The 61,117-nt window shown below is 34.0% G+C and overlaps 5 protein-coding genes across 5 annotated transcripts; 4 read left to right on the top strand and 1 right to left on the bottom strand.

Moving 5' to 3' along the window:
- Window positions 1-2,991: 2,991 nt before the first annotated feature.
- LOC137837683 (uncharacterized) lies at window positions 2,992-6,805 on the bottom strand. Its single transcript, XM_068646788.1, has 4 exons — window positions 6,347-6,805; window positions 4,477-4,565; window positions 4,213-4,414; window positions 2,992-3,528 (listed from the first exon to the last, which is right to left on the bottom strand). Exons 1-4 carry the CDS (start codon window positions 6,803-6,805, stop codon window positions 2,992-2,994), a joined length of 1,287 nt encoding a protein of 428 aa, XP_068502889.1.
- A 5,647-nt stretch (window positions 6,806-12,452) lies between these two features.
- On the top strand, window positions 12,453-12,824 carry LOC137837679 (uncharacterized). Its single transcript, XM_068646779.1, has one exon. The coding sequence runs from the start codon at window positions 12,453-12,455 to the stop codon at window positions 12,822-12,824; it is 372 nt and encodes a 123-aa protein (XP_068502880.1).
- A 9,674-nt stretch (window positions 12,825-22,498) lies between these two features.
- Window positions 22,499-22,891, top strand: LOC137837654 (uncharacterized). The gene has a single exon (XM_068646744.1). The coding sequence runs from the start codon at window positions 22,499-22,501 to the stop codon at window positions 22,889-22,891; it is 393 nt and encodes a 130-aa protein (XP_068502845.1).
- A 5,247-nt stretch (window positions 22,892-28,138) lies between these two features.
- On the top strand, window positions 28,139-29,134 carry LOC137837645 (uncharacterized). Its single transcript, XM_068646718.1, has one exon. The coding sequence runs from the start codon at window positions 28,139-28,141 to the stop codon at window positions 29,132-29,134; it is 996 nt and encodes a 331-aa protein (XP_068502819.1).
- Window positions 29,135-40,803: 11,669 nt separating this feature from the next.
- On the top strand, window positions 40,804-41,259 carry LOC137837625 (uncharacterized). The gene has a single exon (XM_068646697.1). It carries the CDS (start codon window positions 40,804-40,806, stop codon window positions 41,257-41,259), a length of 456 nt encoding a protein of 151 aa, XP_068502798.1.
- Window positions 41,260-61,117: the final 19,858 nt, after the last annotated feature.

The following is a 61,117-nucleotide window of genomic DNA, read 5'->3' as shown; positions in this document are numbered from 1 at the left end:
AGTTATAATTTATTTAATTATAATGTTTTATGAATTTTTTCTATCATTAATTATGTTATATTTTTCTTGTAATATATTTTATTTTTCATTATTACAGGGTTTTTAATGTTAAAAAAACAATATATTTATTTATTTATATAATATCTTATTTATTTAATGATTTATTTTTGGAATTTTATAATATATTTTAATATTTTAAGAAATTACATGAAGTCTTGCTTTTATTTAATTTTTTGAATACATATTTGTTTTAATTATAATTTTTAAATTATACCTATAATACATATTTATTTATTTTTAATTATAATTTTTAAATTTATGAATATGTGAAAGTTATTTATTTTTAAACAAAAACAAACTCATTTCATTATTAATTTTTAATAGGTAAGGGTAAATTTGTAAAGTAACATTTTACACCATTAAAATAATTCAAAATTCTCTCACAAACATCACATTACTCAAAAACTCCAATAAACTTTCCTCATAGATTCATTCTAACATATCTCAATTCAAACATTTGACACTTCCCTCTCACATCCTCGTAAATCCACTCCCTCAAATCCCCACAAATTCACTCTTTAATCGAAACACACCCTTAGCACATAATATTTTTTTCTATATGAATTCAATATCAAGGGAGGATCATCTCCTTCATAATCTCAAACTTAATATTGAACCTAAACATTCCTATATAGTGTTCTTTTTTGAAAATAAATATATAATAAATTATAAAACTTACCAATCATTCTCCAATAATAATATTTAGCATAATATATTAATAACTTATAATAAATATAATAACAATATAGTGAAAAAGATAAACAAATTATAACACTTATAAACATAAACATAGTAATTGCGGTGTCCGCCTAACTGATATGTCAAACTGCATAGTAATGCCTAACATAAAAACTTTTTATAAAAAAAAAACATAAACATAGTAAAATATGTTTTTATTCTATGATTTTTTTTTTAATTATAACTCTCATTAATTGTAACACCCTAGAAAATACATCTAACTTTTTTAAAACATGTTCTACATCTTTCTATACATCTTTCTATACAAACGTAAAGTTTTTCAAAATATTTCTATTACAAAATTATGACTTATAGAAATACAAATATTTACATATCCATAGCTCAAAATAAAACTTTGAAACCTTTAAGGCTCTCCTAGACCTATATGGTCATCCGCTCTGCTCGTGTACATAGTACACTCATTGTGGTTCAAACACAACACGAAAAACAAGGGTAAGCTTGTTAAAATAAAAATTTATAATATACGCAATTAAATTAAAAGAGAAAATCAAATTGCATGGTCAATTTCTCACTTATTCAATCTTCTTCAAATTCCAACATAAAACAATCACATAGATCTCACATGGATATACACATCTTGAATATTCAACAAACAACGTCTTTCAGAAGACCCGTATTAAGTAAGTCCTACCAGAGACTAACACCTGATCCGAAGATTACTAGCGAATCTAACAGAAAGGATCAGGGTAAGTTCAATACAACCTAAGTCGTGCATCTCATATGTCACGGTGTGCATGAACCTCCGCATCAGCTTCTCACCACCTGATATCTTAGTCTATGTGACTTAGATCATCAGTGAAACTCGGAGATCTCTATTACCACATAGGAATCAATACTTAATACACAACAAACATCAGTCCATACATTATCCCAAATGTATGAATTCAATTCCACACCATTTCATCATACAATATCATTCCAAACACGATCCACAACATTCAAAAGCTTAATTAACATAAAAAAAACAACACTTAAATATTAAACCAAAAAAATCTAATATTTTTATAAATTTTAAATAATATATAAACAAACAACACAATATATAAACACACAATATATCCCTACAAGAGAAATTGAATATTGGGACCACGTCCCTTCCACATTAAGATCTTCTATCCTAGGGTGCTATTAAAAATTAAATTTCGCTTCCCTTACCTTAATTGAGTGCTTTCTAAGCAACTTCTAGAATTTTATTCCCCACAGTCTGGATAAGCTTCAAGATTTATGGGCCTAATGCAAGTTATCCAAACAGAACAAAAATTCAGTATATAGTAGAATAAGTTTAGAGGATTAAACTTCTCAACTAACCCCACAAAGATTGATGACTAAATCCTAAGGAAAAATAGAGAACAAATGATCTTTAGAGCAAAAATGAACTTGCTTTGTTTAAAAATATGATTGGGTAGAAATGTTCCGTAACTCCTCAACTACAACGTGGTATGATCAGATTCTAAAATAGATGAGGTATGGAGTGAGAAATTAAGAGAGAAGATAGAAGGGAGAGATGGACAAAGAAATAAGAAGGAGAAAAAGAAGACTGTGGTGCAGTGAGGGCTTCTCTGCTTTTGTACCACGCTGTTACATTATCTCCAACTACAAAAATTTTCTTCCTCGAAAATGAACTTACCAAGAAAGAGATTAGGGTATGATGCTTGTATCTCCTTTTCAATTTTCCAAGTAGAATATACAGAGAAGGATCCCACAATACTTTCACCATGGGAATACTTCTTTCCCGAAGTTGTTTCACTTGTGAATCTAAAATTCTTATTGACTTCATTTCAAATGACAGATTTTCTTTCACTTGGATGGAATCAGACTTTAGAATGTGGCTAGGATCAGGTACAAATTTTCTTAGCTGGGATACATGGAAAATATTGTGAATGTTAGCTAAAGGAGGAGGAAAAGTAATTTCATAAGGTCTTATGAACTTAAGAGTCAATTTCTTGGATTTGAGTGCTCTTCCAACACCAGTGAACAATGTAACTCTAAAAAAGAAAGATCACGTGCAGAGAATTCTAAAGGTCTTCTTCTTTTTTCCGCATAAGATATTTGCTTGTTAAGAGATGTTTTCAATCTTTCTTGAATCTTTTTTACTTTCTCATTGATTTGTTGTATTAATTCTGGTCCAACTAACACACTCTCACCATCCTGAAACCAACACAGAGGTGTCCTTCACTTTCTTCCATACAATGCCTCGAAAGGAGCCATTCTTATGCTAGCTTGGTAACTGTTATTGTATGTGAACTCTACCAAAGGTAGAATTTCATCCCAACTGCCCAAATGATCTAACACACAAGTCCTAAGAAAATCCTCTAAGTACTGGATAGTTCTCTCTGATTGTCCATCAGTCTGAGGATGATATGCTGAACTAAGTCTGAATTTAGTCCCCAAAACTTCTTGAAGTGTTTTCCAGAATCTGGAGGTGAATCTAGGATCTCTATCTGAAACTATGTTGGAGGGTAGACCATGCAATCTGACTATTTCATCTATGTAAATCTGGGTCAACTTTTGCATAGAGATTCTCAAATCTATAGGTAAGAAGTGTGTTGTCTTTGTCAACTTGTCCACTATGACCCAAACATAGTCATGTTTCCTCAAAGTACGTGGTAAGTGGGTAACAAAATCCATTGAGATGCTATCCCACTTCCACACTGGAATGTCTAACTGAATTAACATGCCTCCAGGTCGTTGATGTTCAATCTTTGACTTCTGACAAGTCAAGCAAGCAACTACAAAGTTAGCTACATCATTCTTCATGCCATGCCACTAATAAGACTTCTTGAGATCTTGATACATCTTGGTAATTTTTGGATGTAAACTGAGTTTGCTTTTATGATCTTCAAATAACACTGTTTGCTTTATTTCATTATCCTGGTATGCATATTCCATTCTTAAATCTCAAAATACCATCCACTCCTAAAGAGAAGTCTTTAGCTTTGTCAGTATTTTAGAAGCCCATGAATTTCTTCAATTTTGAATCTCCCAACTGCTTCTCCTTCACCTTCTCCAAAAATTCATTAGTTAGAACAAGTGTATTACAACTAATGCAATTTGAAGACATGGAAACCTCCAAATTCACAATCCTGAAATCTTCAATCAATGCTAGCTCTCTAATCATAAGCGACAACATTTGTATCTTTTTACGACTCAACGCATCTGCAACAACATTTGCCTTCCCAGGATGATATATTAGCTGGAAATCACAGTCCTTTAAAAATCGATCCACCTCATTTGCGTCATATTAAACTCCTTCTGATCAAACAAATACTTCAAGCTTTTACAATCACTGAACACATTAAAGCTAACTCTGTAAATAAAATGTCTCCATATTTTTAAAGCAAAGACAACTTCTGCCAATTCTAGATCATGAGTTGGATAATTTCTTTCATGCACCTTTAACTGACGAGAAGCATAGGCAACAATTTTCTTATTCTGCATCAGAACACAACTCAATCCATGATAGGAAGCATCACAAAAAACTTCAAAAGACTGGTTGGTACTAGGGATTGTCAATACAGGAGCATTAGTCAACCTTCTTTTCAACTCTTCAAAGCTATTCTCACATTGTTCATTCCATGCCAAAGGATGATCCTTTCTAGTCAATTGGATCAAAGGAGCCATTATTTTAGAAAAGCATTCTATAAATCTCCTGCTAACCCGACAAAGCTTTTAATTTCTGTAACTCTTTTAGGACGTTCCCACTTTAGAAGGATATACTGATATTCCCTGTGCAGAGATGACATGTCCTAAAAATTATATTTCTGACATCCAGAAGTCACATTTTGAAAGTTTAGCATATAGTTGTTTTTCTCTCAAAATGTTCAGGACAGTTCAAAGATGTTTTGCATGTTCTTCCCTTGTACGAGAATAGTTTGAGATATCATCTATGAACAGTACCTCTGGCGGCATTGGTGGAAGTTGGTACAGCTTTAGATACAACCGTCTTAGAGATTCCATGGGATGCCAATGTTTTTTGAAGGCATAGTAATCTACCGTTGTACTTTCATATGTCTGATTTGTTGAACCTTGCATCCGAAGATCAATAGATTAACCTAACAGTTCTGCAATTATGGATGATGTAAGTTCAAATATTAAAATCTTTATACTTTTGATTTATTAAATATATTAGTACTAACTTATTGAAATTTAGGTATCTTTTTAGATTATGCTTGGATGAGGGGAAACACAATATATATGGGTTTTTAGACCATCAAGTCATTTAATTAATTGGAAAAAAGAAGTCGGAAACACAAACATACATCACCACTGCCTTAAAGAATGGTGGAAAACAAATTTATTTTGCTCCGTACATCCATGAGTAAGTCCTTATTTATTAAATAAGTTATAATAAATTGTTGAAATAAGAGAAACTAATTAACTAATTTGTTATATAGGTGTCATTGGCAACTATTGATCATATCTGTTCAAGATCATACCGTTGCATGGTTTTGCTCCTTGCATAAAAAAACCACCTACCTATTTTAAAAACATTATAGATAGGTACGACAATTTCATTTAACATTTATTATTACTTATACATTATATAATGTTATGTATTCTTACATGCAATCTTATTATTTTAGTGCTTACTCTGGATATTATATGTTGTGTGGGAGAAAAAGTTCAAACGCACAAAAACTCACTTGGATGTACCTTAAGGCATTTAAAGTATATTTGTTCACTCAATTTAATGTGTTTCACTCATTTATTTTCACATGCAGTCCAACAGGCAATCTGGAAATTATGAGTGCGGTTACTATGTTATGCAGTGGATGTTGACTATTTTGCAAGCTGCAATTAATAAAGGTTGGGATCAGGTAATACCTCAATACAATAAACACTTTAAAATTTGGAGTTTATTATTCATGCACTAATTAAAAATATTTCAAATGTCACAATTGTTCAACGACCAACACCCTTTAGATTCGAAAGCATTGGAATATGTGATAACAACATGGTCAAAGTATTTTGTAACCATGTATAATACCTTAGAATAGATAAATCATTAGAATGACAAACTTTTTCATATATTAGCAAACTTTTTTTGTATAATGTTATAATTTGTTGTATGTAATTTCTATATTTAAATTATGATTTTAAATGTTTTGATTTTCTAGAATTAAAAATTTTATGCTAGTTTGAGATTTATTAAAAAACAATTTTTTTTTTCAATACCTACATATAACGACGGTTCCAACGTCTTTAAAAGAACATACTTACAACGACGGTTCCTATGAGAAATATAAAAGCCTCTTAATTTTTATTTTTTTTAAATAGGTAGAAGCCACTTATAATGATGATTGATACAACCGTCGTTATAAGTATGGTTTTTAACGACGGTTGAAGAACCGTCATTAAAAACCCCTCACATTTTAATGACGCACGCAATAACGACGGTTGAAGAACCGTCGTTAAAAACCCCCACATTTTAACGACGCACACAATAACGACAGTTATGGAACCGTCATTACATGTTGATTTTAACCGTCGTTAATCTACCTTTTTGTACTAGGGATAATGACCATACCTTGATATAAATGCATAGACTTGATGAACCATCCTTCTTCTTCACTAATAGCATTGGAGCTCCCCATGGAGAAACACTAGGTCGAATGAATTGTTTTTCCAATAAGTCTTCTAGTTGTTTCTTTAATTCAACTAACTCTATTGCTGCCATTCGGTATGGAGAAATTGACACCGAGTCTGCTCCAGGAATCAAGTCTATTACAAACTCTATCTCTCTTTTAGGTGGAAGTCTAGGAATCTCATCAGGAAATACATCCATAAACTCTTGAACTACAAACATCTCTTTTTTTACTTTATTTGTAACTATAGAACAAGCCAAAAGCATAAAGTTTTTTGCACCTTCTTGTATCACTCTTTCAAACTGTTGAGCTGAGATAACCTGCATTCCTTCTAATCCAGCGAAAATTAACTTCTTCCGACCACAATCTAAAAGGATATGATTAGCAGACAACCAATCCATTCCCAATATAACCTCCTAACAACAAATATCAAGAAACCAAGATTTGCAAGAATTATGAAATATGCCAGTCATTAGACGATCCTAAAAAGCCAATTTATTTTATTTAAACAGAATATGAAACTCAAACAAAGCAAACAAAAATAAGAGACAAAATTAAATCCTAAACTATAATTCTCCTCCCCCACACTTAAATCAAACATTGTCCTCAATGTAAAAATAGTTAATAGATATGTACGGTAAAAGTAAGAGAAGGAATACTCCCTCTTCAAGCTTGAAGGTAATTGGCGCCGTTGCCGTGAAATCCAATTTGATTTTGGTTAACAGTTTATTTTTTCTTTATCTGCAATTTATTTATTTATTTATTTTTACTTTTTATTTATTTATTTTTATTTTCCTAATTTAATTTAATTTAATTTTTTTTGCATATTAAAATTTTATTTTCTTCTTATTAGTTTTTATTCATTTAGTATAAGCTAAAAAAAGAAACGATAAAAAAACTAAAAAAAAATCTAATATTCAAGATTTTTTCTCCTTCTTGTTTAATTTTATAAAAAAAATAATAAAAAAAACGAAAAAAAATAATAGTCAACATTTTTCTTCTTTTTTTTATTTGTTTTTATTTTATTCCTTTATATCTTTTATCTTTATCTTATTTTGATTTGCCTTTATTTTATATCTTTTCTGTTTTTTGTTATTTTTTTATTTTGTTTTCTCATTCTTTATTTATTTATGTTTTTGTTTTAATTTTTATAATTTTTTTTTATTTTCCATATTTTATTTATTTCTTTATATATTTTTGCATAATTTTTCTCTAAGTATTCTTTTTAAAGCATTAAGTGTAGCATTTTTTTTATATAGAATTCTGCATTTAGGGTAGATACTTCAATTGCTACTCTTTGATTTTTTTTTAAAGAAATTCGGGGAAGACTAAGATTAGGAAAGACTTGATTTTAAGTTTGTCCATTTGTGACTCACCTCTCTTTCCTGGGAGTTGACTTGGGTTGTTTCTTAAAAAAAAAAAGATTTTGCTCTGAAGGGTCTAATAGAAAATTCAATTAATACATGTCTAGAGATACAACCTCGTCTTCTAGTTGATCACCTGTAAATCCTAGTTCATCACCGACTGCTGTCGTAAGTCCTAATTTTGGAATTATGGAAGGACGACCCCTTAGAGAACTTGCTGCTCCAGATGTTTCCTTCCAAACTATGTGTATCCAATACCCATATGGGCAATGTGAGCTTAAATTTGATTTGATACACTTGCTGCCTAACTTTCATGGCCTTGAAGGTGAAGACCCACAAAAACATCTTAAGGAGTGACACACAGTGTGCACCACCATGAGGCCAGCTGGGGTCACAGAGGAGCACATCAAGCTTAAAGCATTCCCTTTTTCACTCCAAGATGCAGCTAAAGATGGGCTATATTATTTGCTAGCAGAATTAATGACTAATTGGGAAGGGTTGAAAAGAGTGTTCGTTGAAAAATTATTTCCAACGTCTAGAGTCACATCAATAAGAAAGGAAATATGCGGGATCAGGCAACAAGACAAAGAAAGTCTCTATGAATATTGGGAAAGATTTAAGAGGCTATGTACAAGTTGTCCATACCATCAACGAACAACTTCTAATACAATATTTTTACGAGGGTCTGATGGCTATTGATAAACAAATGATAGATGCAGCCATTCAACAACCATTCAACCATGATTTGTCCAGTAATAAGTATAATCCGGGTTGGAGGAATCATTGGAATTTTAGATGGGGTAACTCACAACAACAACTACCATCCCCACCACCAGCTGTTGTATCAGAAAAAGGTGGATCTTCTCTGGAGGATGTAATAAAGCACATGGCTGAAGTTAATACGCAATTCCAACAGAGAACAAGTGAAATAGTACAAAGAGCAGATGAAAGAATACAAAGAACAAAAGTAAGCATTCATAACTTGGAAAATCAGATTGGTCAGTTAGCCACTCGTATGAATGAGATGAATTCCAAAGAGTCTGATAAGCTTCCCTCCCAGACGACCATCAATCCACATAATGGCAGTGCCATCACTCTAAGAAGTGGTACTGAGTTGCAAGCACCTGTGCGAAAACCCACCAAAGTAGACGATCAGCTGAGATCGTCTAACACCTCCAACATTACTACTCCTCCAGCGAATGATGATCAAAGAAGGGTCAACATAAGGAATAATGACATGGATGCTCCTCCTAGAGCGTCTCATGAAGATGATGTACAAGGAGAAATTGTTAGTCTTGACAAACCATCTATTCCTCTTCCTTTTCCACAAATAGTTTTTCAGACGAACATAAAAATGGAAGAGGCTGACAAGGAGATTCTCGAGACATTCAGAAAGGTTAAGGTGAACATTCCTCTATTAGACGCTATTAAACAAATTCCTAGATATGCCAAATTTTTGAAAGATCTGTGTACACATAAAAGGCGTCTTAAAGGGAATGAAAAGGTAAACATGGGAAGGAATGTTTTTGCTCTCATTGAAAAGCCGGTGGCAACAATACCTGAAAAACGCAAAGATCCAGGCACTTTCACCATTCCTTGCATAATAGGCAGTAACCGATTTGAAAATGTGATGCTTGACTTGAGAGCATCTATAAATGTTATGCCTTTATCTGTGTTTATTTCTTTGTCTCTTGGTCCTCTTAAACCCACAGGCGTAGTCATTCAACTCGCTAATAGGAGCACAGTTCAACCTGCAGTATTTATTGAAAGATGTCTTTATTTAACTAAATAAACTTGTTTTTTCTGCAGATTTCTACATTTTGGACATGGGTGGAGAGGATTCACATTCTGGTGCAACAACCATCATCTTGGGCAGACCTTTCTTGAAGACAACCCGCACCAAGATTGATGTTCACGCAGGCACACTGACTATGGAGTTTGGGGACAATGTAGTCCAATTCGATATCCTAGACGCTATGAACCACCCAGTTGAAGATCACTCTATGTATTATCTTGACATTTTGGATGATATTATGGATGATAATGTGTTAGATTTTTTAGAGGACTGTGATCTTTCTAATTTAAATGATTGGACAGACTCTGAGATAGATGAGTTTATATCATCTGATGGTCTAAACTGTTATAACCTTTGTGATGCAGGTTTTGCAACTAAAGCAAATGTTGTTGATACACACTTGACAACATTAGACGATTCTAACCCCGATAAATTGCAGGTTGCTGAAGTTTCTCTCAATAATAGACCATTACCGTCCATCATCCAACCGCCCTCACTTGAACTGAAGCCACTTCTAGATCATCTTAAGTATGCCTATTTGGAAAAAAAGGAGCAACTTCCAGTGATTCTCTCCACTGCTCTATCTGATGAACAAGAGCAAAAACTGTTACAGGTGATTAGAGAGCACAAGAAAGCCATTGGTTGGACGGTGGCAGATTCCAGGTATCAGTCCTGCTATTTGTATGCATAAAACTCTACTAGAAGAAGGGACAAAACCTGTGAGATGGCCTCAACGTCGGCTTAATCCCCAAATTCTTGATGTGGTGAAGAAAGAGATCAGTAAGCTGCTACAAGCTGGTATCATATACCCTACCTCTGACAACACTTAGGTGAGTCCAATTAAAGTTGTTCCCAAGAAATCTAGGATAAGTGTGATAAAGAATGAGCGTAATGAACTTATTCCCACTAGAGTGCAGAACAACTGGAGAGTCTATATTGATTATAGACGCTTGAATCAAGACACGCGGAAGGACCACTTTCCCCTTCCTTTCATCGATCAAATACTTGAGCGCTTAGCTGGTAAGACACACTATTGTTTCTTGGATGGTTTTTCTGGCTATTTCCATATTTGTATTGCACCAGAAGATCAACACAAGACTACCTTTACCTGCCCCTTTGGAACCTTTGCTTATAGAAGGATGTCCTTCGGTTTGTGCAATGCCCCTGGAACCTTCCAGCGTTGTATGATGAGCATATTTTCTGACTTGATTGAACATTGCATTGAAGTTTTTATGGATGATTTCAGCATTTATGGTTCTTTTTTTAATGATTGTTTGACTAACCTTAGTAAGGTACTTGATAGGTGCATAGAAAATAATCTTGTTTTAAGTTATGAAAAATGTCATTTTATGGTGTCACAAGGCATAGTCCTAGGCCATATAATTTTTGAAAAAGGCATTAAGGTAGACTCTGCTCAATTGAATGTTATTTAACAGTTACCTTACCCCTCTTTTGTTAGAGAGATTATATCTTTTCTTGGACATGCAGGGTTCTATAGGCGGTTCATCAAGAATTTCAGCACGATAGCACTACCTTTATCTAACTTGCTGCAGAAGGATGTATCGTTTGATTTTGGAGAAGGATGCAAATAGGCATTTGATTCCCTTAAAGCAGCACTTGTGACACCGCCAATTATAAAACCCCCTGACTGGACAATCCCTTTTAAAATCATGTGTGATGCCTCAAATTATGCACTTGGAGCCGTTCTTGCACAACGAGTAGATGGTCTGTCACATGTGATCTACTATGCCTCTAAAACGCCAGACAATGCTCAATCTAACTACACCACCACGGAAAAGGAGTTGTTGGGCATTGTGTTTTCCCTGGATAAGTTCATATCATATCTCCTGGGATCCAAGGTGGTTGTTTTTACTGATCATGCTGCCTTGAAATACCTGCTAAAGAAGACTGACTCAAAACCAAGGTTGTTTAGGTGGATGTTGCTGCTCCAAGAATTTGTTTTGGAGATTAAGGATAGGAGTGGGGCATGTAACCATGTGGCAGATCACCTTAGTCGTATTGAGAAGGAACAAGATATAGTGCCCATCCATGATGGTTTCCCAGATGAGCATATTCTTCTCATAACAAAATCAGTAAACAGTCCAACCAGAGCGTCTAATGCATATTCTAGGTTATCTAGCACATTTGAACACATACCTTGGTACGCTGACATAGTAAACTACCTTGCTACTAAAAATTTTCCACCATTGGCAACCAAGGCATAGAGGGACAAACTCAAGAGTGAGTCCAAGTACTATGTTTGGGATGATCCTTACTTATGGCGCTTTCGTAGTGATCAAATCATACGTAGATGTATTCCTAACCATGAGATCCCATCTGTGCTGAATTTTTGTCATGCCTCACCTTTTGGAAGACACTTAGCTGCACAACGTACTGCAAGAAAAGTATTGGACTGTGGTTTCTTTTGGCCAACCATTTTTAGAGATGCATGGACCGTCTCATCGACGTGTGAGAGATGTCAAAGAGCAAGGGTTGTTATCTCCAAAAGGCAATAGATGCCACAACAACCCATGCTCTTTTGTGAAGTCTTTAATGTGTGGGGTATTGATTTCATGGGTCCCTTTCCTGTCTCTTTTGGATTCACTTATATCTTACTTGTTGTGGACTGTCTCCAAATGGGTGGAGGCAATAGCCACAAGAACTAATGATTCTCATGTTGTTGCAGCTTTTATTCGCTCTAACCTCTTTTGCAGATTTGGGATTCCTAAAGGTATCATTAGCGACCAAGGCACACATTTTTCTAACAGGTTACTAGATGGTCTATTTAGGAAATATGGGGTGATCCATAGAGCATCCAAATGATATCATCCACAAACAAATGGCCAAGCTGAGGTCTCCAACAGAGAAATAAAGCGCATTCTAGAAAAGATGGTTAACCCAACAAGGATGGATAGAAGTAAATGTCTTGACGATGCCCTTTGGGCCCATCGTACAGCCTATAAAGCACCTATTGGGGTGTCTCCCTTTAGGGTCGTCTTTGGAAAAGCTTGTCATCTACCTATGGAGATCGAGAACAAAGCTTATTGGGCAATAAAGGCATGCAACATGGATTATGACAAGGCAGGAGAGCAGCGAAAACTCCAGCTGCAAGAGCTGGATGAGATCCGTTTAGAGGCATATGAGAACTCAAAATTTTACAAGGAGAGGACCAAGCGTCTCCATGACCACTTCATCACTGGCAAGGAGTTTGTTGCAGGTCAACGTGTGTTAATGTTCAACTCCAGATTAAAGCTTATGTGATGAAGAAGTGCCTTCATGATTGGAGTTTTTGTTGGTGAAATGGCATAAGCACAATGGATGTCTACGATCAAGGCCCTCCTAAGAGGTGTGGTGGCCTTGGAGGTGCATGCTAGGTAGGGAATGAGAGTGGTGAGGTCATCTCTCTTTGGTAGTGATATGAACCCAAGAACATGATATGAACATGTTATGAATTCAATATGAGTTGGAACATGAATAGGCACCTTTAGAATTGGATCAAGATTCTTTACCCATTCAAGAACTTAATCAAGAACACAGGAACCAAGCCAAACTCACATAGAAACCCATTTTTCAATATATGAACTGAATGAAACAAGGAAAGAAAGCTAATGAACCGATTACAACTTAAACAAACACATTTAGAACCACAAGAACAACAAACCCATGCAAACCATCGAATATAATCACAAACTAAACAAGTTCTACTGATTGAAACAACAAGAAACAACAAAGACATGTTTTAGAGTTTGATTTGGAATGGGTATGGAAGAAGAAGATGAAAAGGACAAGGAAACTTATGTGGTTGGAGCTCTTGGAATTGTGCACGCCACTTGAAGGATGGTTGGCTTCAAGATGAGTGTTGTTGCTACCACTTGAGAGCCCAAGAGATCTCCCAAGATAAGACTAGAAGAGGAGAAGACACAAGCCTCTCACACTCACTCACCAATTTGGTAGAGTTTCCTTTCTAAAAACTCAATTTTAAACTTGTTATTTCAAAGACCCAAGCAGCTCTTTTATAATAGAGAGGGCCGGTCACAAATATACAAAAGAGAAGGAGCTTGAAGGGTTACTTTCTAGTTCCTTCTAAACTAGCGCCTAAGCCATAAAGGAATAGAAAGAGCCATTTCTTCTATCCTTTTCCCAAACTAGCGCCTAAGGTGCTATACAAATGGAGGTGTCTTTTTGGTTTCCCTCTTAGCACCTTCCTAAACACTACTCCTATATGTTTACAATTTTATACAAGGGTAATTACAAAAAGGGAAAACATTTGCACCCTATTACCCAAAACTTTAGCTTTGCTCCTTGTAATCCTTTGAGGTATGAAGGATGATGAGCTAATTTGCCTTTGAGAATCTTGAACTTGAGCCTCAATCTCTTCTTCTACTTGATCTCCGTCATGCTCCTCGAGTTGGAGAGAATTCAACCACGAATTCTGAAGACCTTCAGAAAAAAGGAGTTAGATCACTGATATTAAAAGTATGACTACCAAGAAAAGTATCAGGCATATCTAACTCATAAGCATTATCATTAATCCTCTTGATGACCTGAAAAGGACCATCTCCACGAGGCATAAGCTTTGACTTTCTTTGAGTAGGAAAACGATCCTTTCTCAAATGAAGCCAAACCCAATCACCAATTTCAAAAACTAATGCCTTTCTCCTTTTGTTGGCATTTTCAGCATATTTACCAACTTTCTTCTCAATTTGTAACTTGATGTGATTATGCAAATCTTTTATAAAAGAAGCTTTTTCAAAACCATCTTTGCATAGAACATCATCAAGTATAGGAATTGGAAGAAGATCTAGAGGTGTTAAAGGATTAAATCCATACACAACCTCAAAAGGAGAATGGGAAATGGTAGAATTTACTACTCTATTATAAGCAAACTCAACATGAGGTTGTAAATTCTCCCATACCCTAGGGTTCCCAGAAATAAAGCATCTTAGCATTTGACCCAAAGTTCTATTAACCACTTCAGTTTGACCATCATTTTGGGGGTGGCATGTAGTAGAAAACAAAAGTTTTGTGCCAAGTTTGCCCCATAAGGTTCTCCAAAAGTGGCTTAAGAACTTAGAATCTCTATCAGAAACAATGCTTCGAGGAATCCCATGTAATCTAACAATTTCCTTAAAGAAAAGATTTGCAATAAAGCACGCATCATCTACTTTGTGGCATGGTATAAAATGAGCCATTTTAGAAAATCGATCCACAACCACAAAGATAGAATCCATTCCTTTTGATGTCTTGGGAAGACCTAAAATAAAATCCATGGAAATATCTACCCAAGGCATTGTTGGAATTGGAATAGGGGTATACAAGCCATGGGGTTGCACTTTAGATTTAGCCCTTCTACATGCTATGCACTTATCACAAAAGCTATGTACGGATTTTTGCATGTGAAGCCAAAAGAAATGCTCATGCAAAGTATCTAAAGGTTTTGCTACCCCAAAATGTCCCATTAATCCACCCTCGTGTGGTTCTCTAACAAGAGATTGTCTAATAGAGCTTTGGGGAACACAAAGTCGTTTACCTAAAAAGAAATCCATCTTGTAAGAAAAAAATCTTTGTGTCCACCTTTAGCACACTTTTGAAAGATGAGAGAAAAATCAAGGTCATCATGATAAAGTTCCTTGATGTGATCAAACCCAAGAAATTGGACATCTAAAAGGTTTAACAACGTATAGCTTCTAGAAAGCGCATCGACAACAACATTAATTTTACCTTGCTTGTATTTGATCACATAAGGGAATTGGTCAAGGAATCCCACCCACTTAGCATGCCTCTTATTAAGCTTGTTTTGGCTTTTCTAATATTTAAGAGATTCATGATCACTATGAATCACAAATTCTTTAGGGAAAAGATAATGTTGACAATTATACAAAGCTCTAACAAGTGCATATAACTCCTTATCATAAGTGGAAAAATTTAGATGACTTCCTTTCAATTTCTCACTAAAATAAGCTATGGGGTGGCCCTCTTGAAGGAGAACAACCCCAATGCCTATACTAGAAGCATCACATTCTATCTCAAATGTCTTATTAAAATTAGGAAGGGCTAAGATGGGAGCATTAGTTAACTTTTCTTTCAAAATCTCAAAAGCTTTTTGTTGCTCTTCTCCCCACTTAAAAACCACATCCTTTTTACTATGTCATTGAGAGGTGCGACAATTGTACCAAAGTCATTCACAAACCTTCTGTAAAAAGAAGCAAGGCCATGAAAGCTTCGGACTTTGTTCACATTGGTGGTGTTGGCCAATGTTGAATTGTTACAACCTTTGTTTGATCTACGTGCACCCCTTTACTACTTACAACAAACCCAAGGAATTCTATATGATCAAGCGCAAACATACATTTAGCAAGGTTAACATACAAATGTTCTTTCCTAAGGGTTTCCAAAACTAGTCTAACATGCATTTCATGATCACCCAAAGACAAGCTATAAATGAGAATGTCATCAATATAAACTACCACAAACTTGCCAATGAATGGTCTTAAGACATGATGCCTGAGACTCATGAATGTACTTGGTGCATTAGTCAAACCAAATGGCATAACTAACCACTCATACAAGCCAAAGTTGGTCTTAAAAGCAGTTTTCCGTTCATCTCCTGATTTAATACGAATTTGGTTATAACCACTCTTAAGATCAATTTTGGTAAAATATTTTGATCCATGCAATTCATCCAACAAATCATCTAGCCTAGGAATAGGATGCCTATATTTGATGGTAATGTTGTTTATGGCCCTACAATTCGAACATATCCTCCATGACCCATCCTTTTTAGGGACAAGTATGATAGGCATGGCACAAGGGCTCATACTATCTTGTACCCACCCTTTGGCAATTAACTCCTCAACTTATTGGCGTATCTCTTTTGTTTCACTTGGGTTGGTCCTATATGCAAGACGATTTGGCAAAGAAGCTCCCGAAATTAAATCAATTTGATGTTCAATCCCTCTTATAGGTGGTAAACCCTTAGGAGGATCTTGAAACACATCTTGAAATTCCTTTACCAAATTATCTAAACATGTTGGACTAACCTCCCCCTTTTCTAACGAAAGAGTCCTAGGAATAGCTAAAAAAATAGGCTTTTGAGAAGCTATTACCTTATTGACCGAATGGCTAGAAATAAGAAGGTTCTTCTTAGAACTTTTTTTATTTTCATTCTCCCTCTTTTGCTTCATTTGAACTTGGTCCTCATGGACCTCTCTTGGAGAGAGAGACTTTAGTATGATCTTGTGTCCATGGAAGTCAAAAGAAAGTTTATTGGTAAAGCCATCATGAAAAACTTTTCTATCAAATTGTCATGGCCTACCCAAAAGAACATGTGTAGCTTCCATTGGAACAACATCACACAAGACCTCATCTTTGTATTTACCAATAGAGAAATTAATGAGGACTTGGTTGTTAACAATGATCTCTCCTACTTCACTTAACCATTGTAGTTTGTAGGGCTTTGTATGAGAGATAGTAGACAATCCAATCTTATCTACCACTCTTGTACTAGCCACATTGGCACAACTACCCCCATCCACAATCAAAGAACATAACTTGTCATTAATGAGAAATCTTGTATGAAAAATATTTTCTCTTTGACTTTCATCAAAGGGCTTTAAAACTTGACCAAGAAGACGTCTCACTACCAACAAGTCACCCTCAAGTGGACTTTCGCTCTCATGCTCACTTGTTGTTCTAGAAGGGGAAGAATGCCTAGAGGATGCAGAATCATGCCCACTAACCACTACCACATCATGTATGAACATATTTCTTTTAGAAGGGAAATTAGAAGCTATGTGACCAAATCCCAAACATTTAAAACACTTCTTACTAGACGATTTGGTTGGAGACTTATGATTAGACGTTGAAGGCTTATAATCTCTAGCTTTGGAAGATGACTCTTTAGGAGGATACTTTGAAAAAGATTTGTTTTTAATTTTTCAAGAGTTGTTGTAGAAGCTATCATTAAGAGTGTTTTTGAAAGCATTTTTCTTTGAAATTTGAGTTTCAACCTTGATGGCAAGGTGAAGTAAAGTTTGTAAAGATGAGTACTCATGAAGTTCAACAACATCTTGGATGTCCCTCCTAAGAACACTTACAAACCTAGCCATTTTAGCTTCCTCATTTTCATGCATATTTACCTTAATTAAAAGCGTGTCTAATTCCTTGAAATATGCATCCACACTTAGCGTGCCTTGGTGAAGCCTTTGGAGCTTCAACAATAGGTCTTTCCTAAAGTGTGGTGGAACAAATCTATCACGCATACACTTTTTTAAATGGTCCCAAGAAACCACGGGAGGTCTCTTGTTTAGCCCAATGTCCATAAGAGTCTTATGCCACCATGGCATGGCATGTACATGAAATATTTGTTCACATTTAGGCTCCCAACCTAAATACACATTAGGATCACTATCCCTACTAAAACTAGGCAATTTTACAATTGGAAAATAAGGCTTTGCCACATTTTGGCGCCCATCTTCATGATGATGCCTATCTCCATGATGGTGATGATGCCTCCTCCTTCCATGTTCTTTTTTATTGTCGTGAGCATTGGAAGAACTCCTTGAAGAATGTCTATGAGCATGGTGGCTTCCATGGCTGCAATTGGTTGATCTATCATGATTCATTTCAAGTCTTTGTAATCTTTCCTCCAACTTTTTTATAGCTTCATCCTTTTGTGCAAGGGAGCGTTTTTCCTCTTTCAATTCACCAAGAATAAATGCTCTACGAGGAGAGTGTGGTTTGGAAGAGTCACCACTTTAATATGCAGGCATTAGAAAAAAGAAAACAGCAAACACAAAGAACAAACAATTTCAAGAAAAAACAAGGTTAGAAAATGGAACAATTATGATGTTGTAATGAAAATTAAAAAGACACTCAAATCACTCCAAGAAAGAATACTTCCCTCAACCAATATGCTCTTGGGGTTTTGTTAACTCTCAAATGAAATATGTCAAAGTAAAGCATTCTCTCTTAAAGCCAATACACCACAAAACTTAAAGAACAATAAAAGACAAGCAAAAGAGGTGTTAACAAGAAAGGGCTATATCAAAAGGAATACAAGATATATGACAAACTCAAAGAATAGTGAAGAAAAGACAAGCAAGAAAAACAAGGTACTCAATTAAAAGATGGCACACAAAAGAAACTTAAAGAAAAGCACTAGAGTAGATGAAGAAAACAAAAAAATAGAACTACTATAATTTTATGTAAACTGTGTGTGACTTTACAGATTTATCTGGAACTGAAGAAATCAAACTGGATTATGAAATTTAAAACAAAGAAATTTCAAGATTTTATCTCAACAATGAGACTGGAATCACACAAAAATAGTGTGCCAATTAATTGTGATAAATTTTGAAAAATTACTGCCACTTTACCGTATTTTTTGTGTGCCAGAATTACACAGGGGACGTATTTGATTTATCATTTTTTTTTCTGTTTTGAATTTTGACTCACTTTTTTTTCTAATTTTTTGTAACACTCTCAAAAACTCAAATCCAGAATTTCAGAATTTTCCAGTAATCACTGAAATTTTAATAAACCCAAACAGTCAGCACATTTTCAAGAAAACAGAGGAAACCTAATGGAAAATGAAAAAACAAAATTGAGAACTTCAAAAGACATAATAGAATTGATATTTCAAGAACTTGTATAGATCTAAAATACAAGTAAGAACTCAAATCTAAAAAGAAAAGGCACCAAAGGATCAAGAAAACAAACACATAAAACTGCACTCAATTAAAAACAAATCAAGAAACCAAAATTATCAACAAAAGGACTACATAGAATTGATAACTTTTTGGGAGAAACGTGACTTTGACAAAACTTTTAGAGATTCAAAAATCAAAATGACACAAACACAATGTATTAAGAACAAGAAAACAGCAAGAAATACCCAAAAACAGTAAAAAACAGAATGCTAATGACAATAAAGGCAAGGTATATGAAATTAAAGAACAAGAATGTAAAGTTCTTGAATTAAAAGTGCAAAAAACAACTCAAACACACAAGAACACACCTAAGACTCATGATATGAACATGTTATGAATTCAATATGAGTTGGAACAGGAATAGGCACCTTTAAAATTGAATCAAGATTATTTACCCAATCAAGAACTTAATCAAGAACACAAGAACCAAGCCAAAAATCACATAGAAACCCATTTTTCAACATATGAACTGAATGAAACAAGGAAAGAAAGCTAATGCACCCATTAAAACTTCCACAAACACATTTAGAACCACAAGAACAACAAACCCATGCAAACCACCGAACATAATCACAAACTAAACAAGTTCTACCATCTGAAAACAAGAAACAACAAAGACATGTTTTAGAGTTTGATTTGGAATGGGTATGGAAGAAGAAGATGAAAAGGACAAGGAAACTTATGTGGTTGGAGCTCTTGGAATTGTGCACGCCACTTGAAGGATGGTTGGCTTCAAGATGAGTGTTGTTGCCGCCACTTGAGAGCCCAAGAGATCTCCCAAGATAAGACTATAAGATGAGAAGACACAAGCCTCTCACACTCACTCACCAATTCGGTAGAGATTCCTTTCTACAAACTCAATTTCAAACTTGTTATTTCAAAGACCCAAGCACCCCTTTTATAATAGTGAGGATAGGTCACAAATGTACAATAGAGAAGGAGCTTGAAGGGTTACTTTCTAGTTCCTTCTAAACTAGCGCCTAAGCCATAAAGGAATAGAAAGAGTCATTTCTTCTATCCTTTTCCTAAACTAGCGCCTAAGGTGCTATACAAATGGAGGTGTCTTTTTGGTTTCCCGCTTAGCACCTTCCTAAACACTACTCTTATATGTTTTACAATTTTATACAAGGGTAATTACAAAAAGGGAAAACATTTGCACCCTATTACCCAAACCTTTAGCTTTGCTCCTTGTAATCCTTTGAGGTATGAAGGATGATGAGCTAATTTGCCTTTGAGAATCTTGAACTTGAGCCTCAATCTCTTCTTCTACTTGATCTCCATCAGGTAGTGTGGAGTTTGAAGATCAATAGTCTAACTTTGAGAGGTTTTTTACAAGAAGTGAAATTGGCTCAAATTTGGCAGCAATTCACTAGTATATTAATCTTGTGAAAACATGAGCCAAGCCACTCCTTATAAAGCAAGTGAGGGCCGATTTACATACAAGCAAAAGGAGGGAAATTCAAACTAACTCTAATTGAAATTGGCGCAAAAAATGGGAGCACATGGAAGGCATGTTCAAGGATCTAGAATGTGCAAGGATTCTAGAACTTGCGCTCCAATTGGGCTTGCTTTGGACCGGCCTAAGTTTAATTAGAAGTTTAGGAAACTCTAATTAAACTTAGGTTGGTATTTTAGGAACCAATCTTCATTTTAACAAAAATTACAAAAGAAATTTCCTATGCTAATTTTGACAATAATTTAAATGCTACCCTATACTAGAGTCTATGGCGTCTTGAACATGTATAAGAAGGTTTCTCAGCCAACAGTAGCAGTATTCCAGTCTTCTTGAAGCTTCTTAGTCATGGCTCTAGTGGTTGGCCCAATTCTACACTTTGGTGGGCTTTCATTTGAGTTCGTGCTTGGGCCTCTTCCATCATCCCCTCCCTCTTGAAAAGGATTTGTCCTCAAATCCAATGCTTCTTCGTCTTCATTATTACCTACAAAATGAGACAAATCAATGACATTAAAAGTATCATGCACTCCATATTCCACAGGTAAATCAAGTTTATATGCATTGTTATTAATTTTCTTGAGGACTTGGAAAGGTCCATCACATCGGGGACTAAGTTTAGACTTTCTCTTAGTTGGAAATCTACCCTTCCTAATATGAAGCCAAACTAGATCTCCTTCCTAAAAAATGATTTCTCTCTTTCCCTTATTGTTATGTTTAATATATTTCTCAGTTTGTTGTTGTATTTGTTCTTTAACCCTCTCATGCATTTTCTTAACAAATTCAGCTTTTGTAGCTCCTTCCTTATGCACAAAAGTTTGTGGATTAGGAAGGGGTAACAAATCTAAAGGAGTAAGAGGATTAAATCCATATACAACTTCAAATGGAGAAATATTAGTAGTCTTGTGAACTACTCTATTATATGCAAACTCAATATGGGGAAGGTACTCATCCCAAGATTTGTGGCTACCCTTCATGACCGCCCTAAGCATAGTAGAAAGAGATCTATTGACTACTTCCATTTGTCCATCCGTTTGAGGATGAAAAGATGTTGAAAATTGAAGTTGAGTGCCAAGTTTCCCCCAAAGGGTTTTCTAAAAATGACTTATGAATTTTGGATCTCTATCCGATACTATGCTTCTAGATAATCCATGAAGTCTTACCACTTCTCTAAAGAAGAGTTTGGAAACATTTTGAGCATCATCCACTTTGTGGCATGGAATAAAATGTGTCATTCTGCTAAAACGGTCCACAACCATAAAAATGGAGTCAAAACCTCTTGCAGTACTAGGGAGCCCTAGAATAAAATCCATGTTAATGTCTTCCCACAAAGCACTTGCAATAGGTAAAGGAGTATAGAGTCCATGAGGCATTGTTTTAGATTTAGCTTTTAAACATGAAATGCATCTAAAATAATGTCTTTGAACATCTCGTCTTATATGAGGCCAAAAGAATTTTCCTTTTAAAGATTAAGAGTCTTATATACTCCAAAATGGCCCATGAGACCTCCTTCATGAGATTCCTTTACAAGAAGTTTTCTATGTGTTCCTTGGGGTATACAAAGTTTTCCTTCCTTAAAAAGATACCCCTCAGACACATTAAATCCTCTTTGTGCTCTATGTTCACACTTAGTGAAGATGGATGCAAAATCATGATCTTCTTTGTAAAGTTCTCTTATGTTGTTAAATCTAAGAATTTGGGCTCCAAGTTTTGAAAAGCTTGTCATCTACCTGTGGAGATCGAGCAAAGCTTATTGGGCACTAAAGGCATGCAACATGAATTATACCAAGGCAGGAGAGCAACGAAAACTCCATCTGCAAGAGCTAGATGGGATCCGTTTGGAGGCATATGAGAACTCAAAATTTTACAAGGAGAGGACCAAGCGTCTCCATGACCACTTCATCACTAGCAAGGAGTTTGTTGCAGGCCAACGTGTGTTAATGTTCAACTCCAGATTAAAGCTTATGCTTGGAAAGTTGCGCTCAAGATGGATTGATCCATTTTTTATCATCCATGTCCATCCTCATGGTGTTGTAGAATTGCAGAGTCTAACGTCTACAAAGACATTTAAGGTGAATGGACATCATCTAAAGCTCTTTCATGAGATTCCTCAAGAAGAGACGGTGGAAGAGATTACCTTGCAAGCCCCCAATTACCTTCAAGCTTGAAGAGGGAGTATTCCTTCTCTTACTTTTATCATACACGTTTATTAACTGTTTTTACATTGAGGACAATGTTTTATTTAAGTGAGGGGAAGGAGAATTATAGTTTAGGATTTATTTTTGTCTCTTGCTTTTGTTTGCTTTGTTTGAGTTTAATTTTCTGCTTAAATAAAATAAATTAGCTTTTTAGGATCGTCAAATGACTGGCATGTTTCATAATTCTTGCAAATATTGGTTTCTTGATATTTGTTGTTTCAGTCATTTTGCTATCAAATTAATATGAATCAAGCGTAGACTTGTTCAATGCTAGAAATATGATAGTATAACAGTGGTCAGATGACCCCAAGTCGTCTCTTAGCTGGATCAGGTACACATGAAAAATATTGTGAATGTTAGCTAAAGGGGGAGGCAAAGCAATTTCATAAGCCACAGGGCCTATTCTCTTGAGAATTTGATAAGGTCCTATGAACTTAAGAGTCAATTTCTTGGATTGGAGTGCTCTTCCAACACCAGTGAATGGTGTAACTCTCAAAAAGACATTATCACCTATAGATAATTCTAAAGGTCTTCTTCTTTGATCCGCATGAGATTTTTGCCTGCTAAGAGATGTTTTCAATCTTTCTTGAATATTTTTGACTTTCTCATTGGTTTGTTGTATTGATTCTGGTCCAATTAACACACTCTCACCATCCTGAAACCAACATAGAGGTGTCCTACACTTTCTTCCATACAATGCCTCGAAAAGAGCCATTCCTATGCCATCTTGGTAATTGTTATTGTAAGTAAACTCTACCAAAGGTAGAATTTCATCCCAACTGCCCAAATGATCTAACACAGAGGTCCTAAGCAAATCCTCTAAGGAATGGATAGTTCTCTCTGATTGTCCATCATTCTAAGGATGATACGTTGAACTAAGTCTGAGTTTAGTCCACAAAGCTTCTTGGAGTGTTTTCCAGAATCTGGAGGTGAATCTAGGATCTCTATCTGAAACTATGCTGGAGGGTACACTATGCAATCTGACTATTTCATCTATGTAAATTTGGGCCAACTTTCGCATAGAGATTCTCAAATGTTTAAGTAAGAAGTGTGTCAGCTTTGTCAACCTGTCCACTATGACCCAAACAGAGTCATGGTTCCTCAAAGTACGTGGTAACTGTAACAAAATCCATTGAGATACTATCCAACTTCCACACTGGAATGTCTAACTGAATTAACATGCCTCTAGGTCGTTGATGTTCAATCTTTGATTTCTGACAAGTCAAGCAAGTAGCTACAAAGTTAGCTACATCATTCTTCATGCCATGCCACCAATAAGACTTCTTGAGATCTTGATACATCTTGGTAATTTTTGGATGTAAACTGAGTTTGCTTTTATGACCTTCAAATAACATTGTTTGCTTTATTTCATTATCCTAGTATGCATATTATATTCGTAAATCTCAAAATACCATCCACTCCTAAAGAGAAGTCTTTAGCTTTGTCAGTATTTAATAAGCCCATGAAGTTCTTCAATTTTGAATCTTCCAATTGCTTCTCCTTCACCTTCTTTAGAAATTCATTAGTTATAACTAATACAATTTGAAGACATGGAAACCTCCAAATTCATACTCCTGAAATCTCCAGTCAATGCTAGCTCTCTAATCATAAGCGACAACATTTGTATCTTTTTACAACTCAACGCATCTGCAACAACATTTGCCTTCCCAGGATGGTATATTAGCTGGAAATCATAGTCCTTTAAAAATTCGATCCACCTCATTTGCTTCATATTAAGCTCCTTCTGGTCAAACAAATACTTCAAGCTTTTATAATCACTAAACACATTAAAACTATCTTCGTAAATAAAATGTCTCCATATTTTTAAAGCAAAGACAACTCTTGCCAATTCTAGATCATGAGTTGGATAATTTCTTTCATGGACCTTTAACTGACGAGAAGCATAGGCAACAATTTTCTTATTCTGCATCAGAACACAACCCAATCCCTGATAGGAAGCATCATAGAAAACTTCAAAAGACTGATTGGTATCAGAGATTGTCAATACAAGAGCATTAGTCAACCTTCTTTTCAACTCTTCAAAGCTTCTCTCACATTGTTCAGTCCATGCAAAAGGATTATCCTTTCTAGTCAATTGGATCAAAGGAGCCACTATTTTAGAAAAGCCTTCTATAAATCTCATGTAATATCCTGTTAACCCGACAAAGCTTCTAATTTTTGTAACTGTTTTAGGACGTTCCCACTGAAGTACAACCTCCACTTTAGAAGGATCTACTGATATTCCCTGTGCAAAGATGACATGTCCTAAAAATTATATTTCTGACATCCATAAGTCACATTTTGAAAGTTTAACATATAGTTGTTTTTCTCTCAAAATGTTCAGGACAGTTCTAAGATGTTCTGCATGTTCTTCCCTTTACGAGAATAGATCAAGATATCATCTATGAACACTACCACAAACTTATCAAGAAAAGGTTTGAATATCCGATTCATATAATCCATGAAGATAGCTAGAGCATTGGTCAAACCAAATGGCATAACCAGAAACTCATAGTGACCATACCTTGATCTAAAAGCAGTTTTCTGAACATCTTCCGCTTCCACTAAATTTTTTTGATAACCTGAGTGCGAATCTATTTTAGAAAAGACAACTGCCCCATGCAACTGATCCATCAGATCGTCAATTCTAGGAAGAGGATATTTATTTTTTATTGTTGACTTGTTTAATTGTCTATAACCTATGCATAGACGTGATGACCCATCCTTCTTCTTCACTAATAACAATCGAGCTCCCCAAGGAGAAACACTAGGTCGAATGAATTGTTTCTCCAAGAAGTCTTCTAGTTGTTTCTTCAATTCAACTAACTCTGTTGGTGCCATTTGGTATGGAGAAATTGACATCGGGCCTGCTCCAGGAATCAAGTCTATTGCAAACTCTCTCTCTCTCTTTTAGGTGGAAGTCCAGGAATCTCATCAGGAAATACATCCATAAAATCTTGAACTACAAACATCTCTTTTTGTACTTTATCTGTAAATATAGAACAAACCAAGAGCATACAAAATTTTGCACCTTCTTCTATCTCTCTTTCAAACTGTTGAACTGAGATAACCTGCATTCCTTCTAATCCAGGGAAAATTAACTTCTTCCGACCACAATCTATAAAGATATGATTAGTAGACAATCAATCCATTCCCAATATAACCTCCAAACAACAAATATTAAGAAATCAAGATTTGCAAGAATTATGAAACATGTCAGTCATTAGACGATCCTAAAAAGCTAATTTATTTTATTTAAGCAGAAATGAAACTCAAACAAAGCAAAAAAAAAAACAAGTGACAAAAATAAATCCTAAACTATAATTCTTTTCTCCCACACTTAAATCAAACATTGTCCTCAATGTAAAAACAGTTAATAGATGTGTACAATAAAAGTAAGAGAAGGAATACTCCCTCTTCAAACTTGAAGGTAATTGGCGCCCTTGCTGTGGAATCCAATTTGATTTAAGCTAAAAAACAAAACAAAAAAAAACTAAAACAAATCTAATATTCAATTTTTTTTTCCTTCTTGTTTAATTTTATAAAAAAAACAATAAAAAACGAAAAAATAAAAAAATATAATAGTCAAGATTTTTCTTCTTGTTTTTATTTTATTCATTTATATCTTTTATCTTTATCTTATTTTGTTTTGCCTTTATTTTATATATTTCCTAATTTTTGTTATTTTTTTATTTTGTTTTGTCATTCTTTATTTATTTATGCTTTTGTTTTAATTTTTATAATTATTATTTTTATTTTCTATATTTTATTTATTTCTGTATTTATTTTTGCATAATTTTTTTTCTGTAACTATTTTTTAAAGCATTAAGTGTAGCATTTTTTTAAAAAGGATTTTGCATTTAGGGTAGATACTTCAATTGCTACTCTTTGTTTTTTTTTTCTTTTTAATGAAATTTGGCGAAGACTCTGACTAGGAAAGACTTGATTTTTAAGTTTTTTCATTTGTGACTCACCTCTCTTTCCTGGGAGTTGACTAGGGTTGTTTATATATATATTGCTCTGAAGGGTCTAATACGAAATTCAATTAATACATGTCTAGTGATACAACCTCGTCTTCTAGTTGATCACCAACTACTGCTATAAATCCTAGTTCATCACCGACTGTTGCCGTAAGTCCTAATTTTGAAATTATGGAAGCACAGACCCTCAGAGAACTTGCTGCTCCAGATGTTTCCTTCCAAACTATGTGTATCCAATACCCAGATGGGCAATGTGAGCTTAAATCTGGTTTGATACACTTGCTCCCTAAATTTCATGGCCTTGCATGTGAAGACCCACACAAACATCATAAGGAGTTCCACACAGTGTGCACCACCATGAGGTCAGCTGGGGTCACAGAGGAGCACATCAAGCTTAAAGCATCCCCTTTTTCAGTCCAAGATGCAGCTAAAGATTGGCTATTTTATTTGCCGGCAGAATCAGTGACTAATTGGGAAGGGTTGAAAAGAGTGTTCCTTGAAAAATTCTTTCCAGCATCTAGAGTCACATCAATAAGAAAGGAAATATGCGAGATCAGGCAACAAGACAGAGAAAGTCTCTATGAATATTGGGAAAGATTCAAGAGGCTATGTACAAGTTGTCCATACCATCAGATTAACGAACAACTTCTAATACAATATTTTTACGAGGGTCTAATGGCTAGTGATAGACAGATGATAGATGCGGCCAGTGGAGGAGCGCTAGTTGACAAGACGCCAGCCACTGCAAAACAATTGATTGAGATCATGGCTTCTAACAATCAACAATTCTACTCACGTAGCAACTTTGCAACACCTGTTCGTGGAGTTCATGAGATGACAACCAATTATGCAGTTGCTCATGCTCAGATGAAGGCACAATTACATGATCTCATATCCATGATGAAGCAGCTAACTATGCCTCAGATGGTTGCAAGGGTATGTGGAATTTGCACCGTTAACCATGCCACTAATGCTTGCCCCCACTCTTCAAGAAGTTGAAGGACGAAACAATGTTGAATGTCTTCAAGCCTATGTTGCAAACATCTTTAATGGTGGTAAACAGTCTAACCCACCTCAACAACTACTCAACCATTATTTGTCCACTAATAAGTATAATCCGGGTTAAAGGAATCATCTGAATCTTAGATGGGGTAACTCCAGTAACAACAACCATCCCCATCACCAGTTGTTGTATCAGAAAAAAGGTGGATCTTCTCTGGAGGATGTAATAAAGCACATGGCTGAAGTTAATACGCAATTCCAACAGAGAACAAGTGAAATAGTACAAAGAACAAATGAAAGAATACAAATAATAGAGGTAAGCATTCATAACTTGGAAAATCATATTGGTCAGTTAGCCACTCAAATGAACGAGATGAATTCCAAAGGGTCTGATAAGCTTCCCTCCCAAATGACCATCAATCCACATAATGTCAGTGCCATCTCTCTGAGAAGTGGTACTCAGTTGCAAGCACCTGTGCGAAAATCCACCAAAGTAGACATTCATCTTCAATCGTCTAACACCTCCAACATTACTACTCCTCCAGCGAATGATGATCAAAGAAGGGTCAACACAAGGAATAATGACATGGATGCTCCTCCTAAACTGTCTCATGAAGATGATGTACAAGGAGAAACTGTTAGTCTTGACAAACCATCTATTCCTTTTCCTTTTCCAAAAAGAGTTGTTCAGACAAGCAGAAAAATGGTAGAGGCTGACAAGGAGATTCTCGAGATATTCAGAAAGGTCGAGGTGAACATTCCTCTGTTAGACGCTATTAAACAGATTCCTAGATATGCCAAATTTTTTAAGGATCTGTGTACACATAAAAGGAGTCTTAAAGGGAACGAAAAGGTAAACATGGGAAGGAATGTTTCTGCTCTCATTGAAAAGTCAGTGGCAGCAATACCTGAAAAATGCAAAGACCCGTGCACTTTTACCATTCCTTGCATAATAGGCAGTAACCGATTTGAAAATGCGATGCTCGACTTGGGAGCATCTCTAAATGTTATGCCTTTATCTGTGTTTACTTCTTTGTGTCTTGGTCCTCTTAAACCCACAGGTGTAGTCATTCAACTCGCTAATAGGAGCACATTTCAACCTGCAAGAATTATTGAAGATGTCCTTATACAAGTAAATAAACTTGTTTTTCCTGCAGATTTCTACATTTTGGACATGGGTGGAGAGCATTCACATTCTGGTGCAACAACCTGTAAGAATGTATGGCTTTAAACTAGAGGGGGGTGAATGGTTTAAAGAGGGTTTTCGCAAACTTTTAAGCCAAGAATGAAATTACTTCGAGAAACAGTTGATAAGGAAATCAGTTTGCCAAAACACAAAGCAAAAAGCACAGCACCAGAAAAACAATCGGTTGTTTCGCAGAAACAATCGGTTGTTTATACCGATTCACAAATATCAAAACTAAATTTAAAGAGATTAAGGATAGAGAGAATGCACACAGAGGTTTATACTGGTTCACTCTAAACCCAGAGCTACATCTAGTCTTCCCAAAAACCACTGGGGAATTCACTAAGCAATCAACCCTATATCACGTACAACACAACCAAAGAAGTGACCTTGATTCCCTCAAGACACACATTTCCTTTGGTCCAACACAACAACACTAAGATTGCTGATCTTGATCCCTTAGAACACAAAACATTTCTCAGCAACACATAGAAAGTTTCTTTCAAAAGATACAAAGGATTACACTTGTTACAGAACAAATCTGAAATCAATACAAGATGAAAATCCTATCTCACACTCTTTGATCAACTTCAATCTCTAAGCAGTTCTCAACTTTTTCAAAATCTCAAATCAGTTCTTAAAACACAAATCTGTTTTTCTGTATTTAAAACAAAGTTGTTTGTTGCATAATCTCAACAAACTATTAATTGCATTTAAATATTGGTCAAAGCATTAAAAACTGGAGCGTAAACAGTTAGAAAATCATTTAATGCTCAGTCAAAGCACAAAACAATTTTTTGTTATGGTACCAAAACAAACAATCGGTTGTTTCCACGAATCAATCGGTTGTTTCGACAAAACAATAGGTTGTTTTTCACTTAGTTTGAAAAACACTTTTCTTTTAAAAGGTTTGAGAATGCTTATGCTTTGGATTCAATCAAGAGTGGATTATACATGAAATCTACCCCAGATCCTATCTAAAAGACAGCTCAGCAACTACAAGCACATCCAGCCTTTTATCAACCTTTAAAGGGTTTGGATTCTTCAAAGCTTGAACACACTTGGTTCAACAATCTCCCCCTATTAGGTGAAGACAAATCCCTAATTGCTTGTGTTAGTTTTGGTTGAATCTGAAGCAGTTCCTGCAAGATACAGTTTAAGCAAAGCACTTCTGATATAGGGTTAGAACAGAAATAGTATATCAGAACAAAATATCAGAGCACAGAAAAACCTACAAGGCTTTCTTTAAACAACCATAAACTGTTTTGCAAAAATTAAAAAATGAAAACAACACACAGCATAAATCTCCCCCTATTTATCTTCACAAATAGACAAAAAGAAAATATATAAAGATAATTGTTCTTAATAAAATAGAATTAAAGAGCAGAAGCAGAAAACAGAAGAAACTGATACAAGTCATAAAAGCAATAGGTTGTTCCGTGACATCAACCGGTTGTTTTTCCTCTTTAGTCATCTTTGGCATATTGTAGATCAAAAATCTGATTCTGGACAGCTTCAATTTGTTCATCCAAAGTCATGAAGCGTGAATCCATGTTGTTGAACCTGTTATCAATGCTCTGGAAGTTGCTTACACACAGATCATGGAGATTTCTTTGATTCTCAGCAAAGCCATCAAGCCTATTGACCATGCATCTCTCAAAAGAAGACATGGTTGGCATTCCATCTTCCTGATTTCCAGCACTAGGTCCAGCATCTTGATTTGTTTCAGGATGATCTTCATGTTCAAAATCCATATCAGCAGCATGTTCATCTTCATCAAGATCAACAGCAGCACTTGATAAGGCATCATAGTCACCATCTTTGCTTATCCATTTGCCACCTACTTTGGTGAATCCCATTTTGCTGAGAGATCCATTGTTCATCTCTTGAGTTGACTTCACCAACTCAGATGTTTCATCTTCGAGATTCACTTCAAAATACAACAAAAATTTAGAAATCAAAACAACATATGGATAGTGATAGTCACTTAACCTCATTGCCTTTTGCATGTGTTCCTTGATGATGTGGATCCAATTGATTCTGATCTTCTTCATTATGAAGTAGATATACATAAGGTCCTCCTCTATAACAACAGAATGATTGCTCCCCCTTGGAGTTAGAATTCAAGTCACAATAAGGCCCAGCAACCTTTCATCAAGCCTCAAGCCTCCAACCGAACAAGTCCTTAGTTGAGCATTTTGATTTTTCAAACAGCTCTTGTAGTATTGGACTTTGTTGAAATTATCCACTACACCAAGGTTCCCCTTGTTGATTCTGAGGCCAGAATACTTTAGACTCGCCACTGCAGTCCACACATCATAGATGATCTCCATATCTACACCCTTCATATGAGAGACAAGGTTGTTTCCCTCAAATTTGAGATTTGTGTAGAACACTCTAATCAAATCTGGGTAGATGTTCCCCTTCATCTCTAAGAACTTTCTGAGAGATTGATCTTTGAGCAGCCTCCTCACATTATCTAGCTTTTGGCTTTTCAGCCAATCAAAGGAAACAACTTTGGGGTTGTTTATCACCTTTGTGCTAGTCTCAAACCTATACCTTTCAATTAGATCATTATCTCCAGAACACCATCCTTCTAGCCTTCCTCCAGACCTTACTGCTCTGGTTTTAACTCTCTTTGAGGTGGGAGGAGTTGATTCCATGATGGCAGAAAATGAATAGTGAAAAACTCACACAAGAATTGCAAGAGATTACTCAATTGGTTGTTCTTGTGAAAGAGATCAGCTACAACAGATTTTAAAGCAAAAACAGAATCACATAGCATTCAAATACATGAGTGGGTACCAGATTTTAAGAGAGAAAAGACTTGACCAAGCCCTGCACTGAAAACGTCAAAAAAAGCAGAAAATCACATGGTCATCACATGTGATCTTTGACTAGTCATAAAAGCTCTTAAATTTTCAAGATTGTGGAATATATTCCTTTATGACTGTTGTAACTTCTTTTTGAGCGTGATCAGCTTTCAACACAGGTTCATTGACCAAAGATTCTTTATGTAATGTGATCTACAACAGACAGAAATTCAAAATAGAAATTAAATTGATTTCTTCACAGTGTTGTCAGACACAAAACAATCGGTTGTTTCGAGGAAACAATCGGTTGTTTTTCTACAGCAGTAAAACTGATTTTGAATTTTTAATCATGAGCAGAAAGAATTCAAAGCAGATGAATTTGAACATTTTAAAAGAGATTTTTAAGCATGAATATGAATTTAAACAGAAAATAAAGATAAAGATTAGGAAGGTAATCCTTTATGATGTTTTTTCAATGAGCCATATGCTTTGTGATCAAGAAGCCTCTTTTGATCATTGAGAGCCTTTGGAGAGATACAGAACATTGATTCAGCTTCAATGTTAGTCTTTTTCTTCCAAGAACTTGATCAGATGACTCAGACCCTCACACTTCTTTAGATTTCCTACACAAACATGAGTTCTGTTCCTGTCGGTTGACCAGATTGTTCTTCGTGCATAGCTAAGACCTGCGTATCAAGGACTCTTTCTTCCTCGTTCCAAACCTTCACCCTTCGCCACTGTGAATACCTGAAACAGAGAGAACAAAGGGCGCCCTCACGGCCGTTTGCACTCTGACGCTCAAGTCAGTACTGGCAGAAAACACCGTGCACCTCCGTATCAGAACACCGCAACTACAATGTTCTGAAGGTGCGTAACTGAATTCTAACTGATTTCTCTCTTGTTCTCAAATCACTCGTGCGTACAGTGTGTAAGCATCAAATGAGTAGAACGTACCTTAAACTCCTGACAACGAGAGCTTTTATACCTTGTCAGTGCTTCTGCCACGTGTCTCTTTCTAACTTAAGCGCAACTCTGTGTGGGAGGCCTTACGACACTGTAGCCCAACTTAGGGAAATCCCAGCATGTGAGTCTCCCTCCCTCGAAGTGCATCTGGCGCGGGGGGTGACTACCTGGGTGCCAACTCATGCGCCCCAGCCTCTAGTCACTCGCCTTGGGAGTATTTCTGCCCTTCTCACGTACCACGCATGCAGATTACCCCCTGGGACGTGGCCCTCTCTTGGGTCGTATCTGTCCCAGTGGTTCTCTAAAGGTGGCGCGCACTGCTGCATCTCCACGCCTCATGCATAGGTACTTCGCGAGTCGGGTCTCTCCCTACTGGTACTGGGAGTATGGCTTTGGAGCCACCTTTCTCTTCTATTATTACTCTTCTGAGATACCGAGGCCCGAGGCCTCCACGCCCCTACCGTACCACCTCCTACTTGGTCGCCCCCTCCACGGTCACTCCTACCCGTGGGTATCGGGGGGTGGTCCTACCCAACTGTAGGTACTTCTTGGTCCAAACCTAGTCAACACCCGAGGCCGGTCAACGCCCGAGGCCTGGCCGTCTCCCTTCTCATCTCATTGTGCCCCTGATGGGTCCCACCAAGTGTTGACTTTGGTCAACGCCCGGGGACGGGTCGGTACAAGTTCAAGCAACAAGATTTGGCCTCTTCACAAATGTGGGTCCAATTGATTTCTTTTTCTCATTTGAAACCTCACATCCTTTAGGAATCCATTTCATGAAGGCCCTGGGAACAGAAAACTCTTATTTTGCAAAATCTAACTGAATGGCCCTTTTTCATGCAGTAAAAGCATGTAACAACCGGTTGTTTCGACTTAACAATCGGTTGTTTTACTGGCTTTCTTGAAAAAACTTTTGAAAACTTATCTTGTTTGTTTTGTGGATTAAAACCTAAACCAGCTTTTCCAAAAACACAGTTTTGAGATGCCAAGACATTCTCAAAGTTAGATTTTCCTTTCGAAAGTTTATCCACGGTATTAACAAGATAATGCACTTTCTTCTCAAGGTTTTCACAAATGAGAGTGTCACACTTGCAAGAAGAGTTTTTGAAATGTGTTTCAAGATTTTTAAAATTATTTTTAGATTTTTCAAGCTCTTCTTCAAGTGCCTTCACTCTCTTTTCCAGCTAGCTGTTAAGTTCTTTCAATCGGTTGTTTGAAATAACCAATCGATTAGTTTCATCGTGAGTTTCTTGAAAAGCTTCAAGCAATTCACTATAATTTTGTTCATTTAAAGAAGCACAAGAACTTACTTCACTTGAGTTACTTGACTCATCATCTCCTTCAGCAATTAAGCATAAGTTTGCCTTTTCTTCCTTACTTGATGATGAGCTTTTATCATTATAAGCTTTTCTTGAATTACCTTTCTTCTCATGTTTCTTGAAGTTTATCTTCCTTCTGTTGGGACATTTAGTTTTAACATGACCCTTCTTTTTGGATTCTGAAGAGAAAGATTCAGCAGAAGATTCTTCTTTTTCCATCAATGCACTTCTTGGATTCTTGTGATACTCTTCAAGGGTATTCCACATTTCTTTGGCAGACCTACATTCTGAAACCTTGAGCAATTCATTAGAATCAAGTGCAGATACAATGATGTTCATAGCTATACAATCAAAATGTTCAGTTTCAGAAGAATCATTTTCAGATATAGGCATGAGATAGTTCTTTGTAATAATATTCCAGATTTTTCTATCTAAAGATTCAACAAAGAATTTCATTCTTATGCACCACAAATCATATTTCATACCACAGAACAAAGGTGGTTTGTTTAAACATGCACCTTCCCCAAAAGAAAACTTTTAAGCCATTTTAAAAAGATTTTAGGATCACACTTGAATAAATTTCAAGAACCAAGCTCTTGATGCCAATTGTAAGAATGTATGGCTTTAAACTAGAGGGAGGGTGAATGGTTTAAAGAGGGTTTTCGCAAACTTTTAAGTCAAGAATGAAATTACTTCGAGAAACAGTTGATAAGGAAATCAGTTTGCCAAAACACAAAGCAAAAAGCACAGCACCAGAAAAACAATCGGTTGTTTCGCAGAAACAATCAGTTGTTTATACCGATTCACAAATATCAAAATTGAATTTAAATAGATTAAGGATAGAGAGAATGCACACAGAGGTTTATACTGGTTCACTCTAAACCCAGAGCTACATCCAGTCTTCCCAAAAACCACTGGGGAATTCACTAAGCAATCAACCCTATATCACGTACAACATAACCAAAGAAGTGACCTTGATTCCCTCAAGACACACATTTCCTTTGGTCCAACACAACAACACTAAGATTGCTGATCTTGATCCCTTAGAACACAAAACATTTCTCAGCAACACATAGAAAGTTTCTTTCAAAAGATACAAAGGATTACACTTGTTAAAGAACAAATCTGAAATCAATACAAGATGAAAATCCTATCTCACATTCTTTGATCAACTTCAATCTCTAAGCAGTTCTCAACTTTTTCAAAATCTCAAATCAGTTCTTAAAACACAAATCTGTTTTTCTGTATTTAAAACAAAGTTGTTTGTTGCATAATCTCAACAAACTATTAATTGCATTTAAATATTGGTCAAAGCATTAAAAACTGGAGCGTAAACAGTTAGAAAATCATTTAATGCTCAGTCAAAGCACAAAACAGTTTTTTGTTATGGTACCAAAACAAACAATCGGTTGTTTCCACGAATCAATCGGTTGTTTTGGTTTTGACAGCAAGTCAACCATTGAAAACAATTTTCAACCTTTCTAAAAACATCTAAGTTATAAAACAATCGGTTGTTTCGACAAAACAATAGGTTGTTTTTCACTTAGTTTGAAAAACACTTTTCTTTTAAAAGGTTTGAGAATGCTTATGCTTTGGATTCAATCAAGAGTGGATTATACATGAAATCTACCCCAGATCCTATCTAAAAGACAGCTCAGCAACTACAAGCACATCCAGCCTTTTATCAACCTTTAAAGGGTTTGGATTCTTCAAAGCTTGAACACACTTGGTTCAACAATCTCCCCCTATTTGGTGAAGACAAATCCCTGATTGCTTGTGTTAGTTTTGGTTGAATCTGAAGCAGTTCCTGCAAGATACAGTTTAAGCAAAGCACTTCTGATATAGGGTTAGAACAGAAATAGTATATCAGAACAAAATATCAGAGCACAGAAAAACCTACAAGGCTTTCTTTAAACAACCATAAACTGTTTTGCAAAAATTAAAAAATGAAAACAACACACAGCATAAATCTCCCCCTATTTATCTTCACAAATAGACACAAAGAAAAGATATAAAGATAATTGTTCTTAATAAAATAGAATTAAAGAGCAGAAGCAGAAAACAGAAGAAACTGATACAAGTCATAAAAGCAATCGGTTGTTCCGTGACATCAACCGGTTGTTTTTCCTCTTTAGTCATCTTTGGCATATTGTAGATCAAAAATCTGATTCTGGACAGCTTCAATTTGTTAATCCAAAGTCATGAAGCGTGAATCCATGTTTCTGTATTTAAAACAAAGTTGTTTGTTGCATAATCTCAACAAACTATTAATTGCATTTAAATATTGGTCAAAGCATTAAAAACTGGAGCGTAAATAGTTAGAAAACAGTTTTTTGTTATGCTCAGTCAAAGCACAAAACAGTTTTTTGTTATGGTACCAAAACAAACAATCGGTTGTTTCCACGAATCAATCGGTTGTTTTGGTTTTGACAGCAAGTCAACCATTGAAAACAATTTTCAACCTTTCTAAAAACATCTAAGTTATAAAACAATCGGTTGTTTCGACAAAACAATAGGTTGTTTTTCACTTAGTTTGAAAAACACTTTTCTTTTAAAAGGTTTGAGAATGCTTATGCTTTGGATTCAATCAAGAGTGGATTATACATGAAATCTACCCCAGATCCTATCTAAAAGACAGCTCAGCAACTACAAGCACATCCAGCCTTTTATCAACCTTTAAAGGGTTTGGATTCTTCAAAGCTTGAACACACTTGGTTCAACAATCTCCCCCTATTTGGTGAAGACAAATCCCTGATTGCTTGTGTTAGTTTTGGTTGAATCTGAAGCAGTTCCTGCAAGATACAGTTTAAGCAAAGCACTTCTGATATAGGGTTAGAACAGAAATAGTATATCAGAACAAAATATCAGAGCACAGAAAAACCTACAAGGCTTTCTTTAAACAACCATAAACTGTTTTGCAAAAATTAAAAAATGAAAACAACACACAGCATAAATCTCCCCCTATTTATCTTCACAAATAGACACAAAGAAAAGATATAAAGATAATTGTTCTTAATAAAATAGAATTAAAGAGCAGAAGCAGAAAACAGAAGAAACTGATACAAGTCATAAAAGCAATCGGTTGTTCCGTGACATCAACCGGTTGTTTTTCCTCTTTAGTCATCTTTGGCATATTGTAGATCAAAAATCTGATTCTGGACAGCTTCAATTTGTTAATCCAAAGTCATGAAGCGTGAATCCATGTTTCTGTATTTAAAACAAAGTTGTTTGTTGCATAATCTCAACAAACTATTAATTGCATTTAAATATTGGTCAAAGCATTAAAAACTGGAGCGTAAATAGTTAGAAAACAGTTTTTTGTTATGCTCAGTCAAAGCACAAAACAGTTTTTTGTTATGGTACCAAAACAAACAATCGGTTGTTTCCACGAATCAATCGGTTGTTTTGGTTTTGACAGCAAGTCAACCATTGAAAACAATTTTCAACCTTTCTAAAAACATCTAAGTTATAAAACAATCGGTTGTTTCGACAAAACAATAGGTTGTTTTTCACTTAGTTTGAAAAACACTTTTCTTTTAAAAGGTTTGAGAATGCTTATGCTTTGGATTCAATCAAGAGTGGATTATACATGAAATCTACCCCAGATCCTATCTAAAAGACAGCTCAGCAACTACAAGCACATCCAGCCTTTTATCAACCTTTAAAGGGTTTGGATTCTTCAAAGCTTGAACACACTTGGTTCAACAATCTCCCCCTATTTGGTGAAGACAAATCCCTGATTGCTTGTGTTAGTTTTGGTTGAATCTGAAGCAGTTCCTGCAAGATACAGTTTAAGCAAAGCACTTCTGATATAGGGTTAGAACAGAAATAGTATATCAGAACAAAATATCAGAGCACAGAAAAACCTACAAGGCTTTCTTTAAACAACCATAAACTGTTTTGCAAAAATTAAAAAATGAAAACAACACACAGCATAAATCTCCCCCTATTTATCTTCACAAATAGACACAAAGAAAAGATATAAAGATAATTGTTCTTAATAAAATAGAATTAAAGAGCAGAAGCAGAAAACAGAAGAAACTGATACAAGTCATAAAAGCAATCGGTTGTTCCGTGACATCAACCGGTTGTTTTTCCTCTTTAGTCATCTTTGGCATATTGTAGATCAAAAATCTGATTCTGGACAGCTTCAATTTGTTAATCCAAAGTCATGAAGCGTGAATCCATGTTTCTGTATTTAAAACAAAGTTGTTTGTTGCATAATCTCAACAAACTATTAATTGCATTTAAATATTGGTCAAAGCATTAAAAACTGGAGCGTAAATAGTTAGAAAACAGTTTTTTGTTATGCTCAGTCAAAGCACAAAACAGTTTTTTGTTATGGTACCAAAACAAACAATCGGTTGTTTCCACGAATCAATCGGTTGTTTTGGTTTTGACAGCAAGTCAACCATTGAAAACAATTTTCAACCTTTCTAAAAACATCTAAGTTATAAAACAATCGGTTGTTTCGACAAAACAATAGGTTGTTTTTCACTTAGTTTGAAAAACACTTTTCTTTTAAAAGGTTTGAGAATGCTTATGCTTTGGATTCAATCAAGAGTGGATTATACATGAAATCTACCCCAGATCCTATCTAAAAGACAGCTAAGCAACAACAAGCACATCCAGCCTTTCATCAACCTTCAAAGGGTTTGGATTCTTCAAAGCTTGAACACACTTGGTTCAACACAACCATCATCTTGGGCAAACCTTTCTTGAAGACAGCCCGCACCAAGATTGATGTTCATGCAGGCACACTGACTATGGAGTTTGGAGACAATCTAGTCCAATTGAATATCTTAGACGCTATGAAACACCCAGTTGAAGATCACTTTATGTATCATCTTGACATTTTGGATGATATTATGGATGATAATGTGTTGGATTTTTTAGAGGATTGTGATCTTTCTGATTTAATTGATTGGACAGACTCTGAGATAGATGAGTTTATTTCATCTGATTGTCTAAATTGTTCTAACCTTTGTGATGCAGGTTTTGCAACTAAAGCAAATGTTGTTGATACACACTTGACAACATTAGATGATTCTAGCCCCGATAAATTGCAGGTTGCTGAAGTTTCTCTCAGTAATAGACCATTACCGTCCATCATCCAACCGCCCTCACTTGAACTGAAGCCACTTCCAAATCATCTTAAGTATGCCTATTTGGAAAAAAAGGAGCAACTTCCAATGATTATCTCCACTTCTCTATCTGATGAACAAGAGCAAAAATTGTTACAGGTGATTAAAGAGCACAAGAAAACCATTGGCTGGACGGTGGCACATATTCCAAGTATCAGCCCTGCTATTTGTATGCATAAAATTCTACTAGAAGAAGGGACAAAACCTGTGAGGCAGCCTCAACGTCGGCTTAATCCCGAGATTCTTGATGTGGTGAAGAAAGAGATCAACAAGCTGCTACAAGCTGGTATCATATACCCTATCTCTGACAGCACTTGGGTGAGTCCAATTCAAGTTGTTCCCAAGAAATCTGGGATAACAGTGATAAAGAATGAGCATAATGAACGTATTCCCCTTAGAGTGTAGAACAATTGGAGAGTATGTATTGATTATAGACGCTTGAATCAAGCCACACGGAAGGACCACTTTCCCCTTCCTTTCATCGATCAAATGCTTGAGCGCTTAGCTGGTAAGACACACTATTGTTTCTTGGATGGTTTTTCTGGCTATTTCCATATTTGGATTGCACCAGAAGATCAACACAAGACTACCTTTACCTGCCCCTTCGGTACCTTTGCTTATAGAAGGATGCCCTTCGGTTTGTGCAATGCTCCTGGAACCTTCCAACGTTGTATTATGAGCATATTTTCTGATTTGATTGAACATTGCATTGAAGTTTTTATGAATGATTTCAGCATTTATGGTTCTTCTTTTAATGATTGTTTGACTAACCTTAGTAAGGTACTTGATAGGTGCATAAAAAATAATCTTGTATTAAGCTATGAAAAATGTCATTTTATGGTGTCACAAGGCATAGTCCTAGGCCATATAATTTCTTAAAAAGTTATTCAGTTAGACCCTGCTAGATTGAATGTTATTTTACAGTTACCTTACCCCTCTTCTATTAGAGAGGTTAGATCTTTTCTTAGACTATCTAGCACATCTGAACTAATACCTTGGTATGTTGACATAGTGAACTACCTTGCTACTTCAATTTTTCCACCATTGGCAACCAAGGCACATTGAGACAAACTCAAGAGTGAGTCCAAGTACTATGTTTGGGATGATCCTTACTTATGGCGTTTTTGTAGTGATCAAATCATACGTAGATGTATTCCTGACCATGAGATCCCATCTGTGCTGAATTTTTGTCATGCCTCACCCTTTGGAGGACACTTAGCTGCACAATGTACTGCAAGAAAAGTATTGGACTGTGGTTTCTTTTGGCCAATAATGTTTAGAGATGCATGGATCGTCTCATCCACGTGTGAGAGATGTCAAAGAGCAAGCGCTGCTATCTCCAAAAGACAACAAATGCCCCAACAACCCATGCTCTTTTGTGAAGTCTTTGATGTGTGGGGTATTGATTTCATGGGTCCCTTTCCTATCTCTTTTGGATTCACTTATATCTTACTTGTTCTGGACTATGTCTCCAAATGGTGGAGGCAATAGCCACAAGAACTAATGATTCTCATGTTGTTGCAACTTTTATTCGCTCTAACCTCTTTTGGAAATTTGGGATTCCTAAAGTTATCATCAACGACCAAGACACACATTTTTGTAACAGGTTACTAGATGGTCTATTTAGGAAATATGGGGTGATCCATAGAGCATCCACACCATATTATCCACAAAAAAATGGCCAAGCTGAGGTCTCCGACAGAGAAATAAAGTGCAGTATGAAGAAGATGGTTAACCCAACAAGGAAAGATAGAAGTAAACGTCTTGACGATGCCATTTGGGCCCATTGTACAGCCTATAAAGCACCTATTGGGATGTCTCCCTTTAAGGTCGTCTTTGGAAAAGCTTGTCATCTACCTGTGGAGATCGAGCACAAAGCTTATTGGTCAATAAAGGCATGCAACATGAATTATGACAAGGCAGGAGAGTAGTGAAAACTCCAGCTGCAAGAGCTGGATGAGATCCGTTTGGAGGCATATCAGAACTCAATATTTTACAAGGAGAGGACCAACGACTCCATGACCACTTCATCACTAGCAAGGAGTTTGTTGCAGGCCAACGTGTGTTAATGTTCAACTCCAGATTAAAGCTTATGCCTAGAAAGTTGCGCTCAAGATGGATTGGTCCATTTTTTATCACCCATGTCCATCCTCATGGTGTTGTAGAATTGCAGAGTCTAACATCTACAAATACATTTAAGGTGAATGGACATCGTCTAAAGCTCTTTCATGAGATTCCTCAAGAAGAGACGGTGGAAGAGATTACCTTGCAAGCCCCCAATTACCTTCAAGCTTGAAGAGGGAGTATTCCTTCTCTTACTTTTATCGTACACATTTATTAACTGTTTTTACATTGAGACCAATGTTTGATTTAAGTATGGGGGAGGAGAATTATAGTTTAGGATTTATTTTTGTCTCTTGCTTTTGTTTGCTTTGTTTGAGTTTAATTTTCTGCTTAAATATGGCATGTTTCATAATTCTTGCAAATCTTGGTTTCTTGATATTTGTTGTTTCAGTCGTTTTGCTATCAAATTAATATGAATCAAGCGTAGACTTGTCCAATGCTAGAAAGATAATAGTATAATAGTGGTCAGATGACCCCAAGTCGTCTCCCAAAGAATCCAATAGTGAGTCCATTGAACAAATCTTCATAGCTAATTAGATATCAATTTAGAAACTATTTAACAATAATAGAAACTAATTTTTTTAAGTCTCTGGTCTCTAATTTATTAACTATAACAACTAATTAGTTTTGGTCTCTAAAATTAGTTTGTATTAGTAGTGATGTTTCACAAAAACTAGTTAGAAATTGAAACCTGAAAGTAATTAAGTTATAAATTTTACGTTTTGAGATGTTTATATTTTTTGTTTTTAAAAATATATATTTTAAATCTTTAAATTTTTATTAGTAGATGGATTACTTTAATTGCAATTTTTTTAGTTTCAATTACTGCTTTTGTTTTATATTATATTATTAATCTTATACTATTTCATAGCATATTTTTAATCAAAATTTTAAAAATAATATTAATAATACTATATCAATTAGTGTATTGGAGTAATAAATTAAATATTATAATAAAGTCAAAATAAGTACGTATAAATGGAGGGGAATAAGTTAAATAAATAATAACTCGCTCTAGTTGAAATAAAACGAAAAATTTAATAAATATTTAAAAAATAATAATAGAATAAATATAAAAGTTTAGAAGTTAATATTTTAAAAATCTACGTCAAATAAAAATTGATTTGCAAACAGATTCTATTAAAGTTAAACAAGCTTCTTAAATAATAAAAGTTAGAAACTATCTAAATAACCTGGTAAAAATATTATATCTAAATTTAGTTTTACAAAAATTAATGAAAATGTTATGTAAATTTTAATTTTTCAATTAAACTTTAAAACTTTCACGTTAATACTCTAGAAATGAACTTATTCTATATATTTACACATAAATCTTTGTTAATAACAGCACTCTAAAAGGTATAAATGATAATATTTAATTTTTTTCATGTAAAAATTGATATTCAATTATATATATTAATCTATTATAAAAATTATATATTAAAATTATTTTATTCATTAAACTTCTATTAGATTCACGTCAAATACCAGTGAAGAGTAAATATCATTTTCTCAAAAAAAATGAATAGATATAGAGGAAAAGTCACGTGAGCATATATTATCTTTGAATTCAAATTCATTTATTATCCTATTATAGTATTTTTTTATTTTTCCATTACGGTAAGGTTTTCTAATATTAAAAAATATTATTTTTTATTTATATAAGATTTGATTTATTTTTGAATTTTATAATATATGTTTAATATTTTAAAGAATTACTTAGAATTTTTGTTTTTATTTAATTTGTTGTTGTGTTTATATTAATATATTTATGTGTATAATTATTATGTTTATGAGTTATAATTTATTTAATTATAATGTTTTATAAAACAAAAATTATTGTTAATTATTTTATATTTTTTCTTGTAATATATTTTATTTTTCATTATTACAGGGTTTTTAATGTTAAAAAAATAATTTATTTATTTATTTAATGATTTATTTTTGAATTTTATAATACATTTTAATATTTTAAGAAATTACATGAAGTCTTGTTTTTATTTAATTTGTTGAATACATATTTTTTTAATTATAATTTTTAAATTATACCTATTTACATTTAATACATATTTATTTATTTTTAATTATAATTTTTAAATTTATGAATATGTGAAAGTTATTTATTTATAAACAAAAACAAACTCATTTCATTATTAAATTTTTTAATAGGTAAGGGTAAATTTTTAAAGTAACATTTTACACCTTTAAAATAATTCAAAATTCCCTCACAAACATCACATTACTCGGAAACTCCAATAAACTTTGATCATAGATCCACTCTAACATATCTCAATCCAAATATTTCACACTTCCCTTTCACATCTTCATAAATCCACTCCCTCAAATCCCCCAAAATTATCTCTTTAATTCAAGCACACCCTTAGCACATCATTTTTTTTTTATATATGAATTCAATATCAAGGGAGGATCATCTCCTTCATAATCTCAATTTTAATACTGAACCTAAACATTCCTATATAGTGTTCTTTTTTTAAAATAAATATATAATAAATTATAAACTTACCAATCATTCCCCTATAATAATATTAAGCATAATATATTAATAAAATATAATAAATATAATAACAATATAGTGAAAAAGATAAACAAATTATAACACTTATAAACATAAGCATAGTAATTGAAGTGTCCATCTAGCTAGGATGTCAAGTTGCATAGTGATGTCTAACATGAAAACTTTTTATAAAAAAAAAAAATATAAACATAGTAAGACATGTTTTTATTCTATTTTTTTTAATTATAACTCTCATTAATCTCCATTTCATTGTACTATTGTTTTCTTTTTATTTAAAAAGTTTGAAACTTTGAGAATCTATAATATTAAAAATTAGTATAATAAGTGTTACTTATAATATTTGTAATAAGTGTTATTGGGTAGTGTTAAAAGACATGCTTGTAAAACATTTATCTCTTCACTATTTATCTACAACCAACTAATTAAAAATAAATAAAACTTACAAATATTGTTTGAGTGATATTAAATTGATAATTTATATTCCTATTTTTTACTTGATATACACAAAATCCATGATAGAAACATTTATAATACTTTCTATTTTATAAAAAACTTTCATATGTTAAGTATAACTATTCAATTTGACATCTCAGCTAGACTCACACCTCAAGCAACCACAATCATCTATCATCATATGAAAAAACATATTATTAAAAAATAAAAAATAAAAAATTAAAGAAGCACTAATCCAAAATTTCATATGTTAAAAAAAATCATACATAGATAGTTTATATCTATTTTCTAGTTATAAATATTAAAATGAATTTTTTTCTTTGTACAGTAATAATTAGCTTTTAAAGGATTTATTGAATTTTACAAAATCAATGAAAGTCCTGTTAATTTTTATTTTCTAATTAATATTTAAATATCACACATTTTTTGTTCATATATAAACTTATTTTATATATTTACGCGTAACTCTTCATTAATGACAATATGTTAAAAAGATATTGAATCTTTAAAATATACACTGAATTTTACAAAATTAATAATTAATAAAAGTCATATAAATTCTTATTTTCAATCAATATTTAAAAGCTACACATTAATAATCTCTGAATCAACATAAAATTTATAAATTTATATATAATTAATTACCAATGTTTTAACTACAAACTTTAGGATTTAAATTAATCGCTAGCTATCAATTTAGAGAGTAGTTTATAGATAATAAAAATTACTTTATATACTAATAAATTCTTTTAGTCTCTAAAATAATATCTAATTTAATCAAATAACTAATTATTATTTTTCTCTGAAATCAATTTCTATTTAATGATTTTTTTAATGGAAATTAAAGAAAATAATGTAAATTTAGTTTTTAATTAATATTTAAAACTTACACATTAATACTCATAAATATTCAATTATATTTATAGTATTATGAAAATAAAGTTTAAATTTGAGTATTAGAATATGTTGAATTTGAATTCACATGTATATAAAGGCAAATGTATATTGACAAATCATATAAAGCATATTGAAGGAAAAACAGAAAAATTGTAAGAATGGCTGGTTATTCAGTAATGTGGATGATTTTGTTCAAAGTTCTCCTTGCAGCAACAATTGTGAAACATGTGTGTCTTTGAGTTTTGATTTTGGTGAATTGTTTCTAATTTTAGTTTTGAAAATCCATAATATAGGTGTGAGGAGTCAAGATCCACCGAAGTGTTCCTTTGATCTTCAACAATTCTCTTAGTTCAGTTCTAGTAGTTTCAACCAAACAATCTATTCCTTCAATAATATTGGAATCACGTTTTAATTAACCTTGTTTACAACTAAACTCTCTCTCCCTCTCTTTCTCTCTCTCTCAATTATTTATTTTTAATTATAATTTTTAAATTTATGAATATGTGAAAGTTATTTATTTTTAAACAGAAACAAACTCATTTCATTATTAATTTTTTTAATAGGTAAGGGTAAATTTGTAAAGTAACATTTTACACCTTTAAAATAATTCAAAATTTTCTCACAAACATCACATTACTCAAAACCTCCAATAAATTTTCCTTATAGATCTACTCTAACATATCTCAATCCAAACATTTCACACTTCCCTCTCACATCCTTATAAATCCACTCCCTCAAATCCCCACAAATTTTCTCTTTAATCGAAACACACCCTTAGCACATAATATTTTTTTCTATATTAATTCAATATCAAGAGAGGATCATCTCCTTCATAATCTCAAATTTAAAACCGACCCTAAGAGAAGATAGAAGGGATAGATGGAGAAAGAAATAAGAAGGAGAAAAAGAAGAACTTACTAAGAAAGATATTAGAGTATGATGCTTGTATCCCCTTTTCAATTTCCCAAGTGGAATCTACAGAGAAGGGATCCCACAATACTTTCACCATGGGAATACTTCTTTGCCGAAGTTGTTTCACTTGTGAATCTAAAATTATTATTGACTTCACTTCAAATGACATATTTTCTTTCACTTGGATGGAATCAGACTCTAGAATGTGGTTGGGATCAGGTACAAATTTTCTTTGCTGGGATACATGGAAAATATTGTGAATGTTAGCTAAAGGAGGAGGCAAAGCAATTTCATAAGCCACAGGACCTATTCTCCTGAGAATTTGATAAGGTCCTATGAACTTAGGAGTCAATTTATTGGATTTGAGTGCTCTTCCTACACCAGTGAACGGTGTAACTCTAAAAAAGACATGATCACCTGCAGAGAATTCTAAAGGTTTTCTTCTTTGATCCGCATAAGATATTTTCCTGCTAAGAGATGTTTTCAATCTTTCTTGAATCATTTTGACTTTTTCATTGGTTTCTTGTATTAATTTTGGTCCAATTAACACACTTTCACCATCCTGAAACCAACATAGAGGTGTCCTACACTTTCTTCCATACAATGCCTCGAAAGGAACCATTCCTATGCTAGCTTGGTAACTATTATTGTAAGTGAACTCTACCAAAAGTAGAATTTCATCCCAACTGCTCAAATGATCTAAGACATAAGTCCTAAGCAAATCCTCTGAGGACTGGATAATTCTCTCTGATTGTCCATCATTCTGAGGATGATATGTTGAACTAAGTCTGAGTTTAGTCCCCAAAGCTTCTTGAAGTGTTTGCCAGAATCTGGAGGTGAATCTAGGATCTCTATCTGAAACTATGCTGGAGGGTACACCATGTAATCTGACTATTTCATCTATGTAAATCTGGGCCAACTTTCACATGGAGATTCTCAAATCTATAGGTAAGAAGTGTGTCGGCTTGGTCAACCTATCCACTATGAACCAAACAGAGTCATGCTTCCTCAAAGTACGTGGTAAGTGGGTAACAAAATCGATTGAGATACTATCCCACTTCCAAACTGGAATGTCTATATGAATTAACCTACCTCCAGGTCGTTGATGTTCAATCTTTGATTTTTGACAAGTCAAGCAAGCAACTACAAAGTTAGCTACATCATTCTTCATGCCATGCCACCAATAAGACTTCTTGAGATCTTGATACATCTTGGTCATTTTTTAATGTAAACCTAGTTTGCTTTTATGACCTTCAGATAACACTATTTGCTTTATTTCATTATCCTGGTATGCATATTCTAGTCTTAAATCTCAAAATACCATCCACTCCTAAAGAGAAGTCTTTATCTTATATGAATCCAAATAGAAATGACAATAAAATTGGGAATTTAGGGTTACGGAACGGAATAAATTCAAAACGGTAACAATAGAAACCTGGATAAAGGAAGGCGCCACAAACAAAGTTAGATAAGCATAAGGATGATTGCCAAAACCAACTGATATGAATCCAAATAGAAATGACAATAAAATTGGGAATTTAGGGTTACGAAACGGAATAAATTCAAAATAGTAACAATAGAAACCTGGATAAAGGAAGGCGCCACAAACAAAGTTTGATAAGCCTAAGGATGATCACCACAAGAATTGGTGGATTTTTTATAAGATCGCAAGATGCAGGGAAAAACCCTAGCAGAAAAACACTCTAAAATTGTCAAAAGATTTGTTCCTTTATTCTGAGTTCCAATAGTGTATAAATTACAAGTTTAGCTAGAGGTTTTTTCTTGTTTGTAAGAAAATAAGACGAAACTACAATCCTTATATTTCATGATGCATCATTTGCCCCAGTGGTTAAGTTGATATTTTTCATCTGGTTCTGGGTTGAAAATCCTACTTGAGGCAAAAAAATAATAATATTATTCTATTTTTAAGGATCCAAACATGTTGTGCATGTAATCAACGAAGTCTTTTTAAACTGTGGGCAATTCAACAATTGGGCCTCCAAAATATTAGCCACCTTGTGCTGTAAAGTCTCTTGGGCCTTTTTAAGCCTTCCTCTTGTCATGGGTCCGCCTAAGTCTGGGATGACTTGGTCAAGTTCCTGCTCACTATACCCTTTGGTTCGAATGTCCTCATCATTCCCTTCCTCTTGAGAAAGACTTGAAGTTAATTCCAAAGCTTCATCATCTGCAATAAAAGGAGACAAATCAGACACGTTAAAAGTGTTACTCACATTGTACTTACTTGGAAGATCAATCTTCTAGGCATTGTCATTAATGTTTTCTAACACTTGGAAAGGTCCATCCCCTCTAGGTTGGAGCTTTGATTTTCTCTGTTTAGGGAACCTTTCTTTCCTCATGTGTACCCAAACCCAATCTCCAGGCTCAAAGATTACTTTCTTTCTTTCTTTGTTAGCTTGCTTAGAATAACCTTCAACCTTTTTTCAATTTGTGCTTTGACCTGTTCGTGTAGCTTTCTCACATAGTCAGGCTTAGCCTGTGCATCTTTATGCTTTACAACAGAAACGTTAGGCATAGGTAACAAGTCTAATGGAGTTAAAGGATTTAATCCATACACAATTTCAAATGGAGAACAATTTGTTGTGCTATGAACAGCCCTATTGTAAGCAAACTCAATATGAGGTAAACATAATTCCCAAGCTTTCAATTTTTTTTTTCAAAATAGTTCTAAGTAAGGTACCCAAAGTTCTATTCACTACCTTTGTTTGTCCATCTATTTGGGGATGACAAGTAGTTGAAAACAAAAGTTTGGTACCTAACTTACCCCATAAAATCCTCCAAAAGTGACTTAGGAATTTTGTATCCCTATCACTCACAATACTTCTTGGTAGCCCATGAAGTCTCACTACTTCCTTGAAAAACAAGTCAGCTACATGGCAAGCATCATCAATTTTTTTATAAGGAATAAAATGAGCCATTTTGGAAAATCTGTCAACAACCACAAAAATAGAATCTTTCCCTCCTTGAGTTCGTGGCAAACCCAATACAAAGTCCATTGAAATAACAATCCAAGGGCTATCAGGAATAGGTAAAGGAGTGTACAAACCTTGAGGTTTGACTTTTGATTTGGCCTTTTTACAAGTAATGCAATTTTTACAAAACTTTTGTACATCACGTTTCATGTGAGGCCAATAAAAATGTTCATGCAAAGTGTCGTAGCTCTTTTGAACCCCAAAGTGCCCCATTAGCCCCCCCTCATGTGCGTCTCTTACTAAAAGATCCCTAATGGAACATTTAGGAACACACAATCTTTTCTTCTTAAACAAATAACCATTGTCCTTAAAATAGCCATTGGTACTAAACTTTGTGCAAGCATTATAGATGTCAGCAAATTCAGAATCATGTGGATAAATATCTTTTAAAAATTCAAGACCAAACAATTTTGTTTCAAGAGTAGAAATCAAAACATGTCTTCTAGACAAAGCATCAACCACAATATTTCCTTTTCCTTTTTTATGCTTAATGACATATGGAAATTGTTCTAAAAATTCAACAAATTATTTAATTTGTCTTTTATTTAATTCACCTTGGCATTTCTTTTATTTAATTTTCCTTGGCATTTTAAGTACTTTAAAGACTCATGGTCACTATGAATCACAAATTATTTTTGTAAGAGATAGTGTTGCCATGTTTGTAATGATCTCACTAAGGCATACAATTCCTTATCATAAGTGGGATAGTTTAAGGAACCACCATTTAATTTCTCACTAAAATAAGCAATTGGATGACCTTCTTGCATCACATTTAATTTCAAAAGATTTTGCAAAGTTTGGCAATGCAAGAATGGGGGCATTAGTCAATTCATGCTTAAGGGCGGCAAAGGCTTTTTCCTTTTTTTCTTTCCATTTAAACCCAACATGCTTTTTAACAATCTCATTTAGGGGTGCTGCCAAGGTGCTAAAATTCCTTACAAATCTTCTGTAGAAATTAGCTAGGCCATGAAAGCTCCTAACCTCACTCAAATTTTTAGGGATAGGCCATTCTTAGATAACATTCACATTTTCATAATCTACCTGAACTCCTTTGGCACTTACCACAAAACCCAAGAACACAATTTGTTCAGTACAAAATCTGCATTTATCAAGATTAGCATACAACTTTTCTTTTCTAAGAACATTCAAAACAACACACAAATGTTCCTCATGTAATTCCAAACTAGTGCTATGGATCAAGATGTCATCAAAATACACCACAACAAATTTTCCCAAAAATTCTCTCAAAACATGGTTCATTAATCTCATAAAAGTGCTTGGGGCATTTGTTAGCCCAAATGGCATCACACGCCACTCATACAATCCATATTTTGTTTTAAAGGCAGTTTTCCATTCATCCCCCTCCCTAATCCTAATTTGATGGTAACCACTTCTTAAGTCAATTTTTGAGAATATACAAGCACCGTACAGTTCATCCGATAAATTATCTAACTTGGGAATAAGGTGTCTATACTTGATGGTAATGTTATTGAGTGCTCTACAATCTGTGCACATCCTCCAAGAACCATCCTTTTTAGGAACCAAAATAACTGGAACAGCACAGCGGCTCATGCTCTCTTGTACCCATCCTTTGTTCATCAGTTCTTCTACTTGAGTTTGGATCTCCTTTGTCTCTTGAGGGTTGCTTCTATAAGCTGGCCTATTAGGCAAATATGCTCCTGGAAGAAGGTCAATGTGATGTTCAATTCCCCTTAGGGGTGGGAGTCCTCTAGGAACATCACTTGAAAACACATCTTGGAATTCTTGCAACAAAGAATCAACACTAGGACCTTGCATCCGGAGATCAAGAGATTAACATAACAGTTCTGCAATTATGGATGATGTAAGTTCAAATATTAAAACTTTTATACTTTTGATTTATTAAATATATTAGTACTAACTTATTGAAATTTAGGTATCTTTTTGGATTATGCTTGGATGAGAGGAAACACAACTAATTAACTGATTTGTTATATAGGCGTCATTGGCAACTATTGATCATATATTTTCAAGATCATACCGCTGCATGGTTTTGCTCCTTGCATGAAAACCACCTACCTATTTTAAAAAATTATAGATATGTACGACAGTTTCATTTAACATTTATTATTATTTATACATTATATAATGTTATGTATTCTAACATGAAATCTTATTACTTTAGTGCTTACTCTGGATATAATATGTTATGTGGGAGAAGAAGTTCAAACGCACAAAAACTCACTTGGATGTACTTTTAGGTATTTAAAGTATATTTGTTCACTCAATTTAATGTGTTTCACTCATTCATTTAATACATTTATTTTCACATGCAGTCCAACATGCAATCTGGAAATTTTGAGTGCGGTTACTATGATATGCAGTGGATGTTGACTATTTGCAAGCTGCAATTAATAAAGGTTGGGATCAGGTAATACCTCAATACAATAAACACTTTAAAATTTGGAGTTTATTATTCATGCACTAATTCAAAAAATTTCAAATGTCATAATTGTTCAATGACCGACACTCGCTAGATTCGGAAGCATTGGATTATGTGAGAACAACATGGTCAAAATATTTTGTAACCATGTATAACACCTTAGAATAGATAAATCATTAGAATAACAAACTTTTTCATATAATAACAAAATTTTTTTATTTAATATTATAATTTGTTGTATGTAATTTTTATATTTAAATTATGATTTTAAAAGTTCTGATTTTCTAGAATTGGAAATTTTATGCTGGTTTGAGATTTATTAAAAAACAATTTTTTTTTCAATACCTACATATAACGACGGTTCCAAGTGGAATCGTCTTTAAAAGCACATACTTACAACAACGGTTCCAGTGGGAACATTCTTTAAAAGTCTCTTAAATTTTTTTAAAAAAATAGTTAGAAGTCACTTGATACCGTCATTATAAGTCTGGTTTTTAACGACGGTTGAAGAACCATCGTTAAAATCCATCGCAATAACAACAGTTCTGGAACCCTCTTTACATGTTGATTTTAACCATCGTTAATCTACCTTTTTGTACTAGTGATAGTGACCATAACTTGATCTAAAAGCAGTCTTCTGAACATCTTCTGCTTCCACTAAAATTTGATGATAACCTGAGCGTAGATCTATTTTAGAAAAGACAACTGCCCCATGCAACTGATGCATCAGATCGTCAATTCTAGGAAGAGGATATTTATTTTTTTATTGTTAACTTGTTTAATTGCCTATAATCTATCCATAGACTTGATGAACCATCCTTCTTCTTCACTAATAGCATTGGAGCTCCCCATGGAGAAACACTAGGTCGAATGAATTGTTTCTCCAATAAGTCTTCTAGTTGTTTCTTCAATTCAACTAACTCTACTGGTGTCATTCGGTATGGAGAAATTGACACCGGGCCTGCTCTTGGAATCAAGTCTATTGCAAACTCTCTCTCTTTTAGGTGGAAGTCCGGGAATCTCATCAGGAAATACATCCATAAACTCTTGAACTACAAACATCTCTTTTTGTACTTTATCTGTAACTATAGAACAAGCCAAAAGCATAATTTTTTTTTGCACCTTCTTGTATCTCTCTTTCAAACTGTTGAGCTGAGATAACATGCATTCCTTCTAATCCATGAAAAATTAACTTCTTCCGACCACAATCTATAAGGATGTGATTAGCAGACAACCAATCCATTCCCAATATAATCTCCAAACAACAAATATCAAGAAACTAAGATTTGCAAGAATTATGAAAAATACTAGTCATTAGACAATCCTAAAAAGCTAATTTATTTTATTTAAGCAGAAAATGAAACTCAAACAAAGCAAACAAAAACAAGAGACAAAAATAAATCTTAAACTATAATTCTCCTCTCTCACTTAAATCAAACATTAGATGTGTACGATAAAAGTAAGAAAAGGAATACTCCCTCTTCAAGCTTGAAGGTAATTGGCGCCGGGAAATCCAATTTGATTTTGATTATCAGGTTTTTTTTTCTTTATCTGCAATTTATATATTTATACTTTTTTATTTTCCTAATTTAATTTTTTTTTGCATATTTAAATTCTATTTTCTTCTTATTAGTTTTTATTCATTTTAGTATAAGCTAAAAAAATAAACCAAAAAAACAATAAAAAAATGAAAAAAAAATATATAATAGTCAGCATTTTTCTTCTTGTTTTTATTTGTTCTTATTTTATTCCTTTATATCTTTTATCTTTATCTTATTTTGTTTTGCCTTTATTTTATATTTTTTCTGTTTTTTGTTATTTTTTTATTTTGTTTTGTCATTCTTTATTTATTTATTTTTTTTGTTTTAATTTTTATAATTATTATTTTTATTTTCTATATTTTATTAATTTCTTTATTTATTTTTCCATAATTTTCTTTTCTCTAACTATTTTTTTTAAAGCATTAAGTTTAGCATTTTTTATATATAGGATTTTGCATTTAGGGTAGATACTTCAGTTGCTACTCTTTGATTTTTTATTTGTTTTTTAAAGAAATTCGGGGAAGACTCTGACTAGGAAAGACTTGGTTTTTAAGTTTGTCCTTTTGTGACTCACCTCTCTTTCTTGGAAGTTGACTTGGGTTGTTTCTTAAAACAAAAAATTTTACTCTGAAGGGTCTAATAGGAAATTCAATTAATACATGTCAAGTGATACAACCTCGTCTTCTAGTGGATCACCAACTGCTGTTGTAAATCCTAGTTCATCACCGACTGTTGTCGTAAGTCCTAATTTTGGAATTATGGAAGGATGGACCCTTAGAGAACTTACTGCTCCAGATGTTTCCTTCCAAACTATGTGTATCCAATACCAAGATGGGCAATGTGAGCTTAAATTTGATTTGATACACTTGCTGCCTAAATTTCATGGCCTTACAGGTGAAGACCCACACAAACATCTTAAGGAGTTCCACACAGTGTGCACCACCATGAGGCCAACTAGGGTCAAAGAGGAGCACATTAAGCTTAAAGCATTCCCTTTTTCACTCCAAGATGCAGCAAAAGATTAGCTATATTATTTGTCGGCAGAATCAGTGACTAATTGGGAAGGGTTGAAAGGAGTGTTCCTTGAAAAATTCTTTCCAGCATCTAGAGTCACATCAATAAGAAAGGAAATAAGTTGGATCAAGCAACAAGACAGAGAAAGTCTCTATGAATACTGGGAAAGATTCAAGAGACTATGTACAAGTTGTCCATACCATCAGATTAATGAACAACTTCTAATACAATATTTTTACGAGGGTCTGATGGCTATTGATAGACAGATGATAGATGCGGCCAGTGGAGGAGTGCTAGTTGACAAGACACCAGCCGTTGCAAAAACAATTGATTGAGATCATGGCTTCTAAGAATCAACAATTCCGCACACGTAGCAACTCTGCAACACCAGTTCATGGAGTTCATGAGATGACAACCAATTATGCAGCTGATCATCCTTAAATGAAGGCACAATTACACGATCTCACATGCATGATGAAGCGGCTAACTATGCCTCAGATGGTTGCAAGGGTATGTGGAATTTGCACCGCTAACCATGCCATTGATGCTTGCCTCACTCTTGAAGAAGTTGAAGGAGGAAACAATGTTGAATGTCCTCAAGCTTATGCTGCAAACATCTTTAATGGTGGTAGACAGTCTAACCCACTTCAACAACCATTCAACCATGATTTGTCCAGTAATAAGTATAATCCGGGTTGGAGGAATCATCGGAATCTTAGATGGGGTAACTCACAACAACAACTACCATCCCCACCACCAGCTGTTGTATAAGAAAAAGGTGGATCTTCTCTGCAGGATGTAATAAAGCACATGGCTGAAGTTAATACGCAATTCCAACAGAGAACAAGTGAAATAGTACAAAGAGCAGATGAAAGAATACAAAGAGTTAGCCACTCGTATGAATGAGATGAATTCCAAAGAGTCTGATAAGCTTCCCTCTCAGACGACCATCAATCCACATAATGGCAGTGCCATCACTCTAAGAAGTGGTACTGAGTTGCAAGCACCTGTGCGAAAACCCACCAAAGTAGACGATCAGCTGAGATCGTCTAACACCTCCAACATTACTACTCCTCCAGCGAATGATGATCAAAGAAGGGTCAACATAAGGAATAATGACATGGATGCTCCTCCTAGAGCGTCTCATGCAGATGATGTACAAGGAGAAATTGTTAGTCTTGACAAACCATCTATTCCTCTTCCTTTTCCACAAATAGTTTTTCAGACGAGCATAAAAATGGAAAAGGCTGACAAGGAGATTCTCGAGACATTCAGAAAGGTTGAGGTGAACATTCCTCTGTTAGACGTATGCCTAGATATGCCAACTTTTTAAAGGATTTGTGTACACATAAAAGGCGTATTAAATGGAACGAAAAGGTAAACATGGGAAGGAATGTTTTTGCTTTCATTGAAAAGCCGGTGGCAGCAATACCTAACAAATGCAAAGACCCAGGAACTTTCACCATTCCTTGCATAATAGGCAGTAACCGATTTGAAAATGCGATGCTTGACTTGGGAGCATATTTAAATGTTATGCCTTTATTTGTGTTTACTTCTTTGTCTCTTGGTCCTCTTGAACCCACAAGAATAGTCATTCAACTCACTAATAGGAACACAATTCAACCTACAAGACTTATTGAAGATGTCCTTATTCAAGTAAATAAACTTGTTTTTCCTGTAGATTTCTACATTTTGGACATGGGTGCCACAGGGCCTATTCTCTATTATTTTGGTCTAAACTGTTCTAACCTTTGTGATGCAGGTTTTGCAACTAAAGCAAATGTTGTTGATACACACTTGACAACATTAGACGATTCTAACCCCGATAAATTGCAGGTTGCTAAAGCTTCTCTCAGTAATAGACCATTACCGTCCATCATCCAACCGCCCTCACTTGAACTGAAGCCACTTCCAAATCATCTTAAGTATGCCTATTTGGAAAAAAGGAGCAACTTCCAGTGATTATCTCCACTGGTCTATCTGATGAACAAGAGCAAAAACTGTTACAGGTGATTAGAGAGCACAAGAAAGCCATTGGCTGGACGGTGGCAAATATTCCAGGTATCAGCCCTGCTATTTGTATGCATAAAATTCTACTAGAAGAAGGGAAAAAACCTGTGAGACAGCCTCAACGTCGGCTTAATCCCCAGATTCTTGATGTGGTGAAGAAAGAGATCAACAAGCTGCTACAAGCTGGTATCATATACCCTATCTCTGACAGCACTTGGGTGAGTCCAATTCAAGTTGTTCCCAAGAAATCTGGGATAACAATTATAAAAAATGAGCGTAATGAACTTATTCCTACTAGAGTGCAGAAAAACTGGAGAGTCTGTATTGATTATAGACGCTAGAATCAAGCCACGCGGAAGGACCACTTTCCCCTTCCTTTCATCGATCAAATGCTTGAGCGCTTAGCTGGTAAGACACACTACTGTTTCTTGGATTATTTTTTTGGCTATTTCCATATTTGGATTGCACCAAAAGATCAACACAAGACTACCTTTACCTGCCCCTTTGGAACCTTTGCTTATAGAAGGATGCCCTTCGGTTTGTGCAATGCCCCTGGAACCTTCCAACGTTCTATTATGACCATATTTTCTGACTTGATTGAACATTGCATTGAAGTTTTTATGGATGATTTCAGCATTTATGGTTCTTCTTTTAATGATTGTTTGACTAACCTTAGTAAGGTACTTGATAGGTGCATAGAAAATAATCTTGTTATAAGCTATGAAAAATGTCATTTTATGGTGTCACAAGGCATAGTTCTAAGCCATATAATTTCTTAAAATGTTATTCAGGTAGACCCTGCTAAATTGAATGTTATTTTACAGTTACCTTACCCCTCTTTTGTTAGAGAGGTTAGATCTTTTCTTGGACTATCTAGCACATCTAAACTAATACCTTGGTATGTTGACATAGTGAACTACCTTGCTACTTCAATTTTTCCACCATTGGCAGCCAAGGCACATTGAGACAAACTCAAGAGTGAGTCCAAGTACTATGTTTGGGATGATCCTTACTTATGGCATTTTTGCAGTGATCAAATCATACGTAGATGTATTCCTGACCATGAGATCCCATCTGTGTTGAATTTTTGTCATGCCTCACCCATTGGAGGACACTTAGCTGCACAATGTACTGCAAGAAAAGTATTGGACTGTGGTTTCTTTTGGCCAACCATTTTTAGAGATGCATGGATTGTCTCATCCACAAGTGAGAGATTTCAAAGAGCAAGCGCTGCTATCTCCAAAAGACAACAGATGCCCCAACAACCCATGCTCTTTTGTGAAGTCTTTGATGTGTGGGGTATTGATTTCATGGGTCCCTTTCCTGTCTCTTTTGGATTGACTTATATCTAACTTGTTGTAGACTATGTCTCTAAATGGGTGGAGGCAATAGCCACAAGAACTAATGATTCTCATGTTGTTGCAACTTTTATTCGCTCTAACCTCTTTTGCAAATTTGGGATTCGTAAAGCTATCATCAGCGACCAAGGCACACATTTTTGTAACAGGTTACTAGATGGTCTATTTAGGAAATATGGGGTGATCCATAGAGCATCCACACCATATCATTCACAAACAAATGGCCAAGCTGAGGTCTCCAACAGAGAAATAAAGCGCATTTTGGAGAAGATGGTTAACCCAACAAGAAGGATAGGAGTAAACGTCTTGACGATGCCATTTGGGCCCATCGTACGGCCTATAAAGCACCTATTGGGATGTCTCCCTTTAGGATCGTCTTTGGAAAAGCTTGTCATCTACCTGTGGAGATCGAGCACAAAGCTTATTGGGCAATAAAGGCATGCAACATGAATTATGACAAGGCAGGAGAGCAACGAAAACTCTAGCTCCAAGAGCCTGGATGAGATCCGTTTGGAGGCATATGAGAACTCAAAATTTTACAAGGAGAGGACCAAACGTCTCCATGACCACTTCATCACTAGCAAGGAGTTTGTTGCAGGCCAATGTGTGTTAATGTTCAACTCCAAATTAAAACTTATGACTGGAAAGTTACGCTCAAGATGGATTGGTCCATTTTTTATCACCCATGTCCATCCTCATGGTGTTGTAGAATTGCAGAGTCTAACCTCTACAAATACATTTAAGGTGAATGGACATTGTCTAAAGCTCTTTCATGAGATTTCTCAAGAAGAGACGGTGAAAGAGATTACCTTACAAGCCCCCAATTACCTTCAAGCTTGAAGAGGGAGTATTCCTTTTCTTACTTTTTATCGTACACATTTATTAACTGGTTTTACATTGAGGACAATGTTTGATTTAAGTGTGGGGGAGGAGAATTATAGTTTAGGATTTATTTTTGCCTCTTGCTTTTGTTTGTTGTGTTTGAGTTTAATTTTCTGCTTAAATAAAATAAATTAGCTTTTTAGGATCGTCTAATGACTGGCATGTTTGATATTTGTTGTTTCAGTTGTTTTGCTATCAAATTAATATGAATTAAGCGTAGACTTGTCTAATGCTAGAAAGATAATAGTATAACAGTGGTTAGATGATCCCAAGTCGTCTCCCAAAGAATCCAATAGTGAGTCCAGTGAACAAACCTTCATAACTAATTAGATATCAATTTAGAAACTATTTAACAATATTAGAAACTAATTTTTTTTAAGTCTCTGATCTCTAATTTATTAACTATAACAACTAATTATTTTTTGTCTCTAAAATTAGTTTGTATTAGTAGTGATGTTTCACAAAAACTAATTAGATTGAAACCTGAAAGTAATTAGCTTATAAATTTAACGTTTTTAGATGTTTATAGTTTTGGTTTTTAAAAATATATATTTTAAATCTTTAAATTTTTATTAGTAGATGGATTATTTTAATTGCAATTTTTTGAGTTTCAATTACTACTTTTATTTTATATTATATTATTAATCTTATACTATTTTATAACATATTTTTAATCAAAATTTTAAAAATAATATTAATAATACTATATCAATTAGTGTATTGGAGTAATAAATGAAATATTATAATAAAGTCAAAATAAGTACATATAAATGGAGGGGAATAAGTTAAATAAATAATAACTCGCTCTAGTTGAAAAAAAAAACGGAAGATTTAATAAATATTTAAAAAATAATAATAAAATAAATATAAAAAATTAGAAGTTAATATTTTAAAAATCTACTTCAAATAAAAATTGATTTGAAAACAAATTCTATTCAAGTTAAACAAGGTTCTTGAATAATATAAGTTAGAAACTATCTAAATAACCTGGTAAAAATATTATATCTAAATTTAGTTTTACAAAAATTAATTAAAAAGTTATGTAAACTTTAATTTTTCAATTAAACTTTAAAACTTCCACGTTAATACTAGAAATGAACTTATTCTATATATTTATACATAAATCTTTGTTAATAACAACACTCTAAAAATATAAATGATGATATTTAAGTTTTTTCATGTAAAAATTGATATTTAATTATATATAATAATCTATTCTAAAAATTATATATTAAAATTATTTTATTTATTAAACTTCTATTAGATTCACGTCAAATACCAGTGAACAATAAATATCATTTTCTCTAAAAAAATTAATAGATGTAGAGGAAAAGTCACGTCAGCATATATTATCTCTAAATTCAAATTCATTTATTATCCTGTTATAGTATTTTTTTTATTTTTCCATTACGGTAAAGTTTTCTAATATTAAAAAATATTATTTTTTATTTATATAAAAAGTGATTTATTTTTGAATTTTATAATATATGTTTAATATTTTAAGAAATTACATGAAGTCTTGGTTTTATTTAATTTGTTGAATAGATATTTCTTTTAATTATAATTTTTAAATTATACCTATTTACATTTAATACATATTTATTTATTTTTAATTATAATTTTTAAATTTATGAATATGTAAAAGTTATTTATTTTTAAACAAAAACAAACTCATTTCATTATTAATATTTTTAATAGGTAAGGGTAAATTTGTAAAGTAACATTTTTACACCTTTAAAATAATTCAAAATTTCCTCACAAACATCACATTACTCAAAAACTCCAATAAACTTTCCTCATAGATTCACTCTAACATATCTCAATCCAAACATTCCACACTTACCTCTCACATCCTCATAAATTCACTCCCTCAAATCCCCACAAATTCTCTCTTTAATCCAATCACACCCTTAACACATAATATTTTTTTCTATATGAATTCAATATCAAGGAGGAACATCTCCTTCATAATCTCAATTTTAATACTGAACCTAAAAATTCCTATATAATGTTCTTTTTTGAAAATAAATATATAATAAATTATAAACTTACCAATCATTCCCCTATAATAATATTAAGCATAATATATTAATAAAATATAATAAATATAATAAAAATATAGTGAAAAGATAAACAAATTATAACACTTATAAAAATAAGCAGAATAATTGAGGTGTCAGTCTAGCTTAAATGTCAAGTTGCATAGTGATGCTTAACATAACTTTTTATAAAAAAAAAAGATAAACATCATAAGACATGTTTTTATTATATGATTTTTTTAATTATAACTCTCATTAATCTCCATTTCATTGTACTATTGTTTTCTTTTTTTATTTAAAAAGTTTGAAACTTTGAGAATCTATAATATTAAAAATTAGTATAATAAGTCTTACTTATAATATTAGTAATAAGTGTTATTGGTAGTGTTAAAGACATGCTTGTAAAACATTTCTCTCTTCCCTATTTTTATACAACCAACTAATTAAAAATAAATAAAACTTACAAATATTGTTAGGGTGACATTAAAATGATAATTTATATTCCTATTTTTCACTTGATATACACAAAACCCATAACAGAAACATTTATAATACTTTTTTTTTATAAAAAACTTTCATGTTAGGTATAACTATGCAACTTGACATATCAG

The sequence above is a fragment of the Phaseolus vulgaris genome, chromosome 11, assembly GCF_000499845.2.
Source record: "Phaseolus vulgaris cultivar G19833 chromosome 11, P. vulgaris v2.0, whole genome shotgun sequence".
NCBI lineage: Eukaryota > Viridiplantae > Streptophyta > Magnoliopsida > Fabales > Fabaceae > Phaseolus > Phaseolus vulgaris.
Note: the sequence above shows the minus strand (reverse complement) of the source record. Positions and strands in the feature narration are given on the sequence as shown.

What these genes read in the sequence shown, in the direction of transcription:
- LOC137837683 (XM_068646788.1), bottom strand. Translation starts at nt 6,805, where the DNA reads ATGGATTGGTTGTCTGCTAATCATATCCTTTTAGATTGTGGTCGGAAG. An exon ending in GTCTATGCATTTATATCAAG is followed by an intron (nt 4,566 to 6,346) that starts GTATGGTCATTA and finishes TATAATTTTTAG; the next exon opens with GACATGTCATCTCTGCACAG. An exon ending in GAAATTAAAAGCTTTGTCGG is followed by an intron (nt 4,415 to 4,476) that starts GTTAGCAGGAGA and finishes CCAATTGACTAG; the next exon opens with AAAGGATCATCCTTTGGCAT.
- LOC137837679 (XM_068646779.1), top strand. Translation starts at nt 12,453, where the DNA reads ATGGTTAACCCAACAAGGATGGATAGAAGTAAATGTCTTGACGATGCC.
- LOC137837654 (XM_068646744.1), top strand. Translation starts at nt 22,499, where the DNA reads ATGAATTATACCAAGGCAGGAGAGCAACGAAAACTCCATCTGCAAGAG.
- LOC137837645 (XM_068646718.1), top strand. Translation starts at nt 28,139, where the DNA reads ATGGCTGAAGTTAATACGCAATTCCAACAGAGAACAAGTGAAATAGTA.
- LOC137837625 (XM_068646697.1), top strand. Translation starts at nt 40,804, where the DNA reads ATGGTGGAGGCAATAGCCACAAGAACTAATGATTCTCATGTTGTTGCA.